Consider the following 72,089-nt stretch of genomic DNA (forward strand, 5'->3'; position numbering starts at 1 on the left):
TAATGCAACGCCTAAAACTTGGGTAGCTGACATAGGCAATGCATGAGTTTGAAGTTTGTGGAAGCTGAGAATCGATCCTACCATTTCTACCGATCTGTGTGCCAGTTAGGATTTTCATATTTGCATTTTCATAGAAGTGTTTCATTTCAATAATTACATATTCGTTTTGCAAAATCATTGTCACATGGTTACAAAAATGACTGAGAAGCTCAGCTTAATATTAGCGGTGGTAAGAATCAGACATCCCCACATGGAAACGTTCCTTACTTTGCGCGCAGCATTCCAGTAGCTACTTATGCATAGCTTGAAAAGTAGCCTACTTATATTGCGTGCAACTCCGTCAAAACATTAACCAGGATAGAGAAAAAAACCAGACAAATGCCTCATTGCTCACATGGAATGCTCCAAAACATAAGACAATGAGAAAAAGGGACAAAACTCGTAAATGTTGGTATGAAATACACCAAAACTTGTTTCTCACATGGTGTAGCAGGTTGTGAACTCTGCAAACAACTTTTCTACTCCGAGAATGTCAACGGTAAATGACTGTAATTATTACATGCATTAACAGAAATGAATGTAACCAAATAATGGGGATTAACGGTAAATGTACTTCTGGGGTTGATCAAAAGAAATAATCAAGGGCAAACAATTTGCATAATTAAACAATTCATGCTCAAGAATTGGCGGGGAGACAGCGGAGCACATTCTGGAGAGCTGAATGCATTCTGGAGAGCTGAGTGCATTCTGGAGAGCTGAGCGCATTCTGGAGAGCTGAGCGCATTCTGGAGAGCTGAGCGCATTCTGGAGAGCTGAGCGCATTCTGGAGAGCTGAATGCATTCTGGAGAGCTGAGTGCATTCTGGAGAGCTGAGTGCATTCTGGAGAGCTGAGTGCATTCTGGAGAGCTGAGTGCATCTGGAGAGCTGAGTGCATTCTGGAGAGCTGAATGCATTCTGGAGAGCTGAGTGCATTCTGGAGAGCTGAGTGCATTCTGGAGAGCTGAGTGCATTCTGGAGAGCTGAGTGCATTCTGGAGAGCTGAGTGCATTCTGGAGAGAGATGTCCCTGTATCCTCGCCACCCACCCCCTCCCCTTCTCGTCTCAACATCTCAAATGATGCTCAAGACATATCATCTTCACACATATTGTAGATGCTTTTCACTGACAGCCACAACTCCATAATCAGCTAGGACTATTGTCACTTGTGATGCCCAGCTTGCAGAATTCCCAACTAGACATAGCCCTACTCGTTTGTAATTTGAAACAATCCATAACAAAAAAAACAAGACGCTAAGTCATGGTCTCTGGTGAAGTCTTTTGAATTATTTGATTTATTTCTGTAAAGTAATTATCATTTTGGCAAATATATTTCAATATACTTTAGGATGTGCCGACGATGGTAGCTGATATTCAGCTCTTGAATTTGCCAAATTATTAGTCTTAAGTCTTTGTCCGGTATCAGGACCATGAAGCCAATGCAACTGCCTGTTTTACAAACAGTAAGCTACCACATGGATAGCATTCATTAAAGTGCACTGTGTTGCCTAGGCTACTCTTCTACTTTGCTGGGATAGGAGGAGGGTGGATTTGTCTTTATATCTCGCCAAGGGCGGCATATCACCAGGACCGGGCCAGGATATTGTACAATGGTTTAATTTGTTTATTTTTATGATTCATATTTGTCAAATTCAAGGGAGGGAGAATGTGCAACATAGTTTCAGATCATTTTCTTCAAGGGATTCATTTTCAACTGATGAGAATTCACACTTGTCGAAAGCAATTCACACATGGTGAAATAATAGGAGTTCGTAATTCAATTTAGTTGAGATGGAATTGACCTAAATCCTGATATGTGGTGTTAGCAAAATGATGAACAGCTTTGGTTAGGTGTTGTTGCGGGAACTCATACACTCGCGCAACACACGCACATACTGTACACACACACACACACACACACACACACACACACACCAAAATCCAAGATGAGCCTACGTGACCAAATGAGATGGACTCCCCCTACACCTCCCACTAGTACCTAAAATAGGATTATCCCAGTCACCTCCTCTCTCTCTCTCTCTCTCTCTCTCTCTCTTCCTAATCTTCTCCTCCTCTTCCTCTCCCTCCTTTACATCCTTCTCATCTTCCCAGCCCTACTACCCCATCCGCCCTCCTTCCCGAACATCCACCTCTTTCCTCACCCTCCTTGAGTCTTTCCTCTCCTCTTCCTCCCACCCAAATGTTCTCACCATCCCTCCACTCCCTCCCGTCCACACCCCAACACACACAACCTACATGCCCTGAGGGTAGGGATTCTGTAATGTGTAGTAGTTGTCAGCATCAGGCCACCCACCTCTCCCTCCTTCCTCTCCTCTCCTCCTACCTACTCCCCACCTCCACCTCCTCCCCGAGGCTTACCGGCTATCATCCCCACTAGCCAGGGGGCCGTGCACAGGCAGGTCTCTGTACCTCACGCCAATAGGAACCCCCCGTTGTGACGTCACAGAGTTTCTGTTTGATCTACTGCACAGCAACGGAATCAACCAACGAAAGCATCAACATTGACCCACTTTTTAACCAATGCCTCTTGTACAAAAAAAAGACTAAAGCCAATGATCCAATTTCTACCCACTACATGTGTACTCTGTGTCTGGGGGAATGATTAATAGGACCAGTGTACTTTCTAGTTCACCCATTGCCTCACCTCAAAATTACCCATAAGCCACACAGTAAAATTCAAATAAAAAGTCTTAAAGCCACTTTCTCCACTTGCAGATGCTAATTTTGCAGCCCGTGCGCCACCCATTCAGGTGGATTCTCTTTCAGGTGGATTTGATATGGCACACGTTCAAATAATAAAGCAAGCTAGTTTATAGGCTAGATAAGCTACTGTGTATGTTCCATTAGCACACACAAGCATGTCATGTTCATAGAAATAAAATACCTGAACGGTCAAAGCCCCTCAGACCATTGGAATTTGACTTCACGTCATGGGATGTCAATGCTAGTCAATGTATTTCTATGGCCATGTGCTAATGATGATCGGCTGTAATCAGGAAGCAGTGTGTCAGCTAAGTGATGATTGGCTGTTATTCATCAATAGTGGGTCATCTAAGTGATGATTGGCTGTTATCCAGCAAATAGTCTGTCAGCTAATTGATGATTGGACTGTTATTCAGCAAATAGTGGGCCAGCTAAGTGAGGATTGGCTGTTATTCAGGAAGCAGTGGATCAGGTAATATTGTATCTTCCCATACTCCTTCACTGTAGAACGCTAATGGTAAGCCACTCTGACCATGCCAGGAGCAAGGTTAACTCCTCTCCAGGCATAGGTCTTAAGATTTCCTCCCTAGTGTACACACACACAGAACCAACTCCCGTTTCCACCTTAGGGCTGCCTCGGAGCAAGACATCGACTGAGTCACCACTCTGAGGCGATGCCTAAGTAGTTAAAATTACCTATAATTATTCATAATTAGTTAATCATTTGATCTTGACATTCGTTAACATATTGATTTTAGTCATTGATTGTTCATTGTTTCTTGAGCTATACATTGTATGCATGGAATTAATAGCATTGAGGTGATTCTTAAATGCACCAAACATAACTAAGTACAGTTATTAGTAAATCATGGAATTTCATATTCATAACCCTATTGATTGTCATCATAGATTTTTTTTTTCTGGATCTATGGAATGTTCTGTATGTTTGTAGTTTCTGTAAAGCCACATAAAGGTAAGCCAGTTGTGGTGGTAGAGAATCACCAGGGAAATGCCCGGGTGAATCCTATCCTTCTCTTACTGCCGTATTCTCGGAGCTGGCGTCGGTGCCAACCAGCCATGGCAGGTGCCTTCCTTCCTGGCATGAGCTTATATCCATGGCAACCGCTTCAGCATCTCATAATGCGAGAGGTTCAGCTGTCGAAGTTAAAATTGCCTTTTTCCACCCTAGAAAAACTCTTAATGACTCGGGGTCAATAATTGTTTAGAAGTGGCGGTATGGAGCATAGAGAGGGGTCGCAACCTCAAACCTCTCCAATCTCAAATGCAGAGAAAGAGGAGAGAGGAAGGGGGGGATAGAGGGACAGAGGATCGAGGAAGAGGGCACTGAAAGGGGTTTCAATGGCTTTGAAATGACTAATGACAGGCACTCTTACAGTTTTAGCAGCTCAAGCCTCTCGGCAAGCACTGCTGCCCTGCCTCCCCTTTATATCCTTTTTCCTCCGTTGGAGTAGTATAGCTGTAGGCTGGTGCTCAGAGTGGCACTGAGGTGGCACCTAGCCCCGTAGGAGATTCCCATTACCAAGACACCCATCCTTTGCCATCAATCACTGGCTTATATCTGCCGTCAGGCTGGGTCGCTGATACCAACGGTGAACGTCTCTCTTTCCCACAAAATAGAAATTCAGGGGTGAAAGTATCTGTCCGTTGGAGTGTATTGGTGTTAGGGTAGCTTTTTGTCTCCAAAATAAATAAAAAAGGTTTTAACTATCACGTTTCTTTACAATTTCCTATCTAAATTAAAATATATATATATATATTAATAAAGTAAATATGAATTATACAATTGTATTTGTGGTCACTTGTGTTGGATGGAGAGAGATTGTTGAATATTGTGAATAGTGTGTAATATTTATACTTAAACCTAAAAAAATACAACTCAGTATTTAGTCTAAACATAAACCTTAAACCCATACACACCCCGTCTAAATTCAATTATAACCACGCAATTACGGCCTTCTCCACAGGCACCAATCTACGCTAGCAAAAACGTAAGGATTGTTCTAGAAATTGTTCAGTCATTACTGAAGCCCAGGTACTTGGCTGGAGTCCTTTTGATGTCTGTTCAGATAATATCTCAGATGAAAGGATCTCCTGCCTGCATCCTAACTGCCAGTGTCATCTTTGTCTTCCACCATTTGGTGCCAACAAATTATCCCAAACGCTCCCAATTCGGGGAGCACCCCCGGAGCGACACGTTGAAGGCATGGCGTGACTCTCCCTGTGGGGAGTTTTCTCCCTTCTTTCTCCCCCTGCACTAGGCTGGCTAACTCCCCAGTCGGAAGAGAGAGACAAAAATGACAAAAACACACTCTCTCCACCATTTACTTTTAAGTGGTGATCCTAAATCTCTCCTTCCTCCATCTCTTCTTCCTCTCTTCCGTACCTCTCCGTTGACATCCCCCGGCTAAGCAAAGACAACATCTACAGTCATAAACGAACCTGAAACAACAGGGTCAGCGCTAAGTGAGTCGCTGAACGTCCATGTTCTCTCTATGGTGCTTCTCCCAGCACATAAGTGATCTGTATAGGCCAAGTTGTTTGTTGCTTTCATTGTATTGCATATGTATGTGTTCTGCCCACGTATACCTTGTCTAGGTACCCTCTTTGTCTTTTGTTTGTTCTGCTTGAACCTATTCATCTACATGATTTCATGATACTCAGTAATTAAACCCTTACAGAACTCATTCATGTTGTACTATGTACTTTTCTTAATCATATGGAAGAACAAGAGCATTCTGGTACCCTGGCAGCGCAAATTAGCTCGTATCGTAGGCCATAAGCGATACTTATTTATCCGGCAATCTCAGCATTTTGCTTGTTCCTTTTGAGCATTGTGTGTCGCCTCATACAGTTTGGCTGCGTGCTGACATCAAAAGCGTGTCCTCTCTCCAACAATCTCTCATTATCTGGTCGGATTGCAGTTTTTCCCTGAGCAGTGTGACCTTTGGACAACACTAAAGAGGCTCAGTGGCGATGTCTGCTCCTTTCCTCTCCTCGGCCAGCGTCAAGTCCTTTATGGGCCGGTGATGAAGACTCCATGTTTGGGAAACCAAAAAAATAAATATAAAAAACAATCAGTGGATTGGTTTCGTGGAGAAAGCTGCGAGCGAGGACAGTGCACTAGCTTGTTAATTTGAAGGTTTACAGTGTGACAGGGATCCACGGGGGTTATCACTGTAGTGGTTTTGTTTGCTCATCCTCTCTCTCTCTCGTCTGTCCTCTCCCAAGCACCATATCAAACGAAAGCCATTTGCAGTGGCCCGGTAACAAGCATCTCAAACCTCCCCTCCCAAAACACAAGATGGCCGCCGCTATTCACACACACGGTGCCTCCGTCTCCTTCTCATGGCCTTTGAAGTTGTTATCTTGTTAACATTTTTAAGACCCTCAGGGGCCGGGGTAGCGAGGGGGGAGAGAGCGACGGAGACCCCAGGAGACGGGGCCGTTCTATTAGCACACCAGCAGCCCTCCAAAGATTACCATAGTTGCAAGCAGGAAATTAGCCACTACCTGCTAGGTTAATCAAATAGCACCCGCCGACAACGCCAAGGCCTCGACAGCAATGGCTGGCTGCAATACCTGATGACCGTTTCATGTCCAGCTTGAAAAATGTTGGAAATAGCACTGAACAGAGCGATATGACTAATCTAATATGTAGTTGAGCTGAGGGCCGATGGCTTTCTGATTCCTCAAGGCTACCACAGCATGTGTAAGGCTTGAACCGGAGCTGCATGACGGCAGAGTCATAAACAGTCTGGTACAGCATGCTTTTTAAATGTATAATGGGCTCAATGAAAATGATAAGTTAAGCTAAATATGATTGAATTATTATCAATGTATTTCACAGTATTATCCCAGGAAAATAGTCAGTAAAGGTCATGTCAAAATGGGGCAGAATTGTATAAAAAACTATTCACCTATTTATTTACCTATTTCCTGTTTCTTCTTGCCAGAAGATAAGTGATTATGCATAATGACTATGTATAATGGCTGTTTCACAGTATTCACTGAGGTCAATAGACCTGATAAACTATTTGGTCCAGCTAAGACAGCGCTGCGTAGGGACTGGGTAGGACTGGCTGCCTCGCACACAATAAAACCCATCAGAGGTGACAATTAAACACAGTGGCAGAGCCCAAGCAATTGACCACAGAAGAAAGGCCTGACACGGTGAGAAATACAATATCTATCAGCCTTACCCCCCACACAGAAAGAGAGAGGGAGAAAGAGGACAAAAGAGTGACTACAGAGACCAGTGTGCCAACTCCACAGCACAAATGGAAAGAAACGAGGGATGAGGAAGGAGGGGGGGAAGGCAGCCATGACAAAGAGCAGGAACCAAGAAATGTTGACACTCTAAAGGAGCGCAGGGGGGTGGAAGGGGGCGATGCGGGCGACAGGAAGTAATAGAGAAAACATCCCAGGGCTTAAGCTGACGGGTTTTGGTTGTGTTTCAGATTATTTGTGCCCAATAGAAATGAATGGTAAATAATGTATTGTGTCGTTTTGGAGTCACTTTTATTGTAAATCAGAAGAGAATATGTTTCTACACACTTCTACATGAATGTGGATGCTACAACGATTACGGATGATCCTGAATTTATCGGGAATAATGACGAGTGAGAAGTTAGATGCACAAATATAATCCCCCAAGACATGCTAACCTCTCACCATTACAATAACAGGGGAGGTTAGCATTTTATATCATACCCCCAAGACATACTAACCTCTCACCATTACAATAACAGGGGAGGTTAGAATTTATATCATACCCCCAAGACATGCTAACCTCTCACCATACAATAACAGGGGAGGTTAGCATTTTATATCATACCCCAAGACATGCTAGCCTCTCACCATTACAATAACAGGGAGGTTAGAATTTTATATCATACCCCCAAGACATGCTAGCCTCTCACCATTACAATAACAGGGGAGTTAGAATTTTAGGGGCGGGTATTATATTTGTGCGTCTGCAGCTTTCTCACTCGTCATTATTCCGATAAATTCAGGATCATCCGTAATCGTTGTAGCATCCACATTCATGTAGAAGTGTGTAGAAAACATGCTCTATTCTGATTTACAATAAAAGTGACTCCAAAACAACACAATACATTATTTACCATTCATTTCTATTGGTCACAAAATGATCTGAAACACAACCAAAACGAATAGCAAATGCATTCATCAAGTTTGTACAGTCACAAGCTTGATGTAGTCATTGTGAGCTAGGAATATGGGACCAAATACTAAACATTTGACTACTTTAATACACATATCAATGAATCCCCAGGGGGGGGATTATGTACAAAAAGTGCTGTATTTTCTAAACGTTTCACCCGATATAGATGAGAATACGCAAGTCTTAAAATCCAAAGTGCTGGAGTACAGAGCCAAAATGTGTCACTGTCCCAATGCTTTTGGAGCTCACTGTATACTGTCCTCTGGAATAACATGGAATGAAGAGCCTCACATTCAAATCATTGATGCATGTTGTTACTGTATAGTGAACATATAGTACACTTAAGGGCATGGACTGTGAGTGTGCACCAAGAAATATAGATTTAATTACAGTACTCTATATAGTATAGTCATAGCAAGAAGGAGCACACAGGGACTGTTTCAGGACTCTCACTAGGTTCAGTCAAGAAGGAACACACAGGGACTGGTTTCAGGACTCTCACTAGGTTCAGTCAAGAAGGAACACACAGGGACTGGTTCAGGACTCTCACTAGGTTCAGTCAAGAAGGAACACACAGGGACTGGTTCAGGACTCTCACTAGGTTCAGTCAAGAAGGAACACACTGGGACTGGTTCAGGACTCTCACTAGGTTCAGTCAAGAAGGAACACACTGGGACTGGTTCAGGACTGTCACTAGGTTCAGTCAAGAAGGAGCACACAAGGGACTGGTTCAGGACTCTCAATAGGTTCAGTCAAGAAGGAACACACTGGGACTGGTTCAGGACTCTCACTAGGTTCAGTCAAGAAGGAACACACTGGGACTGGTTCAGGACTCTCACTAGGTTCAGTCAAGAAGGAACACACAGGGACTGTTTCAGGACTCTCACTAGGTTCAGTCAAGAAGGAACACACAGGGACTGTTTCAGGACTCTCACTAGGTTCAGTCAAGAAGGAACACACTGGGACTGGTGTGGGGAGATTAGGGGAGATTATGGACCAGGGTATATGGTGCTCAGGAATAACATGGCACTGGGTTAAAAACTTTAAATAAGAGCCTAACATCTAAATCACTGAAGCACGTTGTTACTGTATAGTGAAGCAATATGGCACGATGGGGTGTGGTATATGGCCAATATACTACGGCTAAGGGCTGTTCTTGGATACAGCAAAGCCCCGAGGTACATTATTGCTATTATAAACTGGTTGCAAACATAATTAGAACAGTAAAAATAAATGTTATACGGTTTCATGTGCCATGGCTTTCAGCCAATCAGCATTCAGGGCTCGAACCACCCTGTTTATAATAAAACATATACAGTGTGTAAGCATATGTCACTGTACTGTCTGTATGTTATGTTTGGATTTACACCAAGATGAAAGATTTGAATACAGTATTGTCTATACACTGAGTGTACAAAACATTAGGAACACCTAACTAATATTGAGTTGCACCCTTTTGCCCTCAGAACAGCCTCAATTCATCGGGCATGGACTCTGTAAGGTGTCGTAAGTGTTCCACAGGGATGCTGGCCCATGTTGACTCCAATGCTTCCCACAGTTGGCTGGATGTTGTTTTTGTGGTGGACAATTCTTGATACACACGAGAAACTGTTGAGCGTGAAAAACTCAGCAGCGTTCTTGACAAATACTGGTGCGTCTGGCTGTCATGTTTCCTTAAGGGCAGGGAAAAGGGGCAGAGTCAAAAGCAGGAGGCTGAGGTCCAGTAGTGCCGAAGTTTTATAGTCACCGTAAACAAAGGTGGTCAAAAAGGCACAGGGTGCGCACAACACCCAAAAAGAGAGAATACGTTTCCACGAACGATAACGCACAGGGCGCAGCCCGGCAATACAATGATAAATAGTACCACGCTGAAAATCAGAAGCAGCGTAAACTCCTAACTGCCCTACGACATACAAACAATCCCGCACGAATACAGAATACAAAGGAACAAACTAAATACCCCCCCACTAATGACAGACAAGGAACAGGTGCGGACCTAGACAGACAAAAAACAAAGAACACAGAAACATAGATCGGTGGCAGCTAGTAGACCGGCGACGACGACCGCCGAGCACCGCCCGACTGAGGAGGGGCGCCTCCTTCTGTGGATACTGTGACACTGGTACCTACTATCATACCCTGTTCAAAGGCACTTAAATCTTTTGTCTTGCCCATTCACCATCTGAATGACACAAATACACAATCCATGTCTCAATTGTCTCAAGGCTTAAAAATCTTTGTTTAACCTGGATCATAGCTTTCACCTGTATTCACCTGGTCAGTCTATGTCATAGACAGAGCAGGTGTTCCAAAGGTCATGTACACTCTGTGTATTGTAATGTGTATACTAGGTGCCGGCAGCTTGAGTCATACAAGAAGCATCAAAGTTGATTCTAGGACACTCACTGTTCAGGCTGTCATAACAATACACTACCACACACAAATTCCCTCCACAACATGGAATAACCTGGATACATATACATATGGAATAACCTGGATACATATACATATGGAATAACCTGGATACATATACATATGGAATACCTGGATACATATACATATGTTGTGGAGGGAATTTAATGCCGCTGCATGGTCTTTGACAAGGACGTGCTGTTTTCATATGATGAATTACAATCACATTTTGTGTCTCATTCATGTGTGGTAGTGTATTGTTATGACAGCCTTGACTTGAGGATGACATTTGGATGAAACGAATAGCAATTTGAAGGGCTTTTCAGACACACATTTATATTCATATTAAGGAGGAAAAAATTCCAACACCGGTATGGTTCGTTCATTCATTTTTGTCACGGCACCATAGCAACATTGATATCGAACGTCATCAATCAGCTGTTGGAACGGAATGATGCCATGTCCCTTTAGTTCCCTGATGGTTACCGTATGAAACACACACACACACACACACACACACACACACACACACACACACACACACACACACACACACACACACACACACACACACACACACACACACAAACGATCCAGGGGTTCCTTATGTCCCTCCCTCTAGTTATCTGCTCCCCTATGGATTTCTGTATCTATTCTCCAACAGGCTGTATTACCTGTCCACTGCCATGGCAAGCCCATCCATCACACCCATAGAGAGGGGCGATCTCTCCCAGTCCCAGTCCCACCCGGAGACACTTTCACCCGGCCGCGCTGTCCACCGTACACAGCCCCCTCTGGAGCTCACAGCTCAGAGAACCAGTCCTCATGAAAACATTGTGGCGGTTCAGGACTGGGACTGCGTATTGTGCACAGACCCGTGGTATGTTCTGTCTCGTCACTTCTCTCTGTTGTGTTGTTCCCCTGGCGTTCTCTTCCCTCTCCTCTGTTAGGGCATGGAGGGATGGATGTAGGGACGGATGTAGGGATGTAGGGATGGATGTAGGGATGGAGGGATGGATGTAGGGACGGATGTAGGGATGGATGTAGGGATGGATGTAGGGACGGATGTAGGGATGGATGTAGGGATGGAGGGATGGATGGAGGGATGGATGTAGGGATGGAGGGATGGATGGAGGGATGGAGAGATGGATGTAGGGACGGATGTAGGGATGGATGTAGGGATGGAGGGATGGATGGAGGGACAGATGTAGGGATGGATGTAGGGATGGAGGGATGGATGTAGGGATGGAGGGATGGATGTAGGGATGGAGGGGCAGGGGAGGAAAGATGGTAACATCCACCAGAGGGTGATTTTGTCTGGCCGTGGTGACACTTGAGTAATCACATGGAGATGCCGGTGTGCTGGCAGACACACACACACGGACCAATGCACGCATACACACACATTCTAATGACACACACAGTCTAGCAGACACACACACACACCCACACATTAAACCAAATTGTTCTTTGCAGGTGCTGCCTTACCCTGTATTCGGTCCCCAAATTGTGATGTTTCGGAGAGGTGGCTGCACACTGTGCCGTGAAATCAATTTTCCTCCTCCTCTTTGTCAGCCAGAGAAAGAAAAATAGTTTGAGGGGCAACTCATTTGAGATAGTGATTTTATTATTATGCAAATAACGTGCGGGGCAGAGAGTCGTCATTTCTGATTGTGCACTCGATTCCAGCCAGAGAGAATCAGAGGTAATTGTGGTTGTTATGTTGTCCTCCCTCCACATTTACACACTCATCACGTCCTCATCAAGGGTTGTGCCACACGTTAACATAAACCTGATACATTAGTAACACTGAGACACACACTTACACACGGGCACGAATGCACACACACACACACACACACACACTACAAAACAACACTTTATCAGACCCGTAACCACACTGCTGCTGCATATGAACTCATATTGACACACACACATGACGTGCTAGTTGCTACACACATCCCAGTGCAGACTTAGGCCTTGGTTCTGCACGTGCAACAGAGAGAGAGAGAGCTAGAGAAACGTCTCTGAAATATGGACTTGATTTTGCATGAAGCACCGTTGCTCGTTTGCTTGTCAGTTTGTTACGCTACCAGAGAGAGAGAGAGAGAGAGAGAGAGAGAGAGAGAGAGAGAGAAAGAGAGAGAGAGAGAGAGAGAGAGAGAGAGAGAGAGAGAGAGAGAGAGAGAGAGAGGCGGCGGCCGCTGCTGTAAATGAAGGTTCCTCTGAAGTCACACGGCTGTCTCTTCCAGTCTCAGGTCTCTGTCAGGGGTCCCTTCCTATCTCCATAAAAGTCAATACATAAAAACACTCATTAAAATAATTACTAAAACTATGGTTTTAATTCAAAAAGTTTGTGCTCAAGCCAGCCAAAGCTTTTGGGAGGGATTTTATGATTTTAGGAATTTCAACGGGGTGGTGGTGGAGTGTTTTCTATTATTATTATTTATTTATTTATTCTTTATCGTTGTGGGTCTGATTGGACCTCCTGTGGTGTTGCTCTGACAACTCTGCAGCATGTGCAGATGCGATGTTAATTAATGAGGAATGCATGAAAAATCTATTATGCTAATGGTCTGTTTGTCATTTCTCAACAACAACAAAAAAACGTATCCAATTGGGTCAGAGGAGGAAGAGGGATGTTAGGAGAGTGCTGGGTGAAAATGGTGTCAGATTAGTATATGAAAGTTGTTGTTTGACAATGCCATGTTTAGCGGGTTAGCGTAACTCAATGTTGGAGACAATGGTTATCAACATGAGCCGGTTTGTCGCGTTACGGCTGAGTTTAATTAGATCCCTGTACTGTACATTTTGTGAGGGATTTTTTTTTATAGTGGACGGTTCTTTAATATAATGGAATATTCTGGGTTATGGTGGCGATATGGTCTCACTAATGTAAGTCTCCTCTCAGCATGTCGTGAATAACCATACCAGAGTTGAAAGGAGGTCTTTTCAGACGGAAGGGTAGGGCGCCACAGTACACCCCCATTGCAATTTGGAGGAGCTTTTTTGTGCTGAATATTTCCAGCACCACAGGAACTTCCACCCATCCCTTGCATTCTGACCAATCCCTAGCCTCCCTCCCCGCTTGGCTCCCCAAATCTAATTTTTGCCTTAGCAACAGGCCTACACTCCACGTTTATTTCGCCATCCCATTCATTTGTGTGCCTCGCTTTTGATTTGCCCGCTAAACTCCCTTTTCTTTCATTCCTTTTTTCTTCCATTTCTTTACCAACAACCGACTCTACCCGGATCCCAGATATGAGTGCTTTCTTTAACTTTAAGTATGCTTCCTTGTCTTTACATAGTTCCTGTTTTGTGTTTGACATGTTGAATGCTGTATCTCGACACCGACAGTGAGAAGCAGGGGTTGGAACCCCCCCCCCAAAAAAAAAAAATCCAATAATTTAGTTCTGAACAGAATTATGTTTTCAGCTACACTTTTCAATCAGTGGGTAGGGACAGGTCACAGTTCAGGCATAGTGAATCAGACAGACTGGTTGAGTTATCCATACAGACGTGTCCACAATTTCGTCAATATTTTACGGCAGATAGCCTAGCGGTTAGAGCACTGGGCAAGTAATCGAAAGGTTGCTGGTTGGAATACCCAAGCTGACGAGGTGAAAAATCTGTCGATGTGCAAGGCACTTAACCCTCATTTTCTCCAGCGACTCTGTGGCACTATGACTGACCCTGTAAAACAACACATTTCACTTCACCGATCTGGTGTGACAATAAAACCTTTTTTTAAATATATATATATATATATAAAAATGTATTTTGTTTTTTACTGTGCAAGCTTTTACATGTATTATATGAATGTATCTGTTTCTAGTGACCTTTACTTTAAAATGAAGGCTAGCATAATACAGCTGTAGGATCTTAATTTGCTCAGCCTGACAACTTTCATTTTAAAATTGTAGTTTATTTGAGGTTTAAAAAAGCTTCTGAAGTTTCTAATTTCCACTTTTAAAAAATGTATCGACCCCTACAAAAATGTCAATTAATTATAATCCACATAATTATTCACATTTCCAGTTGCTGCAGGAGTATTTCCCTGCTGTAGCAAACTGGCTCAAATTAAGATCCTACATCTGTAGTTGTAGTAGCTCATGCAGGACTAAATTAAAGGTTTGCGTCGCATGAAAGCTACTGCAGCATAATAGAAAAAACATATACAGTATCATGTTAACACAGTATAGTATACATAAACTACATATGTACATTCAACTATGCCAGCGGAGGCTGGTGCGGGGAGGACGGCTCATAATAATGGCTGGAATGGAATGGTATCAAACACATGAAAACCATCTTTTATACCATTCCGTTTATTCCTTTCCGGACATTATTATGAGCCGCCCTCCCCTTAACAGCATCCACTGGTATAGTCTAATATATATATGTAGTTTATGTATAGTTAAGGGAGCTACGGTGAGTAGATAATTAACCCAATGATGAAGACATGAATGAGGACCAGATGCCTGCTGTCCACACACACGCGCACACACACACACACACACACACACACACACACACACACACACACACACACACACACACACACACACACACACACACACACACACACACACACACACACACACACACACACACACACACACACACAATTAAACACACACACACCCAATCACCTGCTTGCTCTCTTCCTCCACATCTGTTCATCTTGTTTTTCCTCCTCACCACTCCTTCCTCCTCCTCCCTGCCAATTCACAGTTTGCTAACCAGATGCCATCCTAACAGTAGAAACGATATGATTACAGCCTGATAGTATACTCATTCCACTGACTTATGTGCATTCAAGTGTGTCTATCTACAGTTGGCCTGCTTGGAAATGAACAGTGTGTCTATCTACAGTTGGCCTGCTTGGAAATGAACAGTGTGTCTATCTACAGTTGGCCTGCTTGGAAATGAACAGTGTGTCTATCTACAGTTGGCCTGCTTGGAAATTAACAGTGTGTCTATCTACAGTTGGCCTGCTTGGAAATTAACAGTGTGTCTATCTTCATTGTGGGGAAGTGACCTGATATTTTATGTATTTTTATTTCACCTTTATTTAACCAAGTAGGCTAGTTGGGAACAAGTTCTCATTTGCAACTGCGACCTGGCCAAGATAAAGCATAGCAATTCCACACATACAACAACACAGAGTTACACATGGAATAAACAAAACATAGTTTTGGTAGATGGAATGGTAGATGTGCAGAAGATGAATGTGCAAGTTGGGATACTGGGGTGCAAAGGAGCAAGATAAATAAATAAATACAGTATGGGGATGAGGTAGGTAGATAGATGGGCTGTTAACAGATGGGCTATGTACAGGTGCAGTGATCTGTGAGCTGCTCTGACAGCTGGTGCTTAAAGCTAGTGAGGGAGATATGAGTCTCCAGCTTCAGAGATTTTTGCAGTTCGTTCCAGTCATTGGCAGCAGAGAACTGGAAGGAAAGACGACCAAAGGAGGAATTGGCTTTGGGGGTGACCAGTGAGATATACCTGCTGGAGCGCGTGCTACGAGTGGGTGCTGCTATGGTGACCAGTGAGCTGAAATAAGGTGGGGCTTTACCTAGCAGAGACTTGTAGATAACCTGTAGCCAGTGGGTTTGGCGACGAGTATGAAGCGAGGGCCAACCAACGAGAGCGTACAGGTCGCAATGGTGGGTAGTATATGGGGCTTTGGTGACAAAACGGATGGCACTGGGATAGACTGCATCCAATTTGTTGAGTAGAGTGTCTGAGGCTATTTTATAGATGACATCACCGAAGTCGAGGATCGGTAGGATGGTCAGTTTTACGAGGGTATGTTTGGCAGCATGAGTGAAGGATGCTTTGTTGCGAAATAGGAAGCCGATTCTGGATTTAATTTTGGATTAGAGATGCTTAATGTGAGTCTGGAAGGAGAGTTTACAGTCTAACCAGACACCTAGCTATTTGTAATTGTCCTATATAATGAAAATAGACAGTCATAGCTCTGAATGTGCTTGTGACTGACAAACGTAGACTAAATTACTAAAGACTGAAGGAACCATCCTGTTATTCAATCATATTATTTGGTATTAAGCAAGAATTGTAATCAGGGGAATTGGTACATACTCCGAGATTCACACAAGTGCCAAAAAAAGACGTGAAGTGAAAAGGGGTCAAAAGAGCAAGGAAGGATGTTTGAGAGCACCTCTCGACTGAACACGGTGCTGGAAAGCCTTTGTGAAAAGAAACCTCGCCCGTTCTCTGCTCTCCTTGTGAAAAAAGACAAGACGAGAAGACCTGTGTCTTTGTCCTTCATCGGTGACGTTATTTATTAATTGTATTAAAAAATGTATTAGGCTTGAAACGATTAGAACTATTGACCAGACTTAACCCATGTGAAGGCATAAATACCCTTTCTGTTAACAGTTCATATATCATACAAAATATTATATTACACATGTATATTGTATGTATCTATTTTTGAAGTCTCCTCGTCTTTACACAATATGAAAGATACTTTTACAGCAGTAGCATAACCAAGTATTAGCCCAGCGCAGAGAACAAAGTCTCCTGCCACTCCTCTCTCCTTTGTAAGGAACACACATGAAATAGTGTTCAGAACCACTGTGAACCTACTAATTTTAAAGAAGGAACAAAGTCGTCCATTGTCGTGGGAGACCATCATTCTGACGCAATTATCTCAACTCCCTGCTGCTCCTGTTCTCTGTGGTAGTCTATCAACTAGCCCAATGAGTCCTCTCTCATCTGAGAAATATATTCATTATCTATACGGCAGTGTGAATGCCTATGCCCTGGCTCCTGCCTCCTGCCATCCCCGCTACGAGTACGACTTGTTCTCTCTGTTAGTCGTGTTCATATTCTCTATTGGTAATTATCTCCAGCCTCTTGAAGGTCAAAATGCTTCTTAGCGAAAGAAAGAGAGAGAGACGTGAGAGAAAAATAGATGATTTTATTGAATTTAGTTCTCAATTAAACTTGACCGAGGGTAATGGGCCAATGTGGGAATATGTTGTGTTCTCAGTGAGTCAACATCTATGGGTATCTGAGTACCTGGGCTTGAGTAGTTGTTAATCATGTGTTGGCATCTTAAAGGTCAAGAAGGTGCATCCTGTTCTGTGGGATTTGTTTAACTCAGGCAAATACAATATACAAATAAATAACAGTATACATTTGAAAGCCAACACATGATTTCCAAGTGTATTTCCCCAAAGTTTACACAAATCTTTTGAGAATATTACAACAATAGAGGCAATTGCCAGACAATTGTAAAAGTTCAAGTCATGATGAATCTCTTATTATTAAGGTGTAGTCTAACTCACTAAACCTCCTTTTCCTGTTAACCAGGTGCCCCTCCCAAAATACTCCACTCCATCCCATCCTCTGACCCCGTTCCTTTACTATTTTGTTTGGGGTTCATGGTGATGCACTCTTGTGTGGGGATAATCGGGGACTAAGTGCTAATTGGTCCATAGACAGCATTACTGTACAGTTTTGACGCATTATTCACACTTAACCACTCGACCTGGAACAAACGTTAAAGCAATTACTGCTAAGAGCTTTTCTACAAGGAAATGGCCGAAAACCTTTGGATAAGAGTCAATGAATGCCGGACGGAAAGGATAGTGAAACACGTGGCCTAAATGAGTACACTGTTTGTTAGCTCTTTTGGAAGTGGGGTTAGCCTTTTGGAAGTGTGGTTAGCCTTTTGGAAGTGTGGTTAGCCTTTTGGAAGTGTGGTTAGCCTTTTGGAAGTGTGGTTAGCCTTTTGGAAGTGTGGTTAGCTCTTTTGGAAGTGTGGTTAGCTCTTTTGGAAGTGTGGTTAGCCTTTTGGAAGTGTGGTTAGCCTTTTGGAAGTGTGGTTAGCCTTTTGGAAGTGTGGTTAGCATTTTGGAAGTGTGGTTAGCCTTTTGGAAGTGTGGTTAGCATTTTGGAAGTGTGGTTAGCCTTTTGGAAGTGTGGTTAGCCTTTTGGAAGTGTGGTTAGCCTTTTGGAAGTGTGGTTAGCCTTTTGGAAGTGTGGTTAGCCTTTTGGAAGTGTGGTTAGCATTTTGGAAGTGTGGTTAGCCTTTTGGAAGTGGGGTTAGCCTTTTGGAAGTGTGGTTAGCCTTTTGGAAGTGTGGTTAGCCTTTTGGAAGTGTGGTTAGCTCTTTTGGAAGTGTGGTTAGCTCTTTTGGAAGTGTGGTTAGCCTTTTGGAAGTGTGGTTAGCCTTTTGGAAGTGTGGTTAGCCTTTTGGAAGTGTGGTTAGCATTTTGGAAGTGTGGTTAGCCTTTTGGAAGTGTGGTTAGCATTTTGGAAGTGTGGTTAGCCTTTTGGAAGTGTGGTTAGCCTTTTGGAAGTGTGGTTAGCCTTTTGGAAGTGTGGTTAGCCTTTTGGAAGTGTGGTTAGCCTTTTGGAAGTGTGGTTAGCATTTTGGAAGTGTGGTTAGCCTTTTGGAAGTGGGGTTAGCCTTTTGGAAGTGTGGTTAGCCTTTGGGAGTGTGGTTAGCCTTTTGGAAGTGTGGTTAGCTCTTTTGGAAGTGTGGTTAGCTCTTTTGGAAGTGTGGTTAGCCTTTTGGAAGTGTGGTTAGCATTTTGGAAGTGTGGTTAGCCTTTTGGCCACTTTGGGTAGGAAGTATATGACCTTTATAATGTGTGGGGAACTAACAGTGTTAAGTAAATTGAAGAAGTCAGCTAATACAAAAGGATATTACACAGGCAATTTATATTTAAATAATTTCAATCATTAGTGTTGTTTACAATACATATTTTCCACAGACACCACAGCAGATATTATTGTCTAATTCTAGTGAAATCATGCAATGTAAGTAAACAAGAGGGCACTATTTAGCTGTGTTTGAGTCAATCTGGGCCCTGGTGATTAATATGAATGTCTTGCTACTCATGGTGCATGAGGCCAAAGTGCCCTGTCTGTGAGTGGTTAAGTGGGGACCCGAGGGAGACCATGGTGAGTCTGAGGGGACTTGAACAAGCGGAGGTTAGAGCGTGTCAGCGATCAGTCATGCTTTGACTCATCTGGTTTGACATGGTGCGGCAGGGTGACATTTGACCCCGGCTGTTGTCACATGCATTATGACTACAATTACTCATGTAATCACACATACACACACACACACACACACACACATACACAGACAGACACACAGACACACACACATTGTGGCTGAGCGATGAGGAGAAACTGAAATGTTTTTTTGTCCATTGTGTATTTCCGTTTGCTGAATATGTAGATAAAGCCTGGAATAAAAGAAAACGGGCTACCTGTAATTACATTATACAAATATTTATCTCTAGTAATATAGAAAAGGTCACGTATGTATATAGATTGTGTGTAGGCAAATATCTCTCAATACTTGACTGTTCTCTTTGTGTCAGACCGTGTTCAAACGCCTTCTATTTCATTTATCTGTATGTGTTTATTCATTTACTGCTCGAGGGTTATTATTATTGCTTGGATAACATTATCTAATGTGATGTATTGATTTATTTTTCGTCCTTTATGCGGTGCGCAATGTGCAGAACACCGGAAGAATCATCACTGTGAATCATCGCTGTGAATCCTCACTGTGAATCCTCACTGTGAATCATTGTAATGCTTTTCATTCACACACACACACACACACACACACACACACACACACACACACACACACACACACACACACACACACACACACACACACACACACACACACACACCAATCAGGGTCAAGCATTCTCCACGGTCCTACACACACACACACACGTTGCAGGTGATTGTTTGCATATCGGGTCAGGGATTTGCGTTTCATATCCATTAATTTGCCTAGTTCAGGTTGGGCACGGCTCACGCTAAGTGGCCAATTTACACGCCAAGCGGCCCCCACTTAAATCAATAGGGATGAGCAGATCCCCGGGGCTAAAGGGTTGTGGAAACTGGCTAACCAAAGGTCAAAGTTCATCTATAATTATTATCATGGCGGCTCCTCTTTTTATGATCGCAGTTCAATCACAGCGGCAGTATTTATTAATTCCCCTAGCGCTCTCTCTTTCTCTCTCTCTCTATCTCTCTCTCTCTCTCTCTCTCTCTCTCTCTCTGTCTCTCTCTCCGAAGGCCACGTATTATAGCATCATTTGCACTTATGTTTATATCATTGTCACTGTGTGTTTCCCATCTATCCTAACCTCGCTGCCTCGGGCAATTCAAACAGACTGGTTTCAAAGCCGAAAGGTCACAATACCATGTCTGTGTAAAAAGCGGGGTTATTCCAGGGGTGGGAAAACTTTTGGGCTCGAGGGCCACATCAAGAATTCAAAATTCGTCAAAAATCAATTAGCGGGACAGAAAAAGGACAGTTATTTGAAATACTGTACACTACATGACCAAAAGTATGTGGACACCTGCTCTTCAAACATCTCATTCCAAAATCATGGGCATTAATATGGAGTTGGTGCCCGCTTTGCTGCTATAACAGCCTCCACTCTTCTGGGAAGGCTTTCCACTAGATGTTGGAACATTGCTGTGGGGGCTTGCTTCCATTCAGCGATGAGCATTAGTGAGACAGATGTTGGGTGATTAGGCCTGGCTCTCAGTGGGCGTTCCAATTCATCCCCAAGGTGTTCGATGGGGTTGAGGTCAGGGCTCTGTGCAGGCCAGTCAAGTTCTTCCATACCAATCTCGATAAACCATTTCTGTATGGACCTCGCTTTGTGCACGGTACTATTGTCACGCTGAAACAGGAAAAGGCCTTCCCCAAACTGTTGCCACAAAGTCGGATGCACATAATCGCCTAGAATGGCATTGTATGCTGAAGCATTAAGATTTCCCTTCACTGGAACTAAGGGGCCTAGCCCGAACCCTAAAAAACAGCCCCAGACCATGATTCCTCCTCCACCTAACTTTGCAGTTGGCACTATGCATTGGGGCAGGTAGCATTGTCCTGGCATCCGCCAAACCCAGATTTGTCTGTCGGACTGCCAGATGGTGAAGCGTGATTCATCCCTCCAGAGAACGTATTTCCACTGCTCCAGAGTCCAACCCATTTCATGAAGCTCCTGACAAACAGTTCTTGTGGTGACGTTGCTTCCAGAGGCAGTTTGTAACTTGGTAGTGAGTGTTGCAACTGAGGGCAGACGATTTTTACACGCTACGTGCTTCAGCAGTCCTGTTCTGTGAGTTTGTGTGGCCTATCACTTCGCGACTGCGCCATTGTTGCTCCTAGTCGTTTCCACTCCACAATAACAGCAGTTACAGTTGACCGGGGCAGCTCTAGCAGGGCAGAAATTTGACAAACTGACTTGTTGGAAAGGTAGCATCCTATGACGATGCCACGTTCAAAGTCACTGAGCTCTTCAGTAAGGCCATTCTATTGACAATGTTTGTCTATGCAGATTGCATGGCGGTGTGCTCAATTTTATACACCTGTCAGCAACGGGTGTGGCTGAAATAGCCAAATCCACTCATTTGAAGAGGTGTCCACATACTTTTGTATATATAGGGTATGTTCTGCATATACACTGAACAACGTGCAACAATTTCAAAGATTTTACTGAGTTACATTTCATATAAGGAAATCAGTCAACTGAAATCAATTCATTAGGCCCTAATCTATAGATTTCACATGACTGGAAATACAGATATGCAACTGTTGGTCACAGATACCTTAAAAAAGGTAGGGGGCGTGGATCAGAAAACCAGTCAGTATCTGTTGTGACCACCATTTTCCTCATTCAGCGCGACACATCTCCTTTGCATAGAGTTGATCAGGCTGTTGATCGTGGCCTGTGGAATGTTGTCCCACTCTTCAAATTGCTGGATATTGGTGGGAACTGGAACACGCTGTCGTACACGTTGGTTCAGAGCATCCCAAACATGCTCAATGAGTGACATGTCTGGTGAGTATGCAGGCCAAGAACTGGGACCTTTTCAGCTTCCAGGAATTGTGTACAGATCCTTGCGACATGGGGCCGTGCATTATGATGCTGAAACATGCGGTGATGGCGGTGGATGAATGGCACAATATTGGCCCTCAGGATCTCGTCATGGTATCTCTGTGTATTCAAATTGCCATCGATAAAATGCAGTTGTGTTCGTTGTCCGTAGCTTATACCTGCCCATACCATAACCCCACCGCAACCATGGGGCACTCTGTTCACAACGTTGACATCAGCAAACCGCCAGCCCACACAACGCCATACACGCTGTCTTCCATCTACCTGGTACAGTTGAAACTGGGATTCATCCGTGAAGAGCACACTTCTCCAGCGTGACAGTGGCCATCTAAAGTGAGCATTTGTTCACTGACGTCGGTTACAACGTCAAACTGAAGTCAGGTCAAGACCCTGGCGAGGACAACGAACACGCAGATGAGCTTTGTTTCTTCAGTTGTTTTAACCCACAGTTTCATCAGCTGTCCAGGTGGCTGGTCTCAAGGCCATCAGACTGTTAAACAGCCATCACTAACATAGAGAGGCTGCTGCCAACATACTGACTCATCTCTAGCCACTTTAATAATGAAAAATGTATGTAATAAATGTATCACTAGCCACTTTAAACAATGCCACTTTATATAATGTTTACATACCCTACATTACTCATCTCATATGTATATACTGTACTCTATACCATATACTGCGTCTTGCCTATGCCGTTCGGCCATCGCTCATTCATATATTTTTATGTACATATTCTTATTCATTCCTTTACACTTGTGTGTATAAGGTAGTTGTTGTGAAATTGTTAGGTTAGATTACTTGTTTGATATTACTTCATGGTCGGAACTAGAAGCACAAGCATTTCGCTACTCTCGCATTAACATCTGATAACCATGTGTATGTGACAAATACATTTGATTTGATTTGAGGTGAAGTAGCCTGATGTGGAGGTCCTGGGCTGGCATGGTTACACGTGGTCTACGGTTGTGAGGCCAGTTGGACGTACTGACAAATTCTCTAAAACGACGTTGGAGGCTGTTATGGTAGAGAAATTAACATTCAATTCTCTGGCAACAGCTCTGGTGGACATTCCACACCTGTGAGGTGGATGGATTATCTTGGCAACGGAGAAAGAGAGCGGCCAGACGGAAGCCACTCCTCAGTAAAAGGCACATGACAGCCCGCTTGGAGTTTGCCAAAAGGCACCTAAAAGATTGAATGCCAAGAGTCTCATCTGGAGGAAACCTGTCACCATCCCTACGGTGAAGCATGGTAGTGGCAGCATCATACTGTGGGGATGTTTTTCAGTGGCAGGGACTGGGAGACTAGTCAGGATCTAGGGAAAGATGAACGGAGCAAAGTAAAGAGAGATCCGAGATGAAAACCTGGTCCAAAGTGCTCAGGACCTTAGACTGGGGCGAAAGTTCACCTTCCAACAGGACAACAACCCTAAGCACACAGCCAAGACAACACAGGAGTGGCTTCGGGACAAGTCTCTGAATGTCCTTGAGTGGCCCAGCCAGAGACCGGACTTGAACCCGATCGAACATCTCTGGAGAGACCTGGAAATAGCTGTGCAGCAACGCTCCCAATCCAACATGAAAGAGCTTGAGAGGATCTGCAGAGAAGATTGGGAGAAACTCCCCAAATACAGGTGTGCCAAGCTTGTAGAGTCATACCCAAGAAGACTCAATGCTGTAATTGCTACTAAAGGTACTTCAACAAAGTACTGAATAAAGGGTCAATACTTATGTAAATGTGATATATCAGTTTTTTTATTTTTAACAAATTAGCAAAAATGTCTAAAAACATGTTTTTGCTTTGTCATTATGGGGTATTGTGTGTAGATTGATGAGAAAAAAAGCAATTTTATCAATTTTAGAATAAGCCTGTAAAGTAAAAGAAAAAATGAAAAAAGTCAAGGGGTCTGAATACTTTCTGAAGGCACTGTATATTTTTGTTCAGCATAGTGTGAGACTTAACTTTTTTCAAACCTCACGCTCGCCAGTCGGATCTGTAGTTTACCCACCCCTGGGTTATACAATACAGACTACAGCAAAAGCAGCAAGCTTACAATTGCCAAAAGGAGGTGGCGCGAGTATCTGACTTCATACAGTTAGACATAGGATCCAATACAATGGATCCAACTCAGGAGGCCTACACACCACCCACCACTTCCGAGTATATTACTCGCTAATGTTCAGTCTCTGGATAATAAAGTTGATGAGCGCAGGGCGAGGATTTACTTCCAGAGAGACATCAGGGATTGTAACATACTCTGTTTCACGGAAACATGGCTCTCTCGGGATATACTGTCTGAGTCCATACAGCCATTTGGGTTCTCAGTCCATCACGCAGACAGGAATAAATATCGCTCTGGGAAGAAGAAGTGCGGAGGTGTATGTTTCATGATTGTAACTACTCATGGTGTGATTGTGATAACATACAGGAACTCAAGTCCTTTTGTTCACCCGACCTAGAATACCTCACAATCAAATGCAGATCGTATTACCTCCCAAGAGAATTCTCTTCGGTTATATAGTTACAGCCATGTATATTCCCCCTCAAGACGATACCACGACGGCCCTCAATGAACTTCACTGGACTTTATGCAAACTGGAAACCACATATCCTGAGGCCACATTTATTGTAGCTGGGGATTTTTACAAAGCAAATCTGAAATAAAACCTTACCGAAGTTCTATCAACACATTGACTGTAGTACTCGCACTGCTGAAACACTTAACCACTGCTACTCCAAATCTGTGATGCCTACAAAGCCCTCCCCCGCCCTCCCTTTGGCAAATCTGATCACGACTCCATTTTGCGCCTCCCTTCCTATAGGCAGAAACTCAAACAGGAAGTACCCGTGCTAAGGACTGTTCAACGCTGGTCTGACCAATCGGAATCCACGCTTCAAGATTGTTTTGTGTGGTGTGTGGTGAAGAAGGCGCAACAGCGCCTCTTCAACCCCAGGAGGCTGAAGAAATGTGTCTTGGCACCTAAAACCCTCACAAACTTTTACAGATGCACAATTGAGAGCATTCTGTCGGGCTACTTTATAGACTTGAAATCATCTACTGGCTACTTTAATAATGGAACACTAGTCACTTTAATAATGTTTACATATTTTGCATTACTCATCTCATATGTATATACTGTATTCTATACTATTCTACTGTAGCTTAGTCTATGCCGCTCTGACGTTGCTCGACCAAATATTTATATATTCTTAATTCCATTCCTTTACTTTAGATTTGTGTATGTTGTTGTGAAATTGATAGATATTACTGCTGTAACGGCTATCGTTGGGTAGAGAGGACCAAGGCGCAGCGGGTTGCATGTTCATTATATTTTATTAACTAAATATGAACACAGGAAAAACAAGAAAACAAAGAACGACAGACCGACAGTTTCACAGGCTAATATTCACAGCAGTGCGAAATACAACTACCCACAAACTACAAACAAAACACATACCTATATATAGGACTATCAATCAGAAGCAACTAAAAACACCTGCCTCCAATTGAGAGTCCAACACCCAATTACCTAGACATAGAAATACAAAGAACCTAGAAATACAAAACATAGAACATAAACCAAAACCCGGAAAACATAAATAAAACACCCCTCTACAATACACATAACCCCCGAACCACATGAAACAAATACCCTCTGCCACGTCCTGACCAACCTACAAATACAAATAACCCATATACTGATCAGGACGTGACAACTGCCCTGTTGGAGCTAGAAACACAAGCATTTTGCTACACGCGCAATAGCATCGGCTAAACACGTGTATAAGACAAATAAAATGTGATTTGATTTGTGATTTTAGTGTACTGACCATGGAATTGCACAACAAATGCTCTCACTGTAAACCTTCTACAACTGTGTATCTGACATCATAACATACTACTAAAGGATATTTCAAGAAGTCCTTTAATAAATGGGGTCGTACAATAGAGTATGAGCTTCTGGAAGTTGTAACATTGTTTAAATCATCATATTGTGTTTTATAGGGTTCTTTTCTTAATATACAATATATGCTCCCACTATATGCCATGTATACCTGAACACTATAGATATACAGTATAGAATACAACAAGTCCTTTAAAATGTGTGGCTTTGTAGTGTACAATAAGATCAGGTCCGTTATATTTCTCATGGTTCAGTATTGCTTTTCATTTTAATATACGTGATCATTCACGTATCTGAAGCCATATCTGTTTTCTAGCAACGGCAAAGAATGTTTTGATGGCTTCATTGACCTATCAAACCTCAAACTCATGATTAAAGAAAACACTACAAAGCCACATTCATATAGTGATATTTAATTACTGCTTCTTTTTTTCTACAGTTGTTTACGATAATGAGGATTTCTATTTATATAGTGTTTGTATTAAAGCATGACACTTTAAATTTTGTCATCCATATCCAACATAGCTTATTGCAAGATAATTATCTCTACATGCTTTTTAACTTTAGTTTTATTTTTGTATGTTAGTGCCGAAGAAGGAACAACCAAGACAGAACACTTTCTCTGCAGTGACATATTATATTTTATAGTGTGTCAGTAAGCTCAGCAATGCCCGCGTTTGAAACCTAGTCTTTCATACAATACTGTATATCTCCTCAGGTAGCTTATTTAATGCTCCAGAAATCCAATAACTGCACAAGGCACATTTATTTAGCTACTCGGAAATTCCACTAGAAATATGCAGTCCTCAATTCACCTCCGGCTCCGGCTCCCTGGCAATAGTAAAATACTGAAAAATATATACCTAATATAAAAAAGCGATGCATTGAGATACAGTTACACGTGGTTACGCGCAGCAGGGTACACTTGTATGTACATTCGGCGGTGAATTTAGATGAGGCATTTACGTCTCCACTGCCCAAGGGTTCTCTCAATCTGTATCAATAATGCAAAGAACCTTTGAAATGGATTGTTTTAAACATATGTGTATTACCACAAACAGCATAATGCAGTGTTACACCATCAGGGTTTTGTGTATTACTGTTCTGGAACCTTTGTTTCCAGAGAGTTCCGAAGCATATACTGTAGCGTCTTTGTAATTCGGCTTTCTGAAGTGTGTGTCGTGTTGTGTGTCTCTGTGTACTGTTGTGTCCAGTTGCAGAGTGGTTGTGTGGGATTCATAGTGGGTCATAGTGAATGGCTATTGTTGTGTGTTACGTTCCCTGAAGACACATCTAGATGTCGTCGCTCAGAAAAGGGAACTAACAAAGGAGTCACTTCGACAACCAAACCAAAACGGAAGGGGTTTCAAATGGGTTCTGAAAGACATCAATGGGGGTGCCCACTGAAAGTTGGCAAAGAACTAGACAATGGTCCTAAACGACACCCACGATGGACTCCCGCTCGATTTGCATTAGAAAAGACAAACTAAAGGAAAAATCCACACCAATTTAGGATAGGGAGTTACAAAGAATATAGACCAAACTAAAGGAGAAAAACACCAGATTTAGGTTTGAAGTGGAAGAGCATGCCACTTTAAACATGCCACTTTAATACAGCTACGACCGGAAGTGACTTTCTGTAGCAGGGTAGGAGAGCATTTTCGCTAACCCTAATCTAATTCTCCTCACCTGCTTCGCGGATTATCATAACCTGCTGCGTAAGTTCTCCTAGCCTGTCACTTCCGGTCTTAGCTATATCAAAGCGGTGTGTTTTGAGGAAATCTCTAGCTCTTCCAACATCTCCTCTCCAACTGATACACTGGGCCAGCAGCTCTTAAAAACCAGCTGGACCAGCACAGGTGAAACACATCCTGACTAACGAGGTGACTCCAATCAGTGCACGTCACCCCTAATCAGGACGTACGCGTCCAAATCTAACCTCGAAATGGAGAGAAAAACTGAAGGCTATAACAGTGTCTCTGGTGTCCAGGGCTGTATACAATTGTAGTATGATTGTGTGTTAGTGTGTAGGGTTGTTTCTTTGTTGTGTGAATGCAAAAGTTGCACTGAGCAATGCTCCTATACTGGGCTTCAACTGAATTACATTCGAAACCATTTCATGCGAGCCAGCTCATCCAAACCCATCATCACGTCCCCCAGCCCTGTAAGATGGTGAGAAAGAGCTGCTTATTTTTCGACAGCTCTGGACCAGCGCCTGTATTCTGAATGATGCTCTGTGTCTCTTCTTCCTCCTCCATTTCTTCCCTGGGACTTTCCTGGGTCAACTGCAGGGCCTAGAGGACATGACTTTCCAGGAGCCTTGATGCGCCAATACATGGTGCTTTATTTCATGTAGCTATTTACAGTTGAAGTCGGAAGTTTACATACCCCTTAGCCAAATACATTGAAACTCAGTTTTTCACAATTCCTGACATTTAATCCGAGTAAAAATTCCCTGTCTTAGGTCAGTTAGGATGACCACTTTATTTTAAGAATGTGAAATGTCAGAATAATAGTAGAGAGAATGATTTATTTCATCTTTTATTTCTTTCATCACATTCCCAGTGGGTCAGAAGTTTTACATACACTCAATTAGTATTTGGTAGCATTGCCTTTAAATGGTTTAACTTGGGTCAAACATTTCGGGAAGCCTTCCACAAGCTTCCCACAATAAGTTGGGTGAATTTTGGCCCTTTCCTCCTGACAGAGCTGGTGTAACTGAGTCAGGTTTGTAGGCCTCCTTGCTCGCACATGCTTTTTCAGTTCTGCCCACAAACTTTCTATAGGATTGAGGTTAGGGCTTTGTGATGGCCACTCCAAAACCTTGACTTTGTTGTCCTTAAGCCATTTTGCCACAACTTTGGAAGTATGCTTGGGGTCATTGTCCATTTGGAAGACCCATTTGCGACCAAGCTTAAACTTCCTGACTGATGTCATGAGATGTTGCTTCAATATATCCACACAATTTGCCTTCCTCATGATGCAATCTATTTTGTGAAGTGCACAAGTCCCTCCTGCAGCAAAGCACCCCCACAACATGATGCTGCCACCCCCGTGCTTCATGGTTGGGATGGTGTTCTTCGCTTGCAAGCCTCCCCCTTTTTCCTCCAAACATAATGATGGTTATTATGGCCAAACAGTTCTATTTTTGTTTCATCAGACCAGAGGACATTTCTCCAAAAATTACGATCTTTGTCCCCATGTGCAGTCGCAAACCGTAGTCTGATTTTTTTTATGGCGGTTTTGGAGCAGTGGCTTCTTCCTTGCTGAGCGGCCGTTCAGGTTATGTTGATATAGGACTCGTTTTACTGTGGATATAGATACTTTTGTACCTGTTTCTTCCAGCATCTTCACAAGGTCCTTTGCTGTTGTTCTGGGATTGATTTGCACTTTTCGCACCAAAGTACGTTAATTTCTAGGAGACAGAACGCGTCTCCTTCCTGAGCGGTATGACGGCAGCGTGGTCCCATGGTGTTTATACTTGCGTATTATTATTTGTACAGATGAACGTGGTACTTTCAGGCGTTTGGAAATTGCTCCCAAGGATGAAACAGACTTGTGGAGGTCTACATTGTATTTCTGAGGTCTTGGCTGATTTCTTTTGATCTTCCCATGATGTCAAGCAAAGAGGCACTGAGTTTGAAGGTAGGCCTTGAAATACATCCACAGGTACACCTCCAATTGGCTCAAATGATGTCAATTAGCCTATCAGAAGCTTCTAAAGCCATGACATCATTTTCTGGAATTTTAGAAGCTTTTAAAAGGCACAGTCAACTTAGTGTATGTACATTTCTGACCCACTGGAATTGTGATACAGTGAATTAAGTGAAATAATCTGTCTGTAAACAATTGTTGGAAAAATTACTTGTGTCATGCACAAAGTAGAGGTCCTAACCAACTTGCCAAAACTATAGTTTGTTAACAAAAAATTTGTGGAGTGGTTGAAAAACAAGTTTTAATGACTCCAACCTAAGTGTATGTAAACTTCTGACTTCAACTGTATATATTTAAACAATATATTTATATATTTTCTCTGGTTGTATTTTTGTGGCTAGACACTCTGGAGAGCATCTGGGCAGCACATCAGCCAAAACAACAAGTTACACACACCCATGCAGGCACACACTTACGCACGCACTCGCGCGCACAGACACATGCGTACACATGCATACACCCACACACCCTTCGTCCCCTGACCTTAGTGAGGGTGGCATCTGGAGTGTTTCTGCATGACTGGTGTTAGTCTCCCAACGTGACTGACACTGTGGGCACACCGACCAGACCTCCCTGATACTCTCTCTCTCTCTCTCTCTCTCTCTCTCTCTCTTTCTTTCTCTCTCTCTCTCTTTCTCTCTCTCTCTCTCTCTCTCTCTCTCTTTCTCTCTTTCTCTCTCTCTCTCTCTCTCTCTCTCTCTCTCTCTCTCTCTCTCTCTCTCTCTCTCTCTCTCTCTCTCTCTCTTTCTCTCTCACTCCTGCTCTTTTCTCTTTTTTCTACTATCTATCTCTCTTTCTCTTGCTTTCGTTCTCTCTCTCTCTCTCTTTCTCTATAACAGTGGATAAATATATAATACATGTGGCTGGCACTCAGTGCATTAGGGCAACGATGTGTGATAATCCAATATAATGGCTAGATTAGTGATCCCTTTAATGGGTGGGCCTGATTAAGGGGAAAGTTGTTGATCGTTCAGATGCTGTGTCACCTTCAGTTACATAGGGGGGTGGTAAACTGTTTCTTATTTTCTTCCTGTCCTTAGCTGTACCTTTGTGGATGTTTGGTTATGTGTATGTGTGAGCGCCCTATAAAAAGCAGAGCAGAAATCCATCCAGGTTGAATGGTGTTTTGGTGTTACACATTGTACTTCTGAGTCCCCTGACAGCATCCATCAACACCCTCTATACTGACCTACTCTAGGCCTTCCACAGTACATCTGTGAAGAGAGGGCGGATGTGACAAATATAACAGGAAATAACAGGTACCTATGTAATTACATTGTGATAACATAAGTGGATGCTGTTATGAAGGACTAGACACTTTTCTGGGTCGTCTTTGAAAACATTGGTAAGTGCTTAGTGCTTTAATTTAGGCCTACATTTACGGTAAAATGTATTTAAATACCAGTATGCAATTTGATGTATATTTACCCAGGAATAATGCCAGTGTTATGTGAAATACTTTATTAATGACATCATGTGGACATTTAATTGACATAGAACCATTGGCCTGTGAAGGGCATGACCTTAGGAAGTAGCTGAGTGGCAACAAAAGACTTGGTTATCTAGAGTTTACCAAGATTTATGTAGTGTGACGTATTATGATGTGGGAATGTTTGGTGCTGAGCTGTTTAGAGTCAAGTGATCAAAGATGCCAACCTCCATCCCTGCTGAGATCTCAGTCTTTTGGTTCTGAGATTAAATGGAATTGAAGGTTTTAGAATTGGTGCTGAACTGAATTTCTTTGGGTTGTCATGCAATATACTGTAGTAGAGCTGTAATAAATGTTAGTTTTAATCCCCTGCTTTAAAAGATGGTTTTGTAAAGTGATTTCTGACAACTTACCAGCCCTGGTACTACAGCCCTGGTACTACAGCCCTGGTACTACAGCCCTGGTACTACTAATTTGAATTCTACGTGAAATCAACATAAATGTGAACCATGTCGTTGGATTTAGGTTCAAAGTTGTGTAAAAGAACAAATTGATGCAATTAGTTTTACACATTGATTCAACGTCCTCACATTTAATTACCAGTAACTGTACATCATCCAAAACATGACAACGGGATATTTCCAGTTATTGTATTGAGTCATCTGTCTGCGGCTAGAACGCCTGAGAGAAAAAGCAAATGGGATCCTTTCAAGACGTCATCAGAAAATCATTATCAGCTCTCATTGACCTTTGTTTGAATAACCATGCCTCTGTGCTTAATTTGGCATGTATTATTGATGATGGCCCAACCGCGTCCACAGGACTACTCCATTTTCCATCTTTGTCATTTAGGCAGCGTAACAGTGTACATCCAGACGCTAAACCAGTAAGATCAGTCTTTTTCAGTTAGTCACCATGGTCAATTAACCTGTACACTTTATATAGAGTGATTCTGTTGAGCTTTGGTTCACTTCCTGACTTTTTACATGTCAAATCAAATCAAATTGTATTAGTCACATTCGCCGAAACCAACAGGTGTAGACCTTACAGTGAAATGCTTACTTACGAGCCCCTAACCAATACAGTTAAAAAAATACAGATAAGAAATAAAAGTAACAAGTAATTAAAGAGCAGCAGTAAAATAACAATAGCAATTACTATAAACAGGGGTACCGGTACAGAGTCAATGTACGGGGGCACCGGTTAGTTGAGGTATTATGTACATGTAGGTAGAGTTATTAAAGTGACTATGCATAAATGATAACAACAGAGAGTAGCAGCAGTGTAAATTGGGGGGGGGGGGGGGGGGGCAATGCAAATAGTCTGTGTAGCCATTTGATTAGATGTTCAGGAGTCTTATGGCTTGGGGGTAGAAGCTGTTTAGAAGCCTCTTGGACCTAGACTTGGTGCTCCGGTACCGCTTGCCATGCAGTAGCAGAGAGAACAGTCTATGACTAGGGTGGCTGGAGTCTTTGACAATTTTTAGGGCCTTCCTCTGACACCACCTGTTATAGAGGTCCTGGATGGCAGGAAGCTTAGCCCCAGTGATGCACTGGGCCGTACGCACTACCCTCTGTAGTGCCTTGCGATCGGCGGCCGAGCAGTTGCCATACCAGACAGTGATGCAACCAGTCAGGATGTTCTCGATGGTGCAGCTGTAGAACCTTTTGAGGACCTGAGGACCCATGCCAAATCTTTTCAGTATCCTCAGGGGGAAAAGGTTTTGTTGTGCCCTCTTCATGACTGTCTTGGTGTGTTTGGACCATGTTAGTTTGTTGGTTATGTGGACACCAAGGAACTTGAAACTCTCAACCTGCTCCACTGCAGCCCCATCGAAGAGAATGGGGGTGTGCTCGGTCCTGTAGTCCCCATTCATCTCTTTTGTCTTGATCATGTTGAGGGAGAGGTTGTTGTCCTGGCACCACATGGCCAGGTCTCTGACCTCCTCCCTATAGGCTGTCTCATCGTTGTCGATGATCAGACCTACCATGGTTGTGTCATCGGCAAACTTAATGATGGTGTTGGAGTCGTGCCTGGTCGTGCAGTCGTGAGTACAGGAGGGGACTGAGCACGCCCCTATGTTGAGGATCAGTGTGGCAGATGTGATGTTACCTACCCTTAACACCTGGGGGTGGCCCGTCAGAAGTCCAGGATCCAGATACAGAGGGAGGTGTTTAGTCCCAGGGTCCTTAGCTTATTGATGAGCTTTGAGGGCACTATGGTGTTGAACGCTGAGCCAGGTGGGTTGTCCAGGTGGGAAATGTGGAGTCCAATAGAGATTGCATCAACTGTGCATCTGTTGGGGTGGTATGCAAATTGGAGTGAGTCTAGGGTTTCTGGGATAATGGTGTTGATGTGAGCCATGACCAGCCTTTCAAAGCATTTCTTGGCTACAGACGTGAGTGCTACGGGTCGGTAGTCATTTAGGCAGGTTACCTTAGTGTTCTTGGGCACAGGCACTATGGTGGTCTACTTAAAACATGTTGGTATTACAGACTCAGACAGGGAGAGGTTGAAAATGTCAGTGAAGACACTTGCCAGTTGGTCAGCGCATGCTTGCAGTACACGTCCTGGTAATCCATCTGGCCCTGCGGCCTTGTGAATGTTGACCTGTTTAAAGGTCTTACTCACATCGGCTGCGTAGAGCGTGATCACACAGTCTTCCAGAACAGCTGGTGCTCTCATGCATGTTTCAGTGTTATTTGCCTCGAAGCGAGCATAGAAGTAGTTTAGCTCATCTGGTAGGCTCGTGTCACTGGACAGCTCTCGGCTGTGCTTCCCTTTGTAGTCTGTAATGGTTTGTAAGCCCTGCCACATCCGATGAGCGTCAAAGCAGATGTAGTATGATTCGATCTTAGTCCTGTATTGATGTTTTACCTGTTTGATGGTTCGTCGGAGGGCATAGCGGGATTTCTTATAAGTTTCCGGGTTAGAGTCCCGCTCCTTGAAAGCTGCAGCTCTAGCCTTTAGCTCAGTGCGGATGTTGCCTCTAATCCATGGCTTCTGATTGGGGTATGTACGTACGGTCACTGTGGGGACGACATCATCGAAATAACTTATTGATGAAGCCAATGACTGATGTGGTGTACTCCTCAATCCCATCGGAGGAATCCCGGAACATATTCCAGTCTGTGCTAGCAAAACAGTCCTGTAGCTTAGCATCTGCTTCATCTGACCACTTTTTTATTGATCTAGTCATTGGTGCCTCCTGCTTTAATTTTTGCTTGTAACCAGGAATCAGGAGGATAGAATTATGGTCAGATTTGCCAAATAGAGGGCGAGGGAGAGCTTTGTATGTGTCTTTACGTGTGGAGTAAAGGTGGTCCAGAGTTTTTTTCCCTCTGGTTGCACATTTAACATGTTGATAGAAATTTGGTAAAACTGATTTAAGTTTCGCTGCGTTAAAGTCCCCGGCTACTAGGAGCGCCACCTCTGGGTGAGCGTTTTCTTGTTTGCTTATGGCGGAATACAACTCATTCAATGCTGTCTTAGTGCCAGCCTCAGTCTGTGGTGGTATGTAAACAGCTACGAAAAATACAGATGAAAACTCTGTAAGTAGATAGTGTGGTCTATAGCTTATCATGAGATACTCTACCTCAGGCTATCAGAATGGAAGGAAGTGGGGGTTTAATCGATCACCTACAAATTCTCAGAAGGCAGCCCGCCCTCTGGCCCCTTTTTCTCTGCCTCCTCTTCACGCAAATCACGGGGATCTGGGCCTGTTCCTGAGAAAGCAGTATATCATTTGCGTTGGGCTCGTCAGACTCGTTGAAGGAAAAAAATGATTCTTCAAGTCGGTGGTGAGTAATTGCAGTCCTGGTGTCCAGAAGTTATTTTCAGTCATAAGAGATGGTCGCGGCAACATTATGTACAAAATAAGTTCAAAAATAAGTTACAAACAATGCAAATAAACAAACAAAAAAACACAATTGGTTTGGGACACATAGAACATCAGCCTTCTTCTCCAGCGCCATTTTACATTTTTTACATAATATGTCACATATTATGTTACGTAGTCGCTACATATTTGTGGTAATTTTAAAAATATTTTTCTGTTTTTAACTGCCATTCAGTTTTGCAGTCTCGATGTGTAGGCCTAAATGCGTTTGTGGATGCAGAAGCAACCTTATTTTCCCAATCAGGTTTTTCCTGATTTCATGTTGCTATTGGGCGCCACCCGAAGTGTCTCCTTGGACATAGTGATATCTGCTTAGTTTGGCATCCTGCTCAGTTCATTAACAATATCCTAAGAACTAGATCATATGTTTTGTTGGGAGTTGATGAAGTTTGGATAAGATAATGAGGTAATTTCTCTTCTTGTGAATGTTATTATTTAAACCTCTCTCCTTTCAAAATGCCTCAGGTTCAGCCTGGACTTTTTCTAACTGACGACGTTTCTATCCTTAGCCTTGTCAGACTGTGTCTTTGGGTTCAGCTCTCAGACACCTCCATGTCCCTCATGGTCTGATAAGAGAAGAAGCTGAAGGACAGTTTGGCCTCATTGGAAGGATTTTTATTAAAATTATTATTATGGTTTATGTCCCTGGTCTTGAGGAGTAGAGTAGTACTTCGTTGTTGTTGGGGGTTTTATGCAGTTTTTTTATGCTTTTACAAATTTTACTTTTACATTGAACATTGTAGAAGTTCATTTTTGCAATCCTAGGATTAACTTTTCCTATTATCATGACATCATGACAAAAATATACAGATAATTATGCCCATCAAATAAGTGGACAGATTTGCATTTCCTCCAAGTCAATTATTTTGGGTGAAAGGTGAATGAAGGGTCACTCTTGACATGATGTAAACACCTCCGTAAAGGATGCGAGTCTAGCTGATGGGTAGATCCGCGGCTGTAATGGTCAATTTAACTGACAAGGAATTTTATGCTTGGTACAAAGAAAGTTCTGGAAGGCGCCTTTCCCCTTTCCATTCCATTTCACATGGCTGTGTCTGCACTTACAAAAAGCCGCACTGGTAAAGTACCAACATAGTACCCAAGACTCCCTACTTCCCCTTAATTGGGATATCAATAATTAACTGACCAATAAACTCCCTGAATAAGTTATGTTGTTAGCTTTCCTTACTTCCACTGGCCAGTCCAGACCCATCTTCAAATATTTGTTCTTTCGCAACAATACAAAACAATATAGTTTGGGTGTGCGATACACAATATTTGAATTCATTTGTTTATATTTAGGGTGTAGGTTTAATTGCAGTATATTTTTTATAGATTGAATGCCAACAAACTGCTGGAGAAAGGGAAAACCTGTTGTAGTTGACCTTCCAAAGTTGTGACACTGTGAGTATGCCAAGCTTTTTATCTACTCAATCTTAATAGTTTATCACCTTTTTTTAAAATCATTTCCATGTCTTTTTATTCCAAGTTTTCTTTTTTTTTTATTCCCTAATGTTTCTTTTAAAAGACCTGCATCTCTGGTGCACATTTCACTTAAAGCCGCTCATCACCTTGTGTTCATTGAAATGCTTTATTTGGCTTGTACCCAATCTTGCCTCAAATCACAGTGTACGGCAACCAAAGAGAGCTCGGATTAATTTGATCTGATTCATGCAGTGCTATGATAACTTTTCACTACTTTACATTTCCATCCAAATTATTCCGTGGGTGCAGTTCATTAAGCAAATCAGATCCTAATCTGTGTTCTTTGGCATCTGTATCCTGCCAGCCACCTGTGACAAATAACAATTGTAATTTGTCTTATGAATTCAAGGGTCTTTTTTTCTTCCTCCCGGAGTGTCTGATGAACCTGTTCCACACTCCATTATTCCACGCGGTGCCATTCACGGGTATTATCTACATTAGCCGTTAGCCCCAGACTGTGTCATTATCAACAGTAGCAACAAGCGTGTCTCTTTTAGCTGCTTCTATTTATGTTCCACTTTATGTTTTTTTCCTTTTTTTCCCCTTTTCCTTCCTCTTTGATTTCATGCGATCACTTTTTCCGTAGCAGAGAGGGGACTTTGTGAAAGATACTTTGTGTATTTTTTCCTGGCTTACATGCAAGGACACAAACAATCAAACATTTAGAGAATAGATTTTTCAGAAGCGTAACGTGCCAGATTGTTGCTACTTAGGCTGCGTTTACACAGGCATCCCAATTCTGATCTTTTTTCCACTAATTGGTGTTTTGACCAATCACATTAGATCCTTTCACATCAGATCTTTTTCAGAGCGGATTTGATTGGTCAAAAAAACCAAAGAGTGAAAACAATATCAGAATTGGTCTGCCTGTGTAAACGCAGCCTTAGGCTCTTGGTTAATGAATCAGGTCCCTGTATATACGTTCCATCTGAGTCTCCTACAGTATATTTTACACACCCTGCTGAGTTGTCTTTACCTAATGCAATTTAAACTAACAAGCAACTAAATGATCCACTTGATTAATACCCTATTATACCTGAATGTAGAGATTGCCTTTTGAATTATTTCATTGTTTGGTTTGATCGTTAGGACCTGGAATGCATTTGTTATTGTGAGAAAAAGCTCTCTTCAATGGCAAAATAAAAGCCATTTGATTGTGAATGTTTTATATTTGTAATATTGGACTAAAAATAAATAGTTTAGCTTGATTTGCATAGTAATGACATTAGCTGCCATTATAAGTATGCCTTTTTCTTATATTTTTGATGAACTTACCACCCTTCACTAGTGTCCGGAAAGGTTATCCAGTAATAGTATAGTTTAAGATGTCTGAGTATATAGAATGTACATTTGTATACATTCTTAAAAGATCATGAATGAAAATTAGTTCTAACTCCCTGTAAAGATGCACATAGTAGGGGGTCAATGTAGAGTTGTAACAATCAACATGCTGCCGTGTCTGCGTTATTGCCTGGCTATTTCAAAGAGCTCAAATGCCTGTGCAGGTAAACATTTGACTGTACATTGTTCATTGTAATGTTTTATTTTTACTATGCTGCCAGAGTCTTCTCTCCAAAACCTAAACTGGTGGTGGGGCACAGAGGCCCTGTTTCCCCTAATGCAGATTCCATCTTTAAGATGAAAGCAATACGACACCATGCAAATGTGACAGGCCCTGTGCTCATAGCCAGATAAATTGTAGTCAGGTACTGAATATTTCAGCTTTTATTAAATGTAGTAACCTGATTCAGAGGGGTTGGGTTAAATGCGGAAGACACATTTCAGTTGAATACATTCAGTTGTACAACTGACTAGGTATCTCCCTTTCCCTGTATTGCGATTGGGTTTGTCTTAAAGGAGCAAAGCCATGTCCTTTATGAGTGATGACAAGAGACTTACACACAACAACAACCTTTTTCACTTTCTGATGTCATTTATTTTTTCTTCTCCATTGAGCCGTTTGTTTTTAAAGGCCCTAATTGAAGTTCATAATGACTGACAATAATGAAGTGTTTAAACTTAGTGATGATTAATATGTTGAATTGTTGGGAGTTTGCTTCCACACTGGTAACTGAGGTAGTTGCGCTTTTGGTGACAAAATGGCTCTTTCAGTGACAAAAAAATACAAATGTTTAGAGCTTGATAACTTAAATTTTTTTAAACTGTTTCAGCATCAATAATTCCTTAAACCATCACTCTCTGCCATGTCTGACTTTCTTTGTCTTTGAATAGCAATCCATTTGCCGTAAGTTTCTTACAGTTCAGTGAAACATAAACTTTCCAACCATTCTCCCCCCACAATACATTTTTAACACAGTGTAGTCTGACAATGTCATCCCTTCATAGCCTGTTCCAAATGTCAAGTACTTTGTCTCCTTCTGCCTTGATGACAGCCCCAATTAGTCTATTCATGCTTCATTACCAGGCCCCTTTTTAATCAGAATTAAAAGTGATGAGGGGAGAAGAACACAAACGCACACAGATGTAGGCTTCGTTTAAAAGTGCCACCCCATGCTGTTCCCTAAACCTTCTGTACCTAGACCTTTTGACTTGACCAACTATAAACGCCGGCGTTTAGCATTGATGTACCCGAGTCTTCACTCCCCCAAATAATGACATTCCCCCGTTAATCACTTTGTAATTAGTTTTGTGGGCGAGTTCACTAACGGCTCATCGGGAATCTGGAGGTTGCGAAGTGGTGTGTCTAGCAGGGTTATCGAACGCTTTTAATAAAAATAAACCGAGAGATGGAAAGAGAGAAAAAGGGCTGAAGTCTAGTGGATATTTGACATGGTTTTGTGAGATGGAGAGAGAGAGAGAGAACCAAAAGAGAGTGAGAGAAAAAGAGAGCTAGAGAGATGGCACTGCCTGTAACCGTGACCTTGTTATAGGAGAACAAGGAATTCGGAGGCACTACATCGTCGTGGCGACACACTCACCAATGAGATGGAATGGAGAGGCTATCTGGGTTTGTCACTTTTCATTAACCTCACATAGCCCCTACACACACGCACACACACACACACACACACACACACACACACACACACACAACACACACACTCGTTGCTCCAAAATGGGATTTGAACCAGCGTGCCCTGTAGTCTTACAAGCACGAGAGGGTGAGAAGCTCAGGAACAATGGGCTGTCATTAAGATGCACCATGCATAAACATTGATTACGCCATGGATACACGCTGAAAAAAGCCTACACCCTTACACTACTTGGTTTGAAGCCACTTGGTTGAAAAACTTTCTAACAATGTTAACTACCTTTTATTTGTAATTATTTGATAATCTAAGTTCATGTTTTTATTGTGGCTTTAATTTTACTTCTCTGATCATTCTTTATATTTTTTTATAGTTTACCAACTTTCAACATTTTACATGATCTTTACCCATAAGGTAGGCTCCATAAATATTTCCCCAGTCTGCTTCAAAGAAAAGTTGAAAAGAACAATCTCTTTATTAAATACTGTTACATAACATTCTGATTAGGTATGTCATTTCCTGCATGAATGGGAAATCAAATGCCGCAAGAGGAGGTCATAACAGCCTTAATTCGTTAAATGAAAACATTTGACAGATTGTTACGGCATTCCAGGCAAAGTGCTTTGATTCGTTAAATGACATTTCTTTACAGATTTTTCTAGGCTGGCATTCCTTCGCTTAATTAAGAAGGCAGCTAGAGTCCTTATCAACTTTCAAGGTTGATAAAACATAACATATTATTATTTCGTTTATAGACTTCTCGAACGCTCAATGGAGTTAGAGATATTTTTGCTGATGAAATGTTTGATTCATCCCAATTCTCATTTTAACTGTGCATTTTTTTCATCCAAGCTTTTCTCATATCATTGCATCTTTTCACTGTTTTGTTAATCTTATTTCTTATAAGTAAGTAACAATTCGCAATTGGTCTTGCGATGTTAGAAAAATAGTTGAGTTCTTGGTCCATATTGTGTGTAATCCATTGGGGACCACGTTGGAAACAAGTTCATTTTGCTTTAACGTGTTATCCCCTGGGTTACCCAGTGCATATTTTCTCCCAATAAATCAATCAATCAGTCAATCACAATCCTGAGAAAGTTTTGTGACATAAATGTAAATGTTGCCTACCCAGATCCCTAGATGAGTTATATGCGTATTGTGAGGACGAGGTCCCAGATCTTCTCATATGTCACAGGTACCGTATGTGGCTTGTGGGGACATTTCTGCACAGCACACAGCCATTAATGGCCATCCACATGTGTGCATGAATGGCCTGCCAATCGTGTGCACTCAACTGAGGAAGAATGTGTACATACATTCTTGTGCACACAACTCAGTTGATCACTGCAAATTGAACCTCTCGATTTTCCCACCTACGTCAGGCATTCAGGTTGAGGTTTTGCTTCAAATTGAATTGGAATGAAAATTGATTGTAAATAACTTGTTGGAATGACATTACTGTGAGCAAGGCTGCTCGTTCCAGCAATTCTCTGGCGAGAGACACTCATATGGCCCACACTTACTGAATGAATGAATTAATAAATGGCTGAATGGCTGAATGAATGACTGAATGAATGACTGAATGGCTGAATGAATGACTGATGGAATGACTGAATGAATGAATGAAGGGCTGAATGACTGAATGAATGACAGAATGGAATTGAATTATTGAATGAATGAATGAATTACTGAATGACTGAATGAATGATTGACTGAATGACTTACTGAATAGCTGAATGAATGGAATGAATGACTGAATGAATGAATGAGCGTTGGAACAAACAAACTAACAAACAGTGGCTTTCTCTGTCGTCTCTGTCTTCGAAACCAGACAGAGCACCAAGCTGTCATCACTGGAAAGTTTGTCGTCTGTGTACTTCTACAAAGAGCATGTGGATCTCTTCTCTTGCTCTCTCTCGGATTACGAGAATTTGAGTTTGTTAAAACAGCTCAAATGATTTATAAAGGAAACAATGTTCTATTTATATTTTAGTTATTGTATACTCATGCTGTTTTTTGATGAGAAAGCCATTGAAAAGTGGGTCCCCATCGAGCATGGACCAGAATGGAGTGGTTAGCCATCGACTCCCTCACTGTTCCCTTTTATACCAAACTCGTTTGTCTTTCTGCTGTTTACTATAAACAAGGAATTGCCCCCAAAAAGGAGGAGTGCACCTCAACAACATTTCAATATTATACATTTATCAAAAAAATATTGGCATAAAAATAATATACTCATAACACCCGATGAAACAAAATGAAAGTGCCACAGCGCTAACATGAAAAGGAATACATAAAAGCTATACCTTTCATTATTTTTGTACTTTGATTTATTTCATCTATGTCAGAGTTACATCGTGTAGGCTAGTCGGTGGTTAGGGATCTCTGGGGCAGGGATGGCAGGCTAGGTGTATTCGGTCATTTCTGTGTCAGGGCTGTGGAATATCCCCATCTTCATTGGGGATTGACATGAGGAATTCTCTGAAAAGTCCTTTTGAATAAGGATGCCATTTTATTTACAGTAGTTAAATGACGGCAGGGAATTTTGTGGTAAAAATGTAATCTGGAATTCCGTAGGATTCCCTGTTGCTCATCAGTATCAAAGCTTTGAATAGATGCCTTGTACTTCAATAATGTTACCTATTGATCAACAAAAGTGCATTATGCCATATGGACAACAAAGCAAGGAATACCTGCATGGATGCAAATGGCATACATTTTGTTCAAATTCTGCTTCACCATCACAGCTGAAAGTGTGTTTTGAAGTTTTGAGTATTGAATATTCAGTGTTGTATGGTTGATTCCAGAACTAGGTCATTAGCACTTCATTTATGGCTTTGAACCCATTTAAATAATATAAAGGGGGAAATAGTAAATCCGTTAATGATCATAAAACCAAAGTGGTACTCATCCTACTTTACTTTCACTAGTGAATATGAATAATGAAACCAAATAATGTGTTATTTAAAAAAAAAAAATTGCTGCAAGTCAACCCCCTGGACCATGTCCAATTACCAGGCAGCTATGTGCAGAACTCCAACATGTGAGGAAGGGAGATGGTTAAAAAAGGAAAAAAAGGTTTCCTAACAGGGCCAAATGAAGACAGGTCCACATAAAGAGCCCTCTGAGTGCAGATAAAGCTGCTCATTAGTGGCCCCTGCCTGAACAATACACACACGGATGCACCCACACACACACCCTTGTTCCATGTTCCTGTCCCTGCCAACCAACCAACCAACTGCTCCCCTGAAACATCTGCCAGTACTAGGCAGTACAGGGCTCTATCCAGTCACCACTGTGCCACAACAGGCTGGCTATTAGTGTGTTGAGAACCTGGGTTTTTGAGTGGGGGATGGAGGGGGGTCCGGGGGTTTTACCCCCAATGTATATTTTTGTGTGTATAAAGAGGTATTTTTTTTATTAGTGTTGATTCTTTGGCTCCAGTCAACTGTGTCTCTGGTGCATACTATACAGTACGGTTCTTGGATGTCAGTCAGGATAACTCTGTCACATTGTACATTTACACTATGAGTGATGTCATGTCATGGGGGACTTGGAATGGAATAGAACATTCTTGGAAAATACTTTTACCTGATTTTGGACATTGGTCTCCTGATCATGTCCCGCCCTGCCTTGCTCCTTTAGCATGCTAATAGCTTTCAACAGATTTCATTTATGACATCCATCAACAATGTCCCAAGGTCTCCGTGAATGACATCATCTCTCTAAGGCTACCGGGGATTACTCTGTGGCCCTCTTCAAAATAGCACACGTCTTTGGGCATTAGCCAACATGAGAAGGATGTTATCACAGAGGATTAATTCTGCGGTAATGAAACATTTCTCTTCTGAAGGCTTAAGACAGTAAGACAGAGAAAAGATGGCCATTGATTGGTCCATTGGTGCCATTTTGTTTTTAGTGTACATGGCTTAGCCCAGTGATATCAGAGAGGGTGTGAGAAGTCAGGGGGACATTATCTGCTGGGGTGAAGGGTATTTTGGGAACTGAACAGTTCTGACTGGAGCTTTGTTCTTTGCAATTGTTCTAAGTCTCTCTGAGCAGCATCCTTCATAGGCTAGACTTCTCCTCAATATGAATGAGACAAATAACTCACATTCACTCCTACCTCAGCTTTCGTTCCTTTCTTCTGCCAGTAGTTAGTTGTATTCCACAAACGGAAGAACATGTGTTTTTATCCTATACATGAAAAACGAAAAGGCTGGTAACCTTAGATACTGTGTTGATTGCTCTGGAGTCTAGAAGTACATTTTGATTGCTGTAAAGTTTAGGGTTAGCTGTCTGTGTTTAAAGATGCACTCCAACTATTTAGGAACTTTTCCTGTTGAAAAACAATAGCCCACGCATAAATAGTGTAATTTACATGCACTTAAGGGTAAAAAACACATGTTTTGAGCAAACTGCAAACTTCAAGGAGTAGGCCATTCAAGGGGTTGGTCTGATGGTGCCCTCTATCATCGGCCTCCCCCTTCCTTTAACATAGCCAACCCATCTGCCAGTGTTGTGTAGGCAGACTAGGCACCAACAGAGCTGCTATTTACCATCCTTCACCTCTCCTCATCCCTCATTCCCTCGCTTCTGCCTACCTGTGGGCAGCTTCACATTCACTTTGTTTCAAGCGAGACCCCCACTGTGTCCTTGAAGTAGAAGGCTCACATTATTTCAGTAGGAAAATCCATAAAGTTCTCTCTGTTCTCCCTGCTCTCTCTCTCCCTCCTCGTTGGTCGTTCTTTCTCTCTCTGTCTCTGTCTCTCTCTCTCTTTCTCTCTCTCTCTCTCTCTCTCTCTCTCTCTCGTATTCACTTATCATCACAGTTTAAGAATTAAAACCCCAAAGACAAGCTCACGCAAATGTTACAAAATGATTCACACCATATTCTGACAGGCAATACTTTAAAGTTATACCCCCAACAAAACTCCAAAGGGAAAGGTGCCAGTATCTCAAATCAAATCAAATCAAATGTTATTAGTCACATGCGCCGAATGCAACAGGTGTAGACCTTACCGTGAAATTCTTACTTACAAGCCCCTAACCAACAATGCAGTTTAAAAAATACAAATAAGAAATAAAAAGAACAAGTAATTAAAGAGCAGCAGTAAAATAACAATAGCGAGACTATATACAGGAGTTACCGGTACACAGTCAATGTGCGGGGGCACTGGTTAGTCAAGATAATTGAGGTAAGCATAGATAATAACAGAGAGTAGCAGAGGCGTAAAAGAGTGGGTGGGGGTGGGGGGGCAATGCAAATAGTCTGGCTAGCCATTTGATTAGATGTTCAGGGGTCTTATGGCTTGGGGGTAGAAGCTGTTAAGAAGCCTCTTAGACCTAGACTTGGCGCTCCAGTACTGCTTGCCATGTGGTAGCATAGAGAACAGTCTGTGACTAGGGTGGCTGGAGTCTGACAATTTTTAGGGCCTTCCTCTGACACCGCCTGGTATAGAGCTCCTAGATGGCAGGAAGCTTGGACCCAGTGATGTACTGGGCCGTACGCAATACCCTCTGTAGCGCCTTCCGGTCAGATGTCATACCAGGCAGTGATGCAACCAGTCAGGATGCTCTCGATGGTGCAGCTGTAGAACCTTTTGAGGACCTGAGGACCCATGCCAAATCTTTTCAGTATCCTGAGGGGGAATAGGTTTTGTCGTGCTCTCTTCACAACTGTCTTGGTGTTCTTGGACCATGATAGTTTGTTGGTGATGTGGACACCAAGGAACTTGAAGCTCGCAACCTGCTCCACTGCAGCCCAGTCGATGAGAATGGGGGCTTGCTCGGTTATCCTTTTCCTGTAGTCCACAATCATCTCCTTTGACTTGATCACGTTGAGGGAGAGGTTGTTGTCCTGGCACCACACGGCCAGGTCTCTGACCTCCTCCCTATAGGCTGTCTCATCGTTGTCGGTGATCAGGCCTACCACTGTTGTGTCATCGGCAAACTTGATGATGGTGTTGGAGTCGTGCCTGGCCGTGCGGTCATGAGCGAACAGGGAGTACAGGAAGGGACTGAGCACGCACCCCTGAGGGGCCTCTGTGTTGAGGATCAGCGTGGCGGATGTGCTGTTACCTACCCTTACTATCTGGGGGCGGCCTGTCAGGAAGTCCAGGATCCAGTTGCAGAGGGAGGTGTTTAGTCCCAGGGTCCTTAGCTTATTGGTGAGCTTTGAGGGCACTATGGTGTTGAACGCTGAGCTGTAGTCAATGAATGCCATTCTCACATATGTCCAGGTGGGAAAGGGCAAGGTGGGAAAGGGCAATGTGGAGTGCAATAGAGATTGCATCATCTGTGAATCTGTTTGGGCGGTATCTAAATTGGAGTGGGTCTAGACGGGGGAAATATGTGTTAGGAGGGAAAGTTTCAATGTTCGAAATTGTTTCGAACTCAAACAAGCCCATGCTTAGACTTCCCCATATTGCAATGCTTTAGAATATTTCACCCACTCCAGCTCGATAGAACTGTGACCACTGTGTAGTACATACTACATTTTGGGGTTTGACAATTGTTCAAAACTGGTAATGTGTGTGAACTTGACCATCTTATGCACTCAAATTAGGAGTGAAAACCGTACTGGTGTTTACAGGGCCAGAGATGTGGTTCTGTGAAATCTATGCCAGGGCACAGGAAGTGCAGCCCAGCGTTCTGTTGGTTTGTCTTAAAAGGGGAAGGAGGCAGCTCCCAATGGGGAAACATGCATTTGACAGCACTTACTCCTGGTGACCTCCTCAGAGAGTGTCTGACAGGAAGAGGAAGGGGGTTGAGGAGGAGGAGAACAGGGAGGGGGGTATCTCTGGGGCTGGCTGTAGGATGGTGACACATGCATACACACACACGTGCACACACTTTCCCCCCTAACACCCATAGACACGGGACTCACTGTACCAGACACTATTTTCCTCCCATCCTCCTTTTCTAACTGGAGAAGTAGAGAGAGGGAGTAAAAAATTAATTAATTGTCCTCCTCCCTTGCTCCCCTTGGCAGCACAGCCACAGTGTGTGCATGTGATTTTACATGTATGAGCAATAGATACCTGGTTTACCTTCTGCAACATGATTGACATGAGGATAGATAGTTGTCCCCTAAGAGAATGGATCAAGACCAAACAAGCAGCGAGACAAATATGATATGGCTGTGGAAGTTCCTCAAACATCTGACTGGTCGTGACCAATGTTCCCTCAAATCTGCGTGCAGGCGTGCAGTAGCCCCAAGACTGCACAGCTCCCTGGGACTGCCCGCAGAAGAAATATCCAAGATTATATTGTAGGCAGAACACATCGGAGTAGGATTCTATTGCATTGACAGGCACTACTCAGCCCCTACTGTACACAGACCAGTGCAGCATAAACAATCAGAGCTGCAGTAGGCCTATATGCAAATAGACCATTGCCATATATGGATCTGTGCCATTTACTTTGAACTGGACTGTGTTTACAGCATGAGTGGTCGTGAATAGATGTGCTTGTTTTCATATCAAAGCGAGAGCTGCATGTAGCCAAGTGTGCACATTTTGTTCATATCTTTGCTACTTAGTAAGTTATTAGCCCAGTTATAGATAATTTGTAGTCAGCAATAAATAGGGGAGTGATTGCTTCCTACATGGGCACAAACCCTGTACATTTCTAGACATCTTTGAAAAGTGAGTCAGGTAAAGAGAGTTTTTTTTGTCAGTGTTGCGGCAGTGTTGTATTTTGAGACAGGCTTGAATAAGCTAAATAACCAATAGGCAAAGGGTAGTATATAATTTTTCAGATTCTCTGTAATGATGGTATGGGAATAATAATGCATTTTATTTTGTAAAGTGGTTTGTTGCATTAAACAACACAACAACATTTTCAGTCACCTCCTTGTCTGAGGTTAATGTCAAGCCCTGCATGTTTTTTCAAATATCTTGTGGAATGTAGGCCTATATTGAACACCACACATTGGCTGTTACTGTAGGCTGAATGATAGAACAGTTATTTCCATGTTAACACATTATGGGATGCATTTTCTCCATTGTTTTTGTTTTGATGGTAGGCCACTCTGGTAGGCCTACATTATGATCAAATAGCCACAGCCGCCTACTTGACCACTGTTAAAACTGTAACTTAAAGCGGGTACAGCCTCCGTGTTCACAATAAACGCGCGCTGGAAGTTGCACAGAATTTTCACAACATTCAAGTTTGCGCTCAGCAGACCTGAAATTTGCTCAGTGCCCCCAACAAAAATTGAGGGAACACTGGTTGTGATGTTGTGCTCTCGCTTTAGGAAGTTACCCCAAAGGTATCCAGGGAGCGGGCTGGGTAGCTACAGAAAGATGGAGTGGTGTGTGCGCGCACGCTTGCGCGCGTGTACTATGACGACTCGTCTGATATCTGGCGTCAGCTCTGACCATATCTCCCCCAGTGACATCGCCTCACTCAAGCAAACTCCCTCTCCCGAGTGCTGTTAAATGTTCTCTCTACGAACAAATGCCTCCCCCTTTCCACTTCCTTCTACTAGACCTAATGTCTTCACTAATAGGGGACAGGCTTAATTGGCCTGTGGAAGTTTGGGAGACCAGAGGGAAAAGGGTGGAGGTGGAGAGAAGGTACTTAAAATGTTAATGGATCAGAGGAGACGCCGGTTAAAAACCATCTCCTCCTCCCTTCGGCCATTTTGAGTCTGGCGGTGCACTTGTTCTTTGAGATGTTGGAGTATCCATCTTTATTCTTGTTCTGAGTATCTTAATGTCCTCTCAAGGTCCTATGTTGTATAAGTGTTCTGTTTAAACCTAGAATGTACTAGTCAATTTCTCCCCCCCAAAAAATAATAATTGTAGTAAGTGTACACCTCACCCTCTTTTATGTATTTTACATTACAAATAGATCATGAATTTAATTAGAGGATACCAGCTTCAATATCAAGAATGAATTGTCAATAGACCCTACTACTGTCTTTTTTCAAAGCATGGAAATAATTTCCAGAGACTTTTCACAGTTCAGAAACAAGAAGAAAAGCTTCATCAAAAGTTGACTCAGTCAGCCCTCAGCTAAACAGAGGCCACTCACTCTCCAATACGCGTCCCTCCTTTACCGATTAGTAAATGGCGTTGGGAATACTTCCATTGGAAATTCAAAGCTAAATGAATTGCCTGCAAACCACACGCACAACGGCACCGAGGGCGTCTAAATTATCCTGATTGAACACTTCACTAAGTGAGAGGACTACTTTAAAGATCAATTTACACATCACACTGGGTTATTGATTTAGCCCTATGTAGCCTAGGTCCTCTGCTGCGAGTGAGAGAAAGCGCTTCAATTAACGGTCAAGGAAAAACAGGGACAAAACTTTCTTTTTTCAAAGAAGAGTTCATGTTTTAGTTAAGTTTATTGGTCGTTCAGCATTATGACATTATTCAAATAGTTGCTATTACAAACTCTGACTTATTTTGAGATTGAATACATATGAGCATTCCTAATTGAATATGTCCATGCGTTAGATTTGTTTTCCAAAATGTATATTATTATTGTATATTTTTTCATCCTATAATTGAAAAAAGGAGTTGATTCTGCCACTATTATTATGTGGGAATAGCCAAGGAATCCCACTTTGATTAATGGTAAGCTTTAAGAAACGGATTGATTAATTGATTGTATACTTTAGGAGGAACAGGGCAAATGAGCCTTTAATAAACATTGCTTTATTGTTTTACTTGGTTGGAAATATATTTCAGCAACACTGGAGCAATGAAACTATGTTCTCGATTCCAAGTTGCCTACTATACATGACTGAATACAGATCACCCATACTGCAGTTCTATTTTCCTAAAACAAAACAATTTGTCTTTGCTGTCAGAGAACAACCATGCTGAATGTGAACAAGGCCACATGGGTCCCTTAGATGAATGCTGTGTGTTGATAAGCATACTTTTCTCTGCGTCGAGGTCTGTGGCAACTGGCAAGGTCTCAGTATTTCACACAGTTGAGACTAGGGTTGCAAAGTGAGGGTACATTACTGGAAACTTTATAATTTTTAATCATTTCTAGGATTTTATCTTATTTATAACAAGATACTGTACCTTGTGGCCCTTTTTTGGGGAGGTGGGGGGGGGGGGGGGTAGATCAGCTTTAATACTGCAGATAGATTGTAGCTTCCAACAATCTATATGTCTGCATCATTTCCATAAATATATGTACATACATGTATTTTTCACATATATTTTCCTTTTTTGTTTTCCCCTAACCCTACCACCCCTGCCCTAATTGTAGTAAACTAATAGACAACAACACTCAGGCTTCTACTTCCAGCTTATACATATCATATATATTTTACGGACACAATGTATTTTACAATAGTTCTCTTTTTTTTGTTTTTAATCCCATCCTTCAACTACCATCAACCCCTCCCATCTATCTCTGAAGGCCGTCCTAGTGGTCCTTTTGTGTCCTTCAGATTATCACCGGTGTCTTTAATTATCTCTGGCCCTCTGCGTGGCCTTGTCGCGTGTAAAATATATCAAATAATCAAATAACATGATTTAAAAATATATATATTTGAATGACAAAGCTGTCAAACATTATCCTAAATATAAACCATCAGCCTAGTGAATACCATTGGGTTTCAGCATAAAATATCCTTTATATATTTTGTACAGTTTTGTTGATTTTACTATCTCAATGTCTTTGTTGTAAATGTTTTTGCGCCAAACTTTTGCGTCAAATAATAGCAAGAATTGCAGAGTTAATAAAAAATAATTCCGTTGTTGATTAGATGTTTTTTTTTATTTAAGGTCCAATACAGACATTTTTATCTCAATATCAAATAATTTATTGCTAACAATTAGGTACAGTACCTTACTGTGATTGTGTTCACTCAAAATGGTCAAAAATGTGCAAAGAGCAATTTCTCAAGCAAGAATTTTGCTAGGACTGTCTGGGAGTAGTCTGAGTGGGTAGGGAAAAACTGAAAACTAGCTGTTATTGGCATAGAGGTTTGGAACTCTTTCTTATTGGGCTATTAACAAATTTACCACCTGGTGATGTCGCCAGGCAGGCCAAAACTCCGTCCCACCAAAACAGGCTGACATTTTCAAACACTTACACTAAAAGGGCAATATCATAATTTTCAAAATTTCACAGCATTACTCCAACCTGTAAAAAAATATATATATATAATATATATATAAAACACAGGTAATCACCTTTTTGACTGCAACGGTCCTTTATTTAGGTTATTTTCTCTTGAACCATATTGTATATCCACTAGAAACCCATGGACAATATGAACACAACATAAATACATTTTTACGTTACCATAGATTGCTATATATTATCTGTTAATTACCAAATTTACCAAATATTCCGGTAACTTTGGTAAAGTGGTGTAAAGGCTGTTGAAAAGAGAGCTTAGAATGAGTGCATGTACTCAGACAAATGCACACACACACACACACACACACACACACACACACACACACACACACACACAAATGCATGTACACTCACACGCACACACACACTCAGCATCATGTTCTAGGATCCTGACACCTGTTCCTGAGCTCGTTCTGCCTCCCTGGCCCTGGTCGGGATGAGAATAAAGTAGAAAGAACATGACACAGCAGTCACCCTGCAGATGAGAGGAGAACGATTGAACAGGCAATTATGGAGAAATAGAAGAGAGGGAGAGGAAAAGAACCGTAAGAGATGTGTAATAATATGCAGTCAACGTCAACAGGTCTGGTGGATTTGAACACAGCTCTTCTTCTGTGCATCCCAAATGGCGCCCTAGTCCCTGTTGGCCCTGGTCAAAAGAAGTGTACTTTATAGGGAGTAGGGTGCCATTTGGGACGCAGCCCTACTTGTCCTTGCTCTGCTGTTGAAGCGGTATAATGAGGGCACCAGCCGCATGCTTTTAGACCAGTTCTAAAGATACATCGGCCACGGCGTCTGACATGCTACTACTGCTGTGCACGTTCTAGGATTTTAGAAGACCTAGCCGATTTGTCTGACACACAGAACTAGAATCCTATTTCTATGTTCTGACATGCTGCCACTGCTGCTATGCAGATCTTAGAAGACAGAGCCCATTGTCTGACACACAGAACTAGAATCCTATTTCTATGTTCTGACATGCTGCCACTGCTGCTATGCAGATCTTAGAAGACAGAGCCCATTGTCTGACACACAGAACTAGAATCCTATTTCTATGTTCTGACATGCTACCACCGCTGCTATGCAGATCTTAGAAGACAGAGCCAATTGTCTGAGTCACAGCTAGGCCTACTATACAAAGTCTACAAGGCACAGCTGTCTGACATACTGCTACTGCTACTGTGTTCATACACATTCATGCTTTGTGATGATCTGGGCTCATTTTCGATCTAGATTGAAGGGGTTGGTAACTACCCTGACTTTGAAATCGCTAATTGCTGTATACTGGTAAATGTTTTGTTTTGGGGGGGTTCTGTGAATTGTACGATGTTATCCATTGCTGTCATGGAATTTTAATAGTGCTAGCAGTAGACATCTTTGCTTGCATCCTTCCCATTCCAGTTCACTATCAGATTGCTCATCTAAAAGGAATTTGCAGGTGAGGAATTTAAAGTGGAGGGAAATGTGTGTGATGATATTGCTACACTCATATCACCAAATGTAACAATGTTCCTTTGCACCTTCTCCAAAAGCCACGAAGAAGAAAAAAACCTCAACGTACGTTGATTGAATGACTCCTATTTTACCTCCCCCCATGTTTAACAGTTTGTGTGCGTTGTCATTGTGGTGGGTCGGTGCTGAGAAAACGCTCGGTGGCTGCTCTCGTAAACTGAGCTGGAATGTGGATTGCAATCTTCTGTGATCTTCTGAACAATAGCAAATTAAATGTGGCATTCCGATGGTGTGAAAGCTTATTCGTTTATCAGCAAGATTAAAGTTTATCTTGTGTGTTATGCCGGGCATACACGATTTAACCACGTTTTTGGGGTGAAATCCTATGAACTTGGGCTAGGATCAGTACGTCGGGACTGGCGTAGTTTGAGCGGGTAAAGGACGCACCGATGGCTGTTCCGTTCTCCAGACCCCTATCGGATGTCCCAACGTAATTGGGCAAGGACTTCTGCAAATAGCCAATGAGCACTCAGCACGTGAGACCAACACAATGACGGCAAAGAGGAAAGAAACAACAACAACACGGTGTGGACCGAGATGATTGGCGGAGCTGTGGAGCGAACGCGGCTGCCTTTTCAATATTAAACGTTTTATATTACCTCCAATTCCCTCTGTAGAATAGAAAGTCCATATTGTCCACATCTGCCCTGCCATTTGCAAGTCCATATTCTGCGCTGACAGTCCCTTCTTTTAATCATAATATGCACACTAATAAAGCAGCTGGCTGTTTGCGTGTGGGCATTTCTTTCCTGCGACAACTGAGAAACTCAGGGCGGGATCAACTAGGGGATCATCGTGTAATGTGAGCAGCCACGTCCTGGGGTTGATGGACGGAATTAAAGAGTTGGGACAAGGACATCAGGAGTTGTAAGCACATCCATGTCCCGTAGTGAATGCCTAGCTGTTTACCTGAGAGATGTGGCTTGTGAAGGCTAGGCTTGTTCTGTTGTTTTTTTCCCTGGTGGAATAGATGGAATAGAAAGGTTGTCCAGAGAATAACTCCTTGCAAGAGTCTGTTTTTTGTGTCATCCATGGACATTCTAACAGTCAAATACAGTACATGGACATTCTAACAGTCAAATACAGTACATGGACTGTATTATTTTGCTGGGGACTTTGACGATAGCCCACTGTAGAAGCACAGAGTTTTCTATTGTAACACTTTGTTTGACTCTACTGTATACTGACCTTTTAAAAAGTTTGAGCGTTTGACTTGAGTCTGCTCTCAAGAATCAGATGTACCCACTTTTGGGACTGTTCTATTTGATCCAATGCGCCAGCTCAATAAGCGCAGCTGAAGTATTTTACAGAAGAAAAATCCTATTATTTTGACCCAGGCCTACATCTTGGAGGATAGAATACTGTAGAAGCGCGGAGGTCTCCATTGGACTACTTTTCCTGTTGTAGCATCGGGACCGTGGGGTTCCTAAGCAGGTTTTTCCACCGCTATTCACAGCACTTACACTGCAACATTAATGCTGAACCTGACCCATGTTTGAACTCCTTGTGTAACCTGAACATTGGCTTCCCAAACAGGCAGCGCTCCTCTGCTACAGCCTCGGCAGCCCGCTTTACAAAGTGCCCTCGCTGTGTCATGTTGCAATCCGACCCGAGAAAAATACAGACAGAACGTATTATCATTTAATAATTCATTTGGAGGAGAAAGAAGAAAAAAAAACTGACATGGGATTTAATATTTATTGAAGAGGGGGTTGTGGTTGAAGTTGGGTAGTGGGTTTGGGGGTTTGGGGGATTGGGCGGGAGGCAAACGCTTTATTTCAATATTGTGTTAAAGTTCTTGAATGAACTCGTGGGTCGTGTAAATCAGGTCGCACCTTTGGTTTGATAACATGAAATGTGCTAGCCATGTGTTAGCGTTTAATGTCCAATAATACAAAAGGTCCATTAACAGTTAAATAATTGTTTTTCGTCGCAATGATTATCCACTTACTTCCACAACCAAAATCTGGTTCGCGTTACCATTACCCATGAAGCTCTGGGGAGGGGGCTGTAACTCAAACAGAAAGAACAGAAAGAAAAGAAGATGTCGGCCCTAAAGGACAAAGCCTTAATATATTATGATAACCTTTGTTAAGTGAGAGAGCGAGACATTCTTTCGGTTGATGTGCCGTGCGATACCGTTACAAATCTTCATTTGGCTAAGTGGGGGCTGACAAATCATTTGAGGATTTTTGAGGGAGATGGAGTCTTCTGGGACCATATCAGCCCATATCATCACACACCTTCTCATCTGGCCCTCGTTTTATGAAGTCACAACTATGCCGTGGTATGATCAAGATATTCTGATGGGGGCTGGTATACTGTAGCAGACGTCCATAGAATAAATCAATGAGGCTGTTATCGTATCTGATCAATTACAGTCTGTAGAAGAAAGACATGTAGAAATGTATACAATGAGGAAGCCCAGGTTGACTGCTTACTCAATGAATGTTTAAGATATTTATACGGGAACACAGTACGCAGGATTAGAGAAAAAGGCAAGCAGGATTTTGTCGATCATGCGTTTTGTAGTTTAATAATAGAATATTATTAGTATTATTATTATTATGTCTATTGTCACAATGTTGAAACCAGACGGAATGTTTAGACAATGAATGTCTATAACGTACATACTCTACTGTTACCTACGGGATTTGGCTGGTGCAATTCAGGCTTTTTAGTATTCATTAAAAAGACAGACATATTTAAAGACAAACGTATAAAGACAGACATTCGTAGAAAAGCTGGGATGGAACAATGGAAAATGTGTCTGAATGGATATACAGTGAATGTCTAAATCGTATATAATACTGTACTGTTACAGAGGCTTTGGCTTTGTAGAGTAGGAGTTCTATTGTGTCTGCTCACTAATAGTCAGGGTGGTATACTTAGATTAAACATGTCAGTTTGTCTTTCTAATCCCAATGATCAAGAGGGATTTTATTCCTGTCAAATGCAACCTGTCCTCGTAATTATGCGTTTTCACGTTTTTGACAAGAATATCATATTGCTGCTGTTATTTCATGAAAGGAGAAGGAGAGAAAGGCAAAGAAATACATGGCACACACTGATGCTGTTGGAAATTCATGTTGTGACACCGTGTAGATCAGCAAAACAACACATATTGCCAGGGATTTCACATATCTCACAGTTTCAACAGATGGAGCTTTGTTTTATGAGTCCCTTGCTCTTTGTAATTCTGTGTTGGTAGATAAAAAGACATAAAGAAATCCAAAGGGCTGCTACCGCTAATGCTATTCATTGTGATCGGTTATGTGTCTTAATTAGCAGAAGTTGTATTTTTCTCATTCATGTAGTGAGACGTATCATTGGTCACTTTAGATGGACTCTTTCAATGTGATCAATATTAACATGGTCAAGTCCGTTAAAGTCCAAGTCGTTGTTCTACCGTCCTCTAAATCATTGGCAGGGGAGGTAACAGAAGGGGTGTAGACCCTATCCCATATCCGCCCTTTTTTAAATCAACCCAGTAACATTGTAAAGTACTGTGCTAAATTGGATCGGGAAAGGTATTTCTTATCCCATCTGCGTCTTAATGTGACAGGCCATTCTCCAGCTATGATTACACCCCCCTCATCCCCCTCTGACAGCCATCAAAACGAAAGGAGGAAAAGTTAGATGGGGGGGATGAAATTAGATTGCGTCGCTCTCTCTCTCTCTCTTTCCTCATATAACTTCCTGTAATTTTTTTTTGGGGGGGGTCTAAATACCTGATTACTCCACACTTAGGAGCGCAAGGGGAAAAGCAGCTGGATCGTAATCAATCCTCTTAAAAATCACAGCGTGCCACACAGCCCCGCTCCCTCCTACCATCCAGGATAAATGTGACACGAGGGCCCCCGCTTCCCGCTCTTCTCTGATGAATCGCTGAGGGTTTAATGATTACGGGAATTGTCATCGACTGATCATCAGTCTCAATTTATTTCAAATCAATGTCAGGAGTTTGTAGGAGAGCACCCGCCCCAGCCCTGGACGAGAAGTGTGTGTTTCTGTTTTGTGAGTGTGTTTTTTTCCCTGGGTTTTTTCTGCTGCCGTCGTCTAATCTTCAAGAGCTCGGGGGTTGAGGAGGAGAGCAGCATTAAGGACGGGTCCTGTAGCATCGCTTTGTTTTAAGTGGGTGGGTGTGTGGATAGTTAAACAAAGAACATTTGGAGTGGGGACATTTAGCCGGTCCCCAAAAGGTGAAAGGCTATTTTATTAGGGTTAGGAGTTAGGGTTAGGTTTAGAGTTAGGATTTGGCATTAGGGTTAGGTTAAGGGTTAGGGTGAGGTTAGGGGTTAGGGAAAAGTAGGATTTTGAACGGGAATCAATTGTTTGGTCCCTGTAAGGATAGTAAAATTGTGTATGCCCGGCATAACACACAAGATAAACTTTAATCTTTAATCTTGCGATAAACTAATAAGCTTTCACACCATCGGAATGCCACATTTAATTTGCTATTGTTCAGAAGATCACAGAAGATTGCCAGGGTTGTGGGTTCGATTCCCACGGGGGACCAGTACGGGAAAAAAAGATAAAAAATGTATGAAATGTATGCATTCACTACTGTAAGTCGCTCTGGATAAGAGTGTCTGCTAAATGACTAAAATTTAAAATGTAAAATGTAAATGTAAAACAAAAGTGTGTGTGTGTGAGTGAGTGGGGCCCTTGTAATGGAATGGGCCCCCGGGGCGATTCAGGGGCCCTTGAGTATTTGCATAACCCTCTCCCCCCCGGTGAACACTGGCTGCTTTTAGGAACACGTAATTCTCTCTCCTCTGTAAAGCGTAGCCAATTGTATAGGCATTTGTATCATATTGACCACCACCTAGCAAACCCGGAACATTCCCAGGACATTAGCTAACATTCCCATGAAGTTCTTGTCAGGGTTTGATCTAACATTAGGATGATACATGTATTGGTAGTTCTGCAACTTGTTCTGTGTAGTCATGTAGTTCAGTGCAGTGCCCTGGCCGGATTAGTGAGACTTTACCCTTTCTCAGAGGGGCCGGCCAGACGGCGGATCCAAGCCAACGCTTGTTATCCCGTTGACCTCTACCCCTCCTGGGTCCCGTGTCGGGAAAGGGCCAGAGGAACTACCTGCACCGCTGCACGTCCTTGTCCCGGTCCTGTCAGATTGCTCTTTAGGATGATGGCCCCTGAACTGAACTCCCCGTACTGTTTCAATCCTTATCACTCACACACACACACACACACACACACACACACACACACACACACACACACACACACACACACACACACACACACACACACACACACACACACACACACACACACACACACACACACACAGGGATGGGCACAGATGTGTACGCACACATGCACACACACACGCGCGAACACACACACACACTTACCTCCCCACTCCAAAGATGCTCTCAAAGATGGATCGGGTCTGTCTGTGTGTTCTAGCAGCCAGCGAGAGGCTAAATGCTGAACATTGAAATTGGTAGAAGCATGAGGCTGTCCCAAAAGGGTCCTAAAAGTCTACATAGTTTCTGTAATATATTAGCTGTAATATAGTTGCTCTAATATATTAGCTGTGCAAATGTAGTCATTACGGTATGATCTTAATTGGTGGCATTATCTCCAGCCCCTCCACCAAAATACCAATTAGGAAAACAAAGAAGAGAAAACAACAACTTGGCATTTGTGTATCACATTTATTTCCTGTCACATTTAGGGCCAAACATGATACTAGCCAATTTGCATACCCCTGCGCAGCGATGCATACAGTGTGAAATTCCGATCATTATTATTTCATGTTGATTGGAACGGACACATTTTTCCAACCACATTAGTACATGATGCACCCTGGCCAACCCAAACCATCCCTCATTCTCTCCAAACAGTGATGGAAACTGACATCCCTGTGACACCTTTAGTTCCACACACACCCACGTGCTCGCTCACTTAACTTCCTCTTATTTCCCCCCAGTGAAAACATGGTCACCAAAAAAATTCTAAAGAAATACCTAAGAGAGCCTGAGACATTCAGGTTAGTGTACTGTGATCTTTGACACTGCAGAATTACCTGAATAAAAAACAATGAAAATATGCCAATTGAACTCATTCATTTCTTCCACTACATTTATCCCAGGTGCTGGTGGGGGAAAGCACAGTAAAATAGTTCATCCCAATTAAAGCCACAATCAACTCGGTCCGTTATTAGTTTGAAGTTTTCATGTAATTTTAGACACTGAAATCCATGGATATGGACTAACATGAGAGAATGAACAATTACATACAGTTTAGATGAGAAGACTCAACGAGTCTTATTGATTAGGTGGCAGAGGTAGAGTCTGGGGGATTTCTTGTATCTCTCATTAGGCTGCGGAACACTATTCCATATAATGCTTTGCCTTTGACGAGGGCTCACAGGGCTCTGGTCAAATGTAGTGCATCATGTAGGGCATAGGGTGCCCTCTGGGACACAGGATTCATTCGAAACCGGATTCATGCAAAACTGTTGGGTAGATTTTCAAATGAGAGGAAGCTTTGGGTCATAATATAGTGTGCTTGACTTGAGATACCTGGTCTAATAGTACTTCAGCCATACATGGAAACGTCCATAATGTGTTGCTGCTGGTAGAGTTCTTGAATAACTATATGAATGAATAAACACATTGATCCCCAAAGGGGACATTTGGATTTGTCACCAGCATAAAACATTTACAGAGATAATACGGTACAAACATAGAGGCACATCTTGCTGTGAAAGTCGTAAGTCACCCACATAAAAATGCAAGCTACCACTTTGGAAGAAACGAAAGCACTGAAAGGGTTCGGTGAGAACTCCTAGTGATATAACCTCTTTGATCGTACTGTACTATATAATGAAAGACTCGACACTCGTCAGAACCACGAATAGCACTGAATTATTTCCTCCTGGTGCGGTACATCATTAACATTTCAGAGAATTGGTACGGTAGACATGGTAATCATTTGTTTGATGTGTTTGACACCGTTCCTTTCATTCCATTCCAGCCATTATGAGCCGTCCTCCCTTCACCAGTACATTAGAAGGTCGACAGGCCAGAGTCATTTCCCTTGACACTGCGTGATGGTTCATATGTTAAAGCGTACTACTATGAAATTCTGCACTGTAAAACATCGACTCATTCCAAAGTCGTCCGTCCGCACTATACAACAATTTAGATTTCAGTAAAACAGAGCATCGCACTGAGCTGACGTCTGATTGGGCTATATTTCTCAAACTTCTGACATTTGTTCATATTTTCATCACTTTATTTTTTTATGCATGTCCCCACTACTGAATTCCAGCTTCAGAGTAGAATCTCTTTGCATGATTAATATTGTTTTGCTTTCAATCAACATCAGATACAACAAAAAATACGAATAAACAGGACCAATTTAACTTTGTTGCTATTTTACTAATTTGATTGACAGAAGATGTCACTCAAAACATGGACAATAATTATCCCTGATTAAGCATAATGAATGTTACTTTCAACATTTAAAAAAGTTTTAAATTAGCAACAGAAATAAATTACCAAATGTGTTCTTTTCATACTTTTTTTTATATTGTTATTAAAGTTAATTATATTTGGTTGAAGCATCATCGAAAAAAACGAAACAAGTCAAAGAAAATGCGCCTCAATCAAGACTCTCATCCATAATTTAAAGGAGGAGAGATCTGTATACCAGGTCAAAAACCTGCTACATAATTGAGAGGCAGCGAAAGCTGGAACGGCTCCACAGTGGCACTCAGAGACTGTAAAAACCTCCGTCTCTATAGGTTTGTGTGTGTGTGTGTGTGTGTGTGTGTGTGTGTGTGTGTGTGTGTGTGTGTGTGTGTGTGTGTGTGTGTGTGTGTGCGTGCGTGCGTGCGTGCGTGCGTGCGTGTGCGTGCATCCAGCACGCCGCCGCCATGTCCTCTCGCCTGCCCGGACTCATAATGTGCTCTCTGATTACATCAGCCTGCTAGTGTAATCGCATTGTGTCACGCACCACAAAAGTGAGCCTTTGATCAAAACACCACCCGCTTCTGTCTGAGACTATACAGGCTGATAGGATTACCTGTTACAGGTGATATTCTGAGAGAAAAGAAAGAGAGAGATGGAGAGAGGGAGAAAGAAAGAGGAGAGAGAGAGAGAAACAAAGAGGAGAGAGAGAGAGAGAAAGAGGAGAGAGAGAAACAAAGAGGAGAGAGGGAGAGAGAGAGAGAAAGAGGAGAGAGAGAAACAAAGAGGAGAGAGGGAGAGAGAGGAGCGAGAGAGAAAGAAAGAGAGAGATGGAGAGAGAGGGAGAGAGTAGTAGAGTTAAAATGTAATATTGTGAGGGACGGTCATACGTTGTCAAAGCTCAGGGGCTCTTCATTTCCCATGGTGCATTATTATTTCTACAGAGTCCCAAACGGCACCCTGTTCCCTATATAGTGCACTACATTTGACCAGGGCCCATCGGGGCTGGCTCTGGACTAAAGTGGTGCACTACACAAGGAATACGTTGGCGTTTGGGACGACAGCCCCTCCATCTCTCTGTTCCTGGCTTCTCTCCTTGTGGCTCGTCACTTCACTAGGAGGCAGAGAGGCAGATTCAGTCAAGCAGATGGGAGCGGTCCTGACCTGCATAAAACTGACAAGGCTGTGTTCCTGTCGGTTCATCCCCGACATGGCCACAGTCCCAAGCTGCAGACAGGGAATATGTAGATGAAGCAAGCGCTAGGGCCATTTCCATCTTGGCTCTTGAGTTATTCTGCCCCACAGTCAGCCATCTTTCCTTGTCTATGGCTACAGTACTGTAGGGTTATTTTGTTCCCCAGTCAGGCAGGATTTTGAAAGTAGATATCTTTCCTTTGAGTACGACTGCTTTACATGACTGGTGCATCTGTCCTCCGTACCCCCTCTCCTGAAAATTAATGAGCTGACGCACACCCAAGAATGTTTGTGAAGGTGCTGACTAACGGAGGGTAAACTGTATAAAACCGAATGCTCTGAATACTCTCCCGAAATTAACGTACCCCCATGAAATAGTTGGAAGCATATTCAGTGTGACTTTCTTTCTTTTTCATTCTATTTTTTTCTCCCTTGTTAAGGTTACGTTAGCGGCTGCTCTGATTCTAGTTCACGAACGTTAAGTACGGCAGGTCAACCTACCGCTTTCCTTCTTTCTCACCCCTGTGACATCCTACGCCATGCTCTCCCTCTCCCCGCCCGGCCCCGGACGTCAGAGTGCATGCAGAGTTCAGCCTTCATTTTAGAGAGAGAGAGAGGTTCTCTCTGACACCATCTCCACTCTCACTGTTGAATTATGAATAAGAGGTTGGAGCCAACATGGGCTCACTAAGGTCGAGCTCCATTAGTTTACTCCAAGTAGGTGAGGGGTTAGGGGTAAAATAATAAAGGAAAATATATATAAAATAATATAAATATGTTTGTTTTTTTAAGATATGAGAGATTGGAAATGATGCAGACAATTACATTGATAGAAGCCACAATCTACATTATCTGCAATATTAAAGCTGATCAACCCCCTGAAGAGAAAATAAACATTGAGCTCCCGTCCTCTCTCTGTTTGAGATGTCACCGCCGTTGCAGGAAGTTTCCATACACACTATATATCCTCTGTACCCCACGGTGCACGACGCAGACCTCCAAGCACTGAACTCTTCTAGCCACAATTCAATTCATTATAAAGGACTGATAACAACGATAGTCCTTTATTCCTGAAAAACACGAAGAAATGTGGAGGGGATAAGTTCTACTTTGGAGTGGTGGAGCTAAAATATTGACAAAGTACTTTCCTGAACTTTTCTTTGGCATTCAAGGTTTTTTTTCTAGTTTGGTCAAGACTAACAGAGGGGCAATATGTAAATGTATGTGTGTGGAGTGTGTGGGGCCTGGGAGTCTGGGATTGGCTGAGGGGAGGGGGTATATGGTTGGCATAAAGGAGGGTGGGGGTGGCACGTCAACTAGCGTCAGGGAGAGATGGCAGCACTGTCTACCCAGCGATGCATGTCCACACCGCGGCCACTCTGATGTCTCCCAGTGGCCTCTCACTCGCTTTCTTTCCTTATCTCCCTTCATCCCAGGGCCTCTGGTGATGCATACTCTTTACATACATTACAATCAGCTCTGGGTACTGCAGGAATATATCCCTCCAGGGGTTAAGGTTTGAGTTCCCCCCCCCCCCCCGTGCGTGCACACAAACACACGCCAACCTCCAGGGGAAAGGCTGGTGTCCTAGCTGCCTCTGTGTGTCCATACAAGACAAGGCATCAGACCATTTTAAAGAATGTACAGTACTTTGTCTGACAAAGTTTCACTTTTGTTCTGTTTAAAGATGGTGTGAAGCCCCCCAAAAATACACTGAACTTTTCCAATTTAAACCCTGATTTCAACTTTAAACCCCAAAGAAATGCCAAAGAACAATTTTAACATCATGAAAAATATGCATTAGATTAATATGTAATTTCCATTATCATAATCGAGAACAAACACTCTTGATTTGTTATTAGTGGTGTGACGCGGGTTATGATCATGTTATTATGAAATCATAACAATTATATTTCTCAGTCTATTATTTGTCAGTCATTCTCTTTTTGAAAAAACAAGTTTACCCTGTCAAAACATTTCTTATTATAGAATTATCACGTTGTCAATCTGGCTAAGAGTGGCAACCGCAGAGACAGACCCAAACACATAGAGAGACAGGAAAAGAAAACAACTGTGATCATCGCTCAAATCTGTTTCCACTCACCCAGCTTCGCCGGGTAGAACTTTCTAAGAAGCGTCTAATGCTTAAATGGGGTCAGAGGAAGGTTAAAAAGCGCTACTTGAGCACAGTCATAAATATTTCAACTCCTGACTAGAAAAGACTTGCAATGTTCATGAGGGGGATTGGGTTGGGTGGGGGGGGGGGTGTTATTCGTGTCACTTCCCCACCGCCACAGCAAGGCACAGTTTGCCCTCACAAGTGCTAGGGCTCCTCCTCTGAGTCATCCAGCCATGTATACCCTCCCACATGCAACATTCATGGGAAACACTCACTCACCTCGGCATCACCCGGAGGCCATTTTAGTCACGCCCAATGCTTTCTCATTTTCCTCTCCCTCTCCCTCTCCTTCTCCTTCTCCTTTACATTGTAGGCTACTGTGTGAATTCACAATGCTTTAATTTTCCTTTTACTTTCTATAGAATTCTATTAATTTATATGAAATGAAAATAAAAGATATCTGAAGGACCCCCCCCCCCCCACAAAAACGGTATTTGTGTTTGATTTGCTGTAATATTGTATTGTAGGAGGTGAATCCACAAACCCACAAGGAAGCTACAGAACCAGATGTACAAGATGGAAGACGGATAATAATCTTGAAAAGATTCAGAAAGTCGTCCAGTCTAACACCCTCCTAAAAGTCCATTAGCAAACAGACTGAACATTGAATACACTCTCTGGCATTCTTATAAAGATTCTCTTTACTCACGTCGAACCAAGGCCGTTCCAATCCCACTCCTTTTCAACCAGCATGTTCTTCCATTTGTCAAACACAAGCATGATGACTACGTTCCAATACATGCGTTTCTTTCTGGCTGTTTTGTTGCTGTAAAGAAGTTGCACGTTCAAAGGCTTCTCTTGAGTACACTATACAAATCGGGTATAACGGACTTTGTACGCCTATCCTATGCTATTTCATTTCGATGCTATGGTTAAGGTTTCAGTCGTCCACTATATCCTCCTAAAAGTTTATTAACAATCTGACTGAACATTGAATAGGCTGACTTACTTTCTTGTTAAGATTCTCTTTAATCACGTCGAACCAAGGTCGTTCCAATCTCACTGCTTTTCAATCAACATTTTCTTTCCATTGTGATATGATGACTGCATTCCAATAAATGTATTTCTTTCTTCCTGTTTTGCTGTTGTAATCAAAGTTACACTTTCAGAGGCTTCTTAATACAAATTGTGTGTAGTAGTCTTTGCATGCCTATCCTATGCTACGTTCTCTAGATCCTATGGTTAAGGTTTCAGATAATGGAAAAGGCTACATCCTGAATGGGTTTCAATGGAGAAGCAAAGTTACGGCTGGGAGTCCTCTCTCTTAGCCTATTTCAAGGTGAATTGTGTGACAATGGTTTTTCTGAGCCACTACTCTTCCACGGCAGACAGACACACTGCAATCTCTTTCTAGCAGGGTGGGGATTGATGTCGAACAGGAGAGGACAAGAAAGAGGAAGAGAGAAAGAGAGAGGGGTAGAGGGTGAGGGCAGAGAATGAGGGAAGGGAGAGAGTGGGAGAGAGAGAGAGGAGAGAGTGACCTGAAAGAGCTAGGAAACAACGATCACTCTTTATTTGCCCTCCCGTCCAACTTAAGTCCAGCCAACAATCCCAGCTAATTAAAACCAAATTAAATGCCCACAATACAATCTAGAACAAATCTATACTGTAGGTATTAGGATGTAAGGACTAAATCGTCTTTAAGTCTTGAGTAAAAGTCTATTATATTATGCTAAATCCAAAGCATTTCTGTTTTTAAACCTCATCCCTAATAATAAGGCTTAATTGTCATGATAAACAATGATATTAAATACATTAAATACATTGTTTCAATAATTAATAATAATTCATTCAGTTTAGGTCCTTGGCTTATTTTGAACATTAAGATCCAATACACAGCAACAAAGTTAAAGGTCCAATGCAGCCATTTTTATCTCAAAATCAAATCATTTCTGGATAACAGTTAAGTACCTTACTGTGATAGTTTTTCATCATTTTATTTGAAAACAAACAAAAATAGCTTCTTAGCAAAGAGCCATTTCTCAATCAAGAATTTAGCTAGGACTATCCGGGAGTGGTCTGAGTGGAGAGGGGGAAACCTAAAAACAAGCTGTTATTGGCAGAGAGGTTTGGAACTCTCTTATTGGTCTTTTAACTCACTTACCACCTGGTGATATCACCAGGCAGACCAAAACACCATCCCACCAAAACAGGTTGACATTTCAGGCGGTCTTTTCATACAGCTCTTACACTAAAAGGGTATTATCATAATTTTCCCAATGTCACAGTATTATTCCAACCTCATAGTGTGGAAATATATATAAGACACAGGCAAATCACGTTTTTGACTGCACTGGGCCTTTAACTACAATATTTTACACAGTCCTGCGGTCGGCTCGTGTTTTATTCATAGGAGTTAGCAGAGAGAGAAAATATGGCTGTGGGGATATTTTACTTCAACGTTATAAACTAATCGTATTACCGTTCCTTATGTCGGTGTTGACATTGTGGAGAAACTGATTAAAGGATTAACAGTAATATCATCAAGACCATGAAACATCGACAACAACAACAATCTGCATCCGAGCCTCCCATTCAAACTTCATTTATTTATATTTAACGTTTCATGTTATTTAATGATTTTCTTTTAATCCTGAGGACAGCGTTGAAATGTGACAGCCAAGGAGAAACCTGGTTATGTGCTCCCACTAGGCTTTGTAGCAGGAGTGTATCGTTAGCGTGTAGTATCATCATAAAACAGAGTCAAACATTTACACCTCGTTAGGTCAACGAGAAGAATCTGAAAACGTCAATTGGCTTTATTTAATTCTAAAACAGGGTTTTACTTGTTCATATCAGAGAACACTTTACACCAGCTATATTAATATTGGTACTTTCAAGGTCATTTCTCTAGGCTTTTCATACGGATAATTATTACGGATAACTACCTTTCTGTACCTCTGCCTTTTTTTCCTGACACAATTCCAGTAGTCCACATCAGGGATGTTTATATTATAATAGGATTCTGGTGCCTTGAATTCTGATTCGCTGCAATCTGATTTATTTTGACTGTCAAAAAAATCTCAACTTGTTATGTCTGAATTTCCGTTGACTCCTATCAGAGAGGTTAAGAACGTTCTCACCCACCAATTAAAATAAACATTCTTCAGATTGGCATTTATTTGTTCTTATGAGCGAGATAAGTGCCTTTTCCTCCCAGCCCTTTTCCCTAACCACCATTCCCTCTGAGTGGATATTTCATTATTCCCGGATAATAATAACTTTCATTGGGAATGTCAAATCCAATCCCTTGAGAGAGAGAGAGAGAGAGAGAGTTTTGATTGATGCAGGAACATGTTTAAATGGACGACGCCCGAGGGGGACACATGGCTATTATTTGGAAGGAATCAATAGTATTGGAAATGAGTTGGGGATCGTGTTGAGTCTTAGCCTTTCGTCTGTACGAGTTTAATATGAGGTGTTCTGGTCCGACACTGGAGTAATATGGATGTGTTGGAATCCATCAGGTCTGGGCATAAAGGGTAATAACATGAGGCCCTGTTTCAAGGCAATAAAATCAGAGTACATGGTGGATTGTGGAGGGGCTAACATTTATTATAAGTCTGATCATAGACTTAACTCGCGCTGCGTAAGCACTGAGCAAACAAAATATGTCCCCCTGTGAGACTTCCCAAGCACCTGTCCCCCAATTCAGCTTGATGCTGAAATGATGAACATGACTCGGGTGTTGTTTGAACACTGCGTTAGTTTATCGAAAGCAGTGGGCGATGAAAAGAGAGACACATTCTTACACAGACATTTCCAGGTGTGTGCAAACATTTATCAGACACATAAAATTCGATGCAATTCAATTTTGCATGCCAATCACAAGTAATTGTATTAAATAGTCATCAAATTAACTGTAGCAATTCTAGTTAGAACGGTGTGATTGATTTGAACCGAAAGGTTCAGAAGACCCTGATCAACATGGAGTATCTGTTTGTTCTCACTTTGACCTTCAACCCCTGCTCAGCATGTTTGGTCTATTGATTGGAGAACCAGTATCAGTTGGTTATGTTCTATTTTGCTCCACACATTACATTTTGCTGTGTTAAATCAACACTTAAAGAGTTCAGTTTAACACTATCTCCGAGCACATATGGTCCCACTCTACAGAGTGGAAAAAGGACTCATTTAGAGTGTTAATGTCAAGGCTGTGGATAACTGGTGAAAGGAGTCAGGCGCAGGAGAGCTGAGATGCGTGGATAAGGTATTTAATACAAGATAACACCAGTATAAACACAATACTACGGTGCGGGAAAAATACCGGTACCACGAAACAAACGGGCGTAATAACAAAACCCGGCAACAAAATACCAGCCGTCAGTAACAGCCTGAACAATAGAACAAACACGCACACAAACATGGGGGAAACCCGAGGGTTAAATAATGAACACGTAATGGGGGAATTGAAACCAGGTGTGTAGAAAACAAAGACAAAACAAATGGAAAATGAAAAGTGGATCGACGATGGCTAGAAGGCCGGTGACGTCGACCGCCGAGCGCCGCTCGAACAAGGAGAGGGACCGACTCCGGCGGAAGTCGTGACAGTTAATGTAACACACCGTAGTGTAAAACATGTCCACTGCATTACACTTGTCAGTGTTGCTCAAATGTAACACTATGGGGTAATTAACACTCACTGTGTTATCTCTATTCAACACTAGTGTTGATCTAGAGTTAGTGCTTAACAAAAACACTGTTACAGTAAGTCATTTGGGGTGTTGTTTTAACATTGTATGGTGTAAAGCCTCATTAATATATTTCCCATGCTGCCTTTTCCTTTTGATTGAATTGTAGAGTTACCACCCATGACTGTATTTGTTAGTGACAGAGACATGATTATTGAATTCTTTCCTTTTAAAGGCCTGTGGCTTTTACCAAATGAGTATAATTAAAATTAAACTTCATGACAATACATTGCATATACCATAAGACCTTACTGATGGCCTAGGTTTACCTTAACACAGTGGTGTTAGAAAACTCTTGGTTTACAGGCCACATCAGGCCTGCAAATCACATTATGCTGGCAGTACCAAGTGATGTGCAATTCCTATTGGAATCCTATTGGAACAACAATAACTCTGGTTTTTAACACCCTTACTGGGGGTTATTTTACGCTACTAAGTGTTAATTTCACTCTTACAGAGTTAACGTACCTCCTGAATCAATACTATAAATGTTTACCTGAAAAAATCAACACTGGACAATTTGCTGTGTACGATAGTATAGGCCTCCATTATTTGGCTTACATGGTAAAATGCATTCTATATTCTCAACATGTTCTGTGGGGGTAGATAAAGTGTTTCTGCCACCCTCTGCCCATAGGCATCACCCCAGACCAAACAACCTCAATGTGTCCCCCCACTGAAGGATCCGCGCTCTCACTTAAGTGTCCCTTCACTCACCCAGACAGCAATGCTCGTCCAGACACTCTCCAGATTAGGAATCAAGCCAAGGCACAGTGGTTGCCTATGGCTCAGTATACCTGCAGAGTGATATATATGTTAGACAATCATCCTCTCTCTCTCTCTCTCTCTCTCTCTTTTTCTCTTTCTGTACTACAGAGAAAACAAGCCTATTAGGGGGCAGCGAGATGTTGTTTAGCTGTTGTCTCCTCTAAATTGCATCTTTCTTCCTTTCGTTTCCCCTCTAACCCATTCCTTTCTATGCTCTCTCTGTCTGTGTGTGTGTGTGTGTGTGTGCAGGAGGGAAATGAAACCAAGCCCTCCAACCACCCAGACTGCTGTGGAGCTGTAGAGATGGCCATGAGGATTTACACAGAAGTACCCAACAGGTATAGTACCACGCTATTAAAAAGCCGACAACACTGCAGAATGTCCCACCCCACACTGAGGTTCCAGAAGGGGATGATCTGTGTTCTATCCGAGGAGCATCAGAAAAACACTCCAGTCCAATGTTAACGTTACCTCTCGTCAACACCTCATTTCATCTCTCGGCTGTTGTTTTTGTATTTGTACCGAACATAACTGACTGACGCCCATACAAAGAGCTTGACCAGCTCTGTTGAAGTCCTATATATTAGTGGTCGGTGGATCGTTTGTCCAGATCTGTAATATACTAACTAGCAATCCTAACACACATCAAAATATTCAAAGCTGCACCGACGTTCAGTATAAACGGAGAGGCCAGGTGTGTCATTGTGCACGAAGACATGAGACAACCAGCTCAAAAAGCTCCCCCACTGGTCTTGTTTAGGGACAATACAAGTATCCTACCTAGACTATCCTACAACACCACAATGCAATGAATAATTGCTTTATTGTTTTCAAGTGAGTGCAACCATTGACCCTAGGCTGTAAACTGCAGTGAAAATGTCATGAGATAACGGAGCAGAAGCTGAAGATGTCATTACCTTCATTCCATTTGGATCAGTTGTGGATCTGCTCTGGACAGTTTATAAGGTCCAGAAACACACAGTAGCGGGCCAGTCTGGATGTATACTGAACAGAAATGTAAACGCAGCATGGCAACAATGTTAACGATTTTACTGAGTTAGAGTTCATAGAAGAAAATCAGTCAATTGAAATAAAGTCTGTGGATTTCACATGACTGGGCAGGGGCGCAGCCATGGGTGGGAGCCAGGCCCACCCACTGGGGAGCCAGGCCCAGCCAATCAGAATGTGAAAAAGCCGGATGTGGAGGTCCTGGGCTGGCACGATTACACCTGGTCTGTGGTTGTAAGGCCGGGAGGGTCTGCTCTCGACAGTTTATACGGTCCAGAATCGCACAGTATCAAGCCAGTCTGGATGTATTCTAAGTTCTGATACTGAGATGAACTGTCTGTTGTACATCATCATTCTCCCAAGTCGTCCTATAATAATGTGGCCAGATACGCTTCCAGCAGGCCAAGTTACTCAGGAAAGCTCGACGTGCGTTCTGCCTCCTCTCCGATCCGAGTGGCTGTCCCTTGTACACCTAGAACCTAACGCTTCAATATAGCCTAATTATTAGTCCTTTAACTTGTTTAATGTATCAGCTTTTATGTGTTTCATGAATACAGCCAGTCACAATGTTGTAATGTGATTAGGCTACTTCAAAAGTTTACTGTAGGCTACCAGAGCACAAAATGTCATTCCAGCATCCAAACTGTGCAGATTGTGGTGTTGAAATTGCAAACCATGATGTCGAAGTGCCCGCTTCTTTGCTTTTTGGTTGTGGTGCATTAGCACAGAAACCTGTTGGTGAAAAATGTGTTGCATACATCATTAAGCAATAAAGCACGAGGGGGTGTGGTATATGGCCAATATACCACAGCTAAGGGCTGTTCTTAGCTGTGGTATGTTGGCCATATAACACAAACCCGAGGTGCCTTTTTGCTATTATAAACTGTTTACCAATTAGAACAGTAAAAATACGTTTTTGGTCATACCCTGATAAACACCGGCTTTCAGCCAATCAGCATTCAGGGCTCGAACCACCCGGTTTATCATTATAAATATAGCATCAAAATGCTGAAAATGTGTTTTCCACCTAGCTGATCATTGTCTGCAGCCGGCTTTGATCGTAGTGTAGGTCTAATGAAACAGCCAGGGAGAGTTAGCTCGTCTATGGAGGTCAGAGAACCTTCAACCTTCTGGCCCGTAGCCCTGCGTGGCATCGACTGTGGCACAAAAGCATGCTGAAGTTTGTAAACACAGCGTCGCTACCGTTTTTGTTTTGTGGTTGTGAACATCATTTTGAGTTAATTCTATGTGGGGGAGGGTGTGACATTCTTTCCTAGAGTACAAGGGGAGGGTCGTGTGAAAATATTTGAAACGTTGGGGAGGGGGATGTAAAACAAAAGAAGACATTTCCAGCTGTCCCTAAGCCTAGAATACATGGACACCTTTCAGTACCATTCACACCCCATTAGTCCATTAAAAGGGTAATTGGTTATAATTAAGTCATTAATCGCTATGGAAACCTGGGTGTGTAAAGGCAATCTCCAGACTGAAATTACAACCCCCCCTGTTGTTATGGGTAACACATTGTAAACTTTTTAATAAACACTTACAGCTAGACAGAACATTATTGCCATTGTATACAATATTTATTTTGTATAGAATCTTTAATCATTCAGAATGTGTCTCAAGTATTGTGAAGTGCAGACGTATTTGAGTCATAATTCCTTTGACATTTTGAGCGAATGAAGTCTTACTATATTCATGTCTGTAGCTTTTGTATTAGAGCCGCTTTATTTTCTCGGCTGGCCAGTGTTATGAGTGTAAGGTAGCTGCTCTGCATATTAGTAGACGTGTGTGTGTGTGTGTGTGTGTGTGTGTGTGTGTGTGTGTGTGTGTGTGTGTGTGTGTGTGTGTGTGTGGGTGGGTTAGCTACCAAGGTGGGCTCTGACCTCTTCTTTACCTGTCACGGGCAGCTGATGCCCAGCAGCTTATGAATAAACATCTGGCCAGCCTCAGGTTTTCCTCTTAATGCTGTCCATCAGGGTCTGCCACAGAGGTGTGTCTGCGCATATAGTCTGTTAAAGAACTGAGCTGAGCTCCCGGTCCTTACTGCAGCCACAAAGTGTGGATTCTTCAGCTGGATTCTCTCTCTCTCTCTCTCTCTCTCTCTCTCTCTCTCTCTCTCTCTCTCTCTCTCTCTCTCTCTCCCTCGCTCTTTCTCTTTCTCGCTTGATGTCTCGCTCTCTTTCTGTCCTTTCTCTCTCTCTCTCTCTCTCTTTCCATTCACTGGATCTCCCTAAACCCCTCAAATTCATAAAAACCGTTATCTCTCCCAGTCGGTGGACACTGTCAGCACATTGTCAGGTCTCACACACAGAGCCTTAATAATGGAGTCTTTGCTGGGTAAAGACCAGTGTAGACGGAAAGGTAGAGTGCCAGTGTTCTGCCAGTGTTCACGGCCCACCTCGCCGTGTGAGGATGGAGTCAGCTCACAG

The sequence above is a fragment of the Salmo trutta genome, chromosome 4 (assembly GCF_901001165.1).
Source record: "Salmo trutta chromosome 4, fSalTru1.1, whole genome shotgun sequence".
Classification (NCBI taxonomy): domain Eukaryota; kingdom Metazoa; phylum Chordata; class Actinopteri; order Salmoniformes; family Salmonidae; genus Salmo; species Salmo trutta.